Here is a 72,089-nt window from a genome sequence, read left to right on the forward strand (position 1 = left end):
ATGAAAGCTAGTAACTAATTGTTCGTCGAGTGTCGTAATGTTATGTATAATGTTTCCCCTTATTTTGTTCATGCTTCGTTTGACATGTTTGTCGAGTGTCATTTGTCTCTTAACCTATTTAGGGAAAAATAAATAAATAAATACACAAAGGGCATACATGTAAATTCAAATGGAACTAATATCAACTAAATAAATCTTAGCAAAAAAAGAGAACTAATTGATCCATCCAGGACTAAATGGTTGAACTTTCTCCCATATAAGATTTATGGGTAAATTTTTCTTATTTTTATTACTTAGTAGATCTACTTAATCTAGATACACCATCATTTAAAAAATAAATAAATAAATATATAAATAAACTTTGAAAAATCACTGAATACAAAAAATACAAAAATTCATTTATATGTTTTTTTTGTATTTATTAAATTATTTTTTGATTTATTAACAAATATTTCAGTTTTCATGTGTATCTAGATTAAGTGATTCTAAAAAAAAATTAAAAATTGTTTAAAAGTTAACTTAGAACCCAAAAAAAAAAAAAAATACAAATACAAATTCAAAATTAAAAAAATTATTTTTTAAAACTCAAAACCAAGTAGAGTGATCACCTCTCCTCCACACATCCAAAATAATATAAAATTCTCATTTTCTAGCACAATATTCCCTATAATCACAAAAACAACATAATGCTTCAGCTTGGATAGCTGAATTTTACAAAAGCATATGCTTTCTCAAATCCATTTATTTTATAGAAAAAACTCCAAACAAAATTTCACTAACAGAGCCGCATATAATATAGAATACAAACATATATGTCTAACACAAAATTTAAAATATAAAAAAAAAAAAAAAAAAAATGGTGGTCTTAAATCACTGCAGGTTTACAAGAATCATACAGAACACATATGGGGACTAGTTCAACTACTACAACGACAACCACCTGTTCTGATTTAAATTTTTTTTTATAATAAACCACAACCAAAAATTTAAATTCTATCAATGACGAGAGCTTTACAGACGCATATTGTAGGGTTCGCAGAATGATATAAGGAATGAGGCAGTGAGCTTCAATCGACATTGGATCAACAGGCACATCCTCCTGACTGTTGTGACTGAGATGCACTTGGGTTGCTAGACTTGAGATTAACATCGACCATGTCTTCTTGCTTCGCTGATGATAGTGTTTCCATTCCTGGCAAGGCTGCAGCAATCTTCCGAAATAGTGGCTGGACAGTATATTCATTGTTAGTGCGCAAAACATGTTGGGTGTGTGTCTTGTATTCTGTGAGACCCATACAGTTATTGATTCTTACATGTAATTATAGGGTTTTATTAATTAATCTCAGGCCCATGGATTTATTAATTGTATGGGGCTCGGATTTCTATAGTTTGCCTACAAATAGAAAGCATCAGGGAATTTTAGAGTTGTGAGATAGTGAGGGTTTGTAGAGATGTAAGGGAGACAGAAAAATACCAGAGGTGTCTAGTGTGAGCGGGAAGCAGGATTTGTGCTTCTGGGCTCAGTTACCCTTGAGCAGAGAAATGGGTATTGTTTCAAGGTTCGCGTATTGGTTTTTAGGCTTCATGGTTATACACTCTACAGTTTATAGTCAATTATCTCTCTCACCCGCGACCGTAAGCAGAGGTTCATACCAAACCATGTAAATCTGTATATTTTTCTTTTTGGTTTGGGAGTGGGTGTGTTTCCGTTTGCATTTGAGGATGTGCAATCTCATCAAAACAAGCCTAACAACAAATAGTCCTCTAGTACAGGAACAAACAAGCATAATCAGTCTCATCAGAAGACTCTCGGAAGTAAGAAGAAACCAGTTTTACACAGAAAAATTATATGCACCTACATTTGATGTCGAATCCACATGGCAGCATAGGCTACAAACTTACGCCAATAAAGTGGGCCTACATTCTATACAAATACATTATTAGTCAGGCTACTAAATTCAGTCTAATAGGTCTGGTTAGCATTGCTCTTGCTGAAGATGGTGGCAACCATTGAATATAAAGTGTTTTTCTGATAAGGTGATAATCTACCCATCTTAAGAGATTAAGGATATGTTTGGTTTGAATTTGTAGAGTGATTTTGGAGGAAAAAAATTAAAAAATTTGTTTGGTTTATAAATTTTCCAAAACAATTTCCAAAATTACTCTCTCTCTTAATTATCAATCAATCATTTTTTCTCTCTCATCTCTCATTTTCAATTACTTTTTCTCTCACACACATCTACTCAATTATAATAAAATATCAAATCATTCCAAACTCCCAAACTCCAAAACTACTTTCAAAACACACAACCAAACAAACTAAAAAAATTTATAAACTCTCTCCCCAAAACAATTTTTAAAAAATACTCTCCCAAAATCAAACCAAACATACCCTAAAACTCTCCGGACATATTAACAACAAAAGATAAAAATAGGAAATAAGTATGGGGAACTTGGCAGTGTCATGTACATTAGCATTACGTTTATCCAGCTAATCAATTCTAAAAAATGAGAATCTCATAAGAAATCCTAATAGCTTACCTTTATGTTGAAGCCGGCCTTCGCACTGGTTTCAATAAACATGACATTTAGGTCACGAGCTTTGGCTTCTCCCTCCTCTATTGAGACTTGCCTATGGATCAACACCACAAGATGCCAAATGTGTTAGCAAAAATGAAAAGACAACAACGAAAGAAATAAAGGCTCCATGGAGAGGCAATCTGTATATTATAGGTCATAAGTAATTATCGCCAGTTCGCCACTTGCATTTTCCTTGAATAAAACTTTATGCCAATTACATGTTACCATGAATTTCTAGTCCTTTCGATGTACACTGGGGTTGGAATAAGTTCTAAGTCATGCATGTCCACTAGCATATCCTTCTCTATCTATCAGCCTAAAGAGTATTTTTGCAATTTGCAACTTTAGTGAATATAAAAATTTATGGATGAAGGAAAGAGCCCTAACTTTCAATCCTTTCTTTGCTTTTCCATTACTTTCAAACTTGTTCATCAGTGGAGACTCTAATTACAAAATTTTTCGTGAATCTCAAGCTCTTACTAGCAGCATATATAGATTAGACCCCATCTTTCCATTCGAAAGCGATCTCAGGCAAATTGGCCACCAGTTCCAACGCATAACAGCCCCCCTATCCCACAGTTATTTAGTGTTTAATTCATTGTTTCTGCACATAATTAAGTATTATCATGTGCTTGATAAGTTTATTGATGTGACATTTTCCACTGAAGGTGTGGTTAAACCTAAACTTTGTTCCCATTCTAAGCCTGCTTATTAATATATTTATTTATTTTTCAAGTCAAAGAATCAATCGTCAAATAAGAGCTAAAGTTTTGTTGACACAAGATACTTTCAACAAAAGAAAAAATATATGCATTCCTTCCAATGCATTTAGAACTATGTCCATCATGGATATTTTTTCTTTTACTAGATTTTGCCCTCCAGAAATTTAGAGGAATTTAATGGTAGATCTGAGACCTAAACATTTGTTTTTTTGCTTATAATTTTTTTTTTCCAATTATTATTATTATTTTTTCATTTAGACTTGGAATGAAATTGAAGCTATTCAGGAAAACTCATCATTGGAGATGCTAAATATGTAGAGGCACTAACTGAAGTAACAAAAACACAGAAATGAACTTAACTAATTCCAAAATTTTCCTGCTAAGATAGAAAGAGGCTAATGTAGTAGAAGATCCTACAAATCTACAGAATTACGTGATTAGTACCCTTTCCATTTGCATTTGGTTTGACATCTTTTTACCTACCAGACTTCCAAAACAAAGGTTTTAGCCATGACACTGTATATTCCACTCGTCAGTTTTATCTGTCAGTTTTTTCTATGTTTTATCGTACTGCTCTTCTACCACCAAACTAAATTATATCATAAGCCTGCTTATCATACATTTTGAAATGACTTCCATCTTTTTCTAAAAGAAAACAAAGAACATTTAGCTTTTATTTATTTATTTATTTTATCAAAAAGGAGGACATTTAGCTCTTCTATGGTTGAATTTTCACAAATCACCATGAACATACCCAAGACTACATTTCGTCCACAAATGACTGAGCTTACACCTTTTCCTTTACACTTTGTTCCATGTGTTATTTTCCCATCTTACAGTTAATATTTAACTAAAAAGATAGTTGTGAATCCAAAGTTGTGAATCCAAAGATCCATGGATGTACAAAATGTTGTGTTTTGAAGACCTAAACCCTCATCGTCAAACATGACAGCTTCCAAAATCAAGATATGACTAAAGTATCCATTGAGCTCAAGGAACAAAATTTCGTTACCTTACCATCAAAATGGTTGAAATATTTCCATTCCCCAGGATGTATAGACCTTAAATATGTTTAATTATTTAATTATTGAGCTCATATGAACATTTATATAGGCTTTAGTTTCTATTTCCAAATAATTCCATATATTCCCTTTTTTATTTTTTCCTTGTGTTTCTAAAACATTTCCAAAACATTTCAGTTTCCAAGCGAACTTAAGCAGCATATCGAAACAAAATTTTGATATAAGAGAATGCATTAGGAAAGGGGATAATCAACTACGTTCAAGATAAACTAAAACAAAGACTCTTAATCATTACCTCTTATCAACAAGGTCAGTTTTGTTCCCAACAACGACAATTATAACGTCACTGCCCCGTTCAGTGCGAACCTCCTCAATCCATTTTGTGGTGTTTAGGAATGATTGCCTGCCTACACCCCCCAAAACAAATTATCACAAGTGTATCATAGAAGGCATTAAGTCAGAAGAGCAAGCAAGATGCTTAGACAATAAATTTGAATTTTTATTTTATTTTACATAAGCTGCATCTGTTCAGGTGGCTGTAACCTATAACACACCTTTTTTTTTTCTTGAAGTGTAAACAAAAATTTAACAAACTCGAGCAAATGAATATATCAGATTCAAAGATAGGGAGAAATGCATACTTGCAACATCGTACACAATAACTGCAACAGAGGAATCCCTAATATAGCTTGGAATAAGACTCCTAAACCTTTCTTGTCCAGCAGTATCCCTGTAAACAGGCCAACCGACAGATAAAGTTTTCCATACTTGTATTCCGATGCATAATGTTGTGAACAAACACAGGATTGAGCCCAATATAAAGTGAATGATTTCCAGAATGTAAATCATATCAGTGGTAACACAATCATGCTTCTCACTTATCAACATAAAAAAACAAAAAGCTCACATCTGAAGATAATTTATCAATACCTTTTTCCACTCTAGGCCAAAGAAACATTTTATTATTACCAGGTAACACATGTCTGGGAGTTTTGGCTCACTTCTAATTTTAAATAGCCAAACAATTAAAGCAAATGAACAGCGGTATCATATTTTACAACAAACACAATAAAAAACCAGGATACCTAAACATATGGCATCAAGGATATCAGAATGCCATAAGCATCAAGACCATGAAAAATGTAGGCAGAGTGAAAATTGAATAATCATCTCTTCCCTTTTTTTTCCCCCTTTGTTGTCCGTTAAGTAATAAATACTACTAAATTACTAATCACAATCTTCCGTCACTTGAAAGAACACCCCTTACTAAAGCATGCCATTACAACACATTGCTGGCAAAAACCTTCAGATCGTGCCTTGAATTGATGATTAGTATCATTCTTTATGCCTCGTGATTTAATATGTAAAGTTTCTGTCCAGCAAACTTGCACACTTAAAAGAGATGTTCCGAAGAACTGGCAAAACAAAGGGCCCGTTTGGTATCACTTATAAGTTAGTTTTATGGTTATAGCTTTTTAGATGATTAGCTTAAAAGACTTAAAATAAGTTGCAAATATGCTTGGTGTAAAAGTTATAATTAAGATAAAAGAGCTGGAGCTCTTTTGTCCATACATATTTAATGGTTTCAAAGAAGCTGAAAAAAGCTACAAATTATTGCTTATGAAAATTTCACTTCTTTTGGTCAAATATGCTGAAAAGGTCAAATATTATAATTTAAAATTGCAACCAAACACCATCACTCAACTTCGCAGATAAGCTAAATAAGATGACTCATAAGTGCCACCAAACAGAGCCAAAAAATAAGATTCAGATCCTTCTCTTGAAATTAAAAGAAAAAGGATTTATGTATGATCACATAAACTAAGATTCAGTGGTTCACGTGTTGAAAGAGGTTTTGCACTACCAAAAACTAGCTGAATTTTCACTCTCTGGACTTCAACTTTCTGTATAAATACACAAGGCCCTTAACGTGTAAAGATAGGAGAATCTACCACTTGAATAATCCGATAGATAAAAATTAAATCAGAACAACGATTTAATACCCAAAAACAAATCTAATATGATAATAAAGTCAGTTTTTATAGAACACAAGAAACAAAAATGGCTTGGACTCTTGGCCTGTTTTTTATTAAATTCCTTTTGTGCCTTAGGTGGGCCACTGAAGAAGTAGCTATATATTATTACCAATAGCATCTTATTGCAATATTGTCTTGATCACAAGTTCAATTGCACTTACACTTGCTGCTCTGTGCATACATGCAAAGAAAATTTTTTCTAAAAGGAACTGCATCATCTTACCAGAGCTGCAACCGAACTGTTCGATCTTCAAGATACATCGTCTTTGACAGAAAATCGATACCAATAGTAGCCTGAATTGCAATTTAAGATGCATAAGTGCATATGAAATTAGATATAAGAAGAAAGAAAAAAGCAGAGCATAAAGAACATGTTCTAGCTCTAGTAACAACTAACAACACATACATAAGAGGACTCGTTATTTTGTTCAAAATAATAAATAATATCCAAAGTCAATTTACTATCCAAAGAAAAAGAACAGTCACAAAATCAAGTTTTGATCATGACAAGGAATCACTCAATGAGGAAAACAGTGAAGTCACACTTCAAAACAATAAACTTAGAAGTCAATGTCCTTCAGATGGCAAAGTTTGCAAGATGCCCCAGAGATATATTTTAAGCATATTGCGAAGAACCATATTAATCTTCTAGGATGACACTTGAATGATGAAAATGTTCTGCCAGTTTTAGAATTATGAACATTTTTCTTGTATTTTGTTTCATAGCCACAATACATTTTTGGGGGCTCCATTATTTTGATTTATGTAGGTCGTGAATTCCATTAAACATAACATACTTGTCTGTCAGAGATGTTCTTTTGCCAATACTCATTGTATATATACTTTTTGGCTAAAATATTTCCACCTCTTCATGCCCATCTCTCAATATCTTAAACATAAATTATGGTTGTTGATATAAATAACAAAGTTACCACTCTCTCTAATAGCTTAAGCTTTTAGATGAGTTGGTATTCAACAATTTAACATAGTGTCAAAATAGGCAATAGATTATGTGTTCGAATCTAGCGTTTACTAAATAATTATAACAATTGCACATGTTAAGCCTACATAAGAAAGAGAGTTTGAGCACACATGAGGCAGCGTTTTAAGAAATATAAATAATAAAGTTACTACTCTCTCCACTAGCTAGAAACTTCTCTAAGAAAGTGGCATTGTCATGTCGGATGTCGACACTCATCGAACACTTTCCGGCATATGTCAAACAAAAGTCCAAAGGTGACCTTATTTTTAAATATTTTTTAAGCCCAGACACGCCTTGGACACTGGGGACACATATGTCCATGGTTTAAATACAAACAAAATATATTATAAGTTTGAACAAAATAACTTAAGGATGCAATGATAAAAGCAAAATAATACATATGTAAACCAAACCAAACAAAACCAAATCAAGCCTTAAGTCCCATCAAATGGGGTCGGCTACATGAATCCTTCTTCTCCACGCAGTCCTATCAAAAGCTATTTCATTAGTCAAATTAAATAGATCCATATCTCTATTTACAATGCTAGCCAACGTTAATCTAGGCCTACCCCGTATCCTAACACTCTCATCTGCCGTTATAGTATCGCATCTCTTCACTGTTACCTCTGTTAGTCTCCGTTGAATGTAACCAAACTATCTCAATCGATTCTCTCTCAATTTATCTTCTATCGATGCTGCTCCTACCTATTTTCGAATACACTCATTCTTAATTCTGTTTTGTCTAGTCTTACTACACATCTACCTTAGCATCCTCATCTTAGCCACATTTATCTTATCTACATGTTGTTTCTTGGTTGCTCAACACACTCCGTCTCATACAACATGGTTTAATAGCCGTTCTATGAAATTTACCTTTTAGTCTAGTGGGTATTCGTTTAACACACAATACCCCAAACGCACTTCTCCACTTACACCATCTCGCCTTAATCCTATGGACCACATCCGCATCAATCTCCACCGCTGTTGTGATAATCAACCCTAAATAACGAAAATATTCACTCTTAGGCAATTCTTGGTTCTCAATCTTCACCTCTCTGCTTTCATTATTACTGTTACTAAATTTACACTCCGTATACTTTGTTTTAGTTCTGCCAGGATCTTTTAAATTCAAAAACTTCTCCAAATCTCCAACTTTGTGTTAACTCCTTCTCTAGTCTCATCCATTAGCATAATATCGTATGCAAAAAGCATACACCATGGCACGTCATTCTGAATATTTCTCGCCAACTCATCCACAGCTAAAGCAAAAAGATAAAAACTTAAGGTAGATCCTTGGTGTAACCCTACAGTGATAGCAAATTCATTTGTCACTTCAGTAGGCGATCTAATAGTGGTCACCATCCCTTCATACATGTCCCCAATCACATCAATGTAACCTTTTGCCATCCATTTCTTCTCTAACACCCACCATATTATATATCGGGGCATTCTATCATATGCTTTCTCAAAATCGATAAACACCATATGAATGTCTCTTTTCTTTTCTCTATACTTTTCTATTACTCTCATCAAAAGATAAATCGTTTCCATTGTTGACCTGCCAGACATAAACCCAAATTGATTCTCTGACACCTCTGTTATTGTAGCGATCCCGATTTTGACCCATCTCTTGTCGTGTTCCAAGCTCAGGTTGGTATGGTTTTGAACGGTGTTACATATCTTAGTTTCCTTATATTCCCCTTATTTTTGGTTATCAGGTTATAGTGGTGTGTTTGGAACAGGTAATGTCTCCAAACCTTTAGATACGAATCCAACCTGAATTGTGCCTTGCAAAGTTGTATCGGAAGTTAATTCTTTCATGTTTTGCCACTTCACTGAGTATGTCGGGAGTCGAGTCACCCTATACAGCTTACGGGGGTCGAGCGGAGAATGTTTGGTTCCAGAAGTTTGACCTGTCTGCAAAAGTACTGGGAAATTGTATTCGACACTCGAGCGGACCATGATATATCAATTCGTGAATCTAATATTTCATATCACTTTTGTATATCTCTCTCTCTAAAAACATTTCCTCTCCCTTCTCTCTACATTTCTCTACACAAATTAGATCAAAAACCTTGATTTCTCAAGATCCATTTGAGTTTTGCCATTGCTTCTTCATCAAAATGGGTTATCATCTCGAGAGCTTCGTTGTGTGAGGTGAAGACACCATTGATTTTGAGGGTTTCATCTCATTTCTTCTTCAAAACTGGAGATAGGGATTTTCTTAGAGTTGTATATATATTTTTGCAAGATCTATATGATTTTCAAAATCATCTTTCGATAGCTTTGAAAATTGATTGTTGATTCAAGAAATTGAGCGATTTTGAAAGTGGGTTTGTCTCTTGTTCTTTTAAAATGATCTTATGGATTTTGATCTTCGTTGATTGAAGACAAGATGATTTTGAAAAGTTTTCTTTCAAAATATTTGAGTTATATAGTTTTGGTGAGAAAATCTAAAATTTTGAAATTTTTTTAAAAGAGACTGAAAATCCATGAATGATATTGTTATATTTATTTTGTGTGTCAAAATAAATGGATGTTTGGAAAATTTCTTATTTATATTTATATAAATGATGAATTTCAGGGAATATGAGAATTGTTGTTCATTTTAAAAATTATTGTTCAAAACGTCAAAATAGTCTTGAAATGACTAATTGTTAAGGATACTAGAAAAGAAGGAATTGTGTTATTCCTTGAATGATGAATTGGAATAAAAATATTTATATTTATCTTTTGTTATTGGCATAACAATTCATTTGATTACATTAAACTTTGAAAGTTGATTTGAAAACTTACATTAAGAAAAGAATGTTGAGAAACAAGTTTTTATGAAATGGTTTTGGAGTAAATACGTTGATAAGTCTTGATAGGTGGTGTAGATGATATTGAATAAATTGGCCTGACAGTCCGGGGTGAAAGACCGAAAACCCGCGCAGATAGGTGTCGAGCCTTCCGGTTAATATCGGTAAAAATGACAATTTCGTAGTACTTATATAGTCTATTTGCAAACACCGACCTAGCGATTGCCAGAGTCGTATTTACCGCCCTTGAAATAAATTGTTAAGTTTTGAACAATTGAAATTGCATAACATCATTGAGCATGATGGTTTTCAAAAAATGAAAATATGATTTATCTTCAAAAAAGGCATAGCATAGCATGTGCATTTCATCTCTTGAGACTTGTATAAATGTATATACTTTGTTAAGGATTTCCGACTGAGCTTTATGCTCATCCTACGAGATTTTTGTGCAGGAAAAGATGTGGTGATGCTACCTAACTAAAGGTGAGGAAATGTGTGTTGAGAGTACGAGACTCTCATTTTGCTGTAACTCTGTGTGTAAGCCAAGGGTTGTATGTGTGTGGATTTGAATAACCATTTTGTGTAACCAGGCTCAAGCCTTGGAAACTTGTAAACCCTTGGGGGTATTTATTTATTTATTTATTTGTTGTTGGATTAATATTTGGTTTTCCTTGAAAGAGCCATGATTGTTGTATTATCATTTGGGCTAGAAATTTGGGGCGTTACAACTTGGTATCAAAGCTACCGGATTTGAATACTTGGAGCTCGTGGGAAGTGGTTGTTTAACCACAATGGGTTCATTTAACATGCTTAGAAAATGGTATGCATTTAGTGATTATGTGACAACATGCTTATGTGACTAAATGGGTATGAGATTAGACTTTTGGGATGTTATTTGTGCATGTTAAATTCCTTGAGGTCTTATTAGAAGGATACTTGATCAATATTCATTCTATTAAGAATTCTTGATTTTTCGTGGGACGAATCTCATCATAAGAGTATAATCTGTATGTGTTTACATGACTAAGTGTTTATGTGGAGTGAAATAATTTGTTATATGATAGAGGAATATATAGAATTATTGTGATCAAACGTGTAAGGCAAGTTGCGGGCACGTGTGGGTTAGTGTGCTAAATTAATTCTATTGTCATTTATAGGATGTCAGGAAGAGGTCAAACTCGTGGTGGTAGAGGCGGGAGGCGTGGTAGGGCTCGCCGAGGTGTGCATGAGGTACCGATCCATGAGGCTCGCCGAGTTCGACCAAGCTAATGCGGCCGAACAAGTGGGGCAGGCGAAAATCCCGAGACAAGCGGGTCAAACCGCTATGGGGGCCCTAGCTCGAGAAATGGCAGGGGCTTTAAGAGAGAATAAACTTGTTGAGGGTGGAGAATCAAGCCTGAGAGAACACCGCAAAGTCAAGGGCGAGTTTCCTTACAAGAGAGTTCTTGCGGGCCAAACCGGATGAGTTTCATGGTGGTCCCGAGCCCAAGAAAGCGGATGAGTGGCTCGAATAAACTGTGAAGACATTTGAGATGCTTCACATCGAAGATAGTGAACTAAGAGTGACTCTAGCGAGTTACTAACTTAAGGGAGATGTGGGTCAATGGTGGAAATATGCCAAGGGTAAAGTGGAGCTGACATGGGAAGCCTTTGCGGTTGCTTTCCAAAATAAGTACATACCTCCCACTGCTAGGGAGAGATTGAGACGAGTTTAAAGACCTCAAACAACTCGACATGCCCGTGGCAGAGTTTGAAGCTGTCTTCTTTAGTTTGTCCAAATTTGCACCAAAGTTGATGGCAACGGAAGAGCGTTGTTGCATCGAATTTGAAAAGAAATTAAAAACAAAAATTATGTTCAAGCTTGTCAGAAATATGATTCGGGAATATGACCGTCTTGTGGAGACGGCGACACACGTAGAAATTTCCATACAAGAAGAGGAGGAGAGGCTTCGGAGTTCGAGGTCTAGAGGCCAAGAGTCTCAAGGAGACTATAGGCAGAACAAGAAGAGCAGGAACACCTATCCATCCCAGTCCCAACCACAGCAGTCTTGATTCACTTTTCCTTTGCCTAGTGCGGATCCGGGAAAAAGTGCATCGAGTAGCTTCTCGTGTTTCAAGTGTGGCCAACCGGGTCACAAAGCCTTCTCATGACCACAGAAAGGAGGAGGGCAGTTAATATTAGCACTACCTAACCAATCTCAAAGTCAGTCTCAGTCTCAGAATAAAGGTCAAGGGTTTAATTGTTATCAGTGTGGTCAGCCGGGGCATGTGAAGAGAACTTGCCCACAGTTGGGAGGCGCATCAGGGTCGAGGCAGACTCAGAGCCACCAGCAGGCTCAATCAGTCCAATCTTCGCGAGTTAATCAGGGAGCCGCTTCGGCTCAGTCAGTACAATAGGCCTATGCTCCGAGAGGGGAGCAAGTTAATCAGGGGCCATAGGGGCGCGTGTATGCTGTTACCGTGCCAGAGCAATTGCCAGAATCCTCAGTTGTGAGAGGTATTTTTGTTGTGTGTAATTCTTTGGCTAATGTATTGATAGACACGGATGCGTCTCATTCATTTATATCTACTGCATTTGCTTCTGCATTGGAGTTAGAGGTAACACGGTTAGTGCCTCCACTCAGAGTAGAGTCACCTGTTGGGAGTACAGTTGATTTAGACCGGGATTGTCATGATTGTGAAATAGAAGTTGCCGGGCGTCGACTTCTGTTTGCTTTTGTGTTGCTAAATATGTTGAGTTTTGATGTCATTTTAGGCATGGACTGGTTGTGTTCTTATCAAGCTGTAATTGATTGTTACCGTCAGAGAGTTACGGTGTGCACTTTAGGTGGTGATCGTTTCTATTTTCTGGAGAACCGAGTTGATAGAGCCGTGTCGCCAGTTATTGACCCTCGTAGTAGGAGCAAGCTTAGTGGCCTTCTTGCAACTCTCTTGAATAGTGAGAATGACGGGGCTCGTGTTGAGTTACCAAGGGTAGTTTGTGAATACCCGGATGTCTTTCCAGAAGATCTTACTAGTTTACCACCTCACCGGGAGATCAAGTTTTCTATTGAATTAGTGTCTAGCACGGCACCGATTTCCCGTGCCATAGATTTCCATGTCACCGTATAGATTTGCACCCGCCGAATTGCATGAGTTGAAGATTCAACTCCAAGAACTTTTAGACAATGGCTTCATTCACCCTAGTACATCGCCTTGGAGAGCGTCAGCTCTCTTTGCAAATACGAAAGATGGGTCATTACGGTTGTGTATTGATTATTGCAAGTTGAATAGAGTTATAGTTAAGAACAAGTATCCTCCATCCAGAATAGATGATTTGTTTGACCAACTGAGAGGGTCTCGTTGCTTCTCAAAAATAGATTTAAGATCGGGGTACCATCAGTTGAAAGTCCGGGAGGAGGACATTCAGAAGACGGCCTTTCGTACTCGTTATGGCCACTTTGAATGCCTTGTAATACCTTTTGGGTTAACTAATGCACCGGCTTCCTTTATGGATTTGATGAACAGAATTTTTCGGGAATACTTGGACCGTTTTGTGGTCGTCTTTGTGGACGACATCTTGATTTATTCAACCTCTGAAGAGGAACACGAGACTCACTTGCGGGTAGTGTTGGGTTTACTTAGTGAGCACCAATTGTATGCCAAATTTGAAAAATGCGAGTTTTGGTTAATAAATGTGAAGTTTTTGGGGCATGTAGGGTCTAGAGAGGGAGTGACTATGGACTCCTCAAAGATAGATGCCATACAAGATTGGAAACAACCCAAGAATATTTTTGAAATCCGGAATTTCTTGGGATTAGGAGGGTATTATCGACGTTTTGTAAGGGACTTCTCTAGACTAACTGCACTTTTGACTAGGTTGACTAGAACGGGTATCAAATTTGTATGGAGTGAGGCGTGCGAAAAGTCATTCCAAGAGCTTAAGACTAGATTGACTACCGCACCGGTTTTGATAATTCCGAAAGAGGTTTGAATCACACTATCTATTGTGATGCGTCCGGGGATGGACTTGGTTGTGTCTTGATGCAAGAGGGAAAAGTTGTGGTGTACAGTTCACGACAATTGAAAACTCATGAGAAAAATTACCCCACCCATGATCTAGAATTAGCAGCGGTAATTTTTGCATTGAAAATTTGGAGGCATTACTTGTATGGTGAGAAGTTTGAGATTTTCTCCGATCATAAGAGTCTAAAGTATTTGTTTTCTCAAAAAGACTTGAATTTACGACAACAGAGGAGGATGAAATTTATGGAGGATTATGATTTTGAGTTACACTATCATCCGGGAAAGGCCAATGTAGTGGCCAATGCTTTGAGTTGAAAATCTGTGAGTAGTTTGACAAGTGTGGCCATTCGGGAATGGGATATACTAGATGCTATTGGCAAGTTTGATTTGCACTTGGGTGAGTCCGGAGAGAGTGCTACCTTGTTTACTTTGAATGCTCAACCTACCTTGGTTAGTAAGGTCATAGAGGCACAACGAGGAGACCGTGATGTGGAATCAATCCATGTCAAGATTTCCAATGGGAAGGAAGAGAAAGGTTTGAACGTTCACTCGAATCTGAGTGTACGTTACCTAGACCGTTTGTTTGTACCAAAATCTTGTAGAGAGGAAGTACTTCGAGAGTTCCATCACTCACGCCTTGCGGTACACCCGGCAGGCACTAAAATGTATCATGATCTTAGTCGTCAGTTTTGGTGGAGGGGTATGAAACGGGGATGTCGCTTTATTTGTATCGAAGTGCCTTACTTGTCAACAAGTGAAGGCCGAACACCAAAGACCAGCGGGTTTGTTACAACCCTTACCGATAGCCGAGTGGAAATAGAAGCGTATTACTATGGATTTTGTAGTTGGGCTTCCTAGAACACAACGAGGCAATGACGCCGTTTGGGTGATTGTTGATAAGTTAACTAAGTCTACCCATTTCATTCTGATGTGCACCAGCGACTCAGTTGAACGCTTGGCAGAGTTGTACATTAGAGAGATAGTTCGACTTCATGAAGTCCCTGTGACTATTGTGTCGGATAGGGATCCTCGTTTGACTGCCCGGTTATGACAAAGCCTTCAAGAGGCGTTGGGAACTAAATTGACTTTTAGCACCGCTTATCATCCTCAAACCGATGGACAGTCGGAACGTACCATTCAAATTTTGGAAGACATACTTAGAGCTTGTATCCTTAATTTTAAGGGGCCTTAGGAAAGGCACTTACCATTAATTGAGCTTGCTTACAACAATAGTTACCAAGCTAGTATTAGGATGACACCATTTGAGGCTTTGTATGGCCGACCTTGTAGATCACCTATTTTTTGGGCCGAAGTGAGTGATGCACCGTTATTGGGTCCGAAAATTATTAGAGAGACAACCGAGAAAGTTGTTCTCATTCGGAAGAGTTTAGCTACGGCCCAAAATCGACAAAAGAGTTATGCCGATAAGAAAAGACGACCTTTATCTTTTGAAGTTGGTGACCATGCATTTCTAAAAATCTCACCAACGCGGGGTTTGATGAGATTTGGTAAGAGTGGTAAATTATCTCCAAAGTTCATTGGGCCTTTTGAGATCTTAGAGCAAATTAGGGAAGTAGCATACCGGTTAGCTTTGCCGCCATAACTTTCGGGAGTTCACAACGTATTTCATGTAACTATGCTTAGGAAGTATGAACCCGACCCCTCTCATGTGCTTGATTGGGTTGACTTGGAGGTAGATGAGGATGCATTTTACGAAAAACGACCGGTTCAAATATTAGATACTCAGAACAAGTGCTACGGGCAAAACTATACCGTTGGTAAAGGTGTCGTGGAGACACCATGGGGTTGAAGAAGCGACGTGGGAACGGGAGGCGAAAGTCCGCTCTAAGTATCCGAATTTATTTGAAAATGCTTAAGTTGTTTTTCCTTGTAATCCCTAGTGTTTGAGGGAAATGTATTAAAATTGTTGACCATATGTTGTTATGTTAAGCATGATGTAGTTACGGATTGTCATTTCTTTGCTTCATGCTTAGGTTAATGTGGATGGTTGTTGTTAATGAGATAACCATGGTGGAAAATGGCAAAAAAAAAAAAAAAAAAAAAAAAATTGGTTGAGAGTTAATATTGTGATTTTAAAATGAAATAGCGTGGTTTTGATCGCTAGAAACCCCTTTGTTTGGGTAGTTTGATCTGAAATTTTGGGGACGAAATTCTTTAAGGGGGGAGGTTGTAGCGATCCCGATTTTGACCCGTCTCTTGTGGTGATTCGGACTCTGGTTGGCATGGTTTTGAACGGTGTTACGTATCTTAGTTTCCCTTGTATTCCCCTTATTTTTGATTATCAGGTTATAGTGGTGTGTTAGGAACAAGTAATGTCTCCAAACCTTTAGATGCGAATCCAACCCGAATAACAAAGTTGTATCGGAAGTTAATTCTTTCATGTTTTGCCACTTCGCTGAGTATGTTGAGGGTCGAGTCACCCTATACAGCTTATGGGGGTCGAGCTGCCCGGTTAGCTCGCTGAAGCAAAAATGCAAAATGCATTCGAAGTTGCTTGTTTGCTCGAGCGGCCGTTTATGCGCTCGAGCGGAGAATGTTTAGTTCCAAAAGTTTGACCTGTCTGTAAAAGTACTGAGAAAGTGTATTCGACATTCGAGCGGGACTTTCCACGCTGGAGCGGACCATGTTATATCAGTTCGTGAATCTGATATTTCAGATCACTTTTGTATATCTTTTTCTCTCTAAAAATATTTCCCCTCCCTTCTCTCTACATTTCTCTACACAAATTAGATCAAAAACCTTGATCTCTCAAGATCCATTTAAGTTTTGTCATTGCTTCTTCATCAAAGCGGGTTATCATCTCGAGGGCTTCGTTGTGTGCGGTGAAGATCGAGTTTCGATACCGTTGATTTTGGGGGTTTCATCTCATTTCTTCTTCAAAACTTGAAATAGAGATTTTTTTAGAGTTATATATATATTTTTGTAAGATCTATATGATTTTCGAAATCATCTTTCGATAGCTTTGAAAATTAATTGTTGATTCAAGAAATTGAGCGATTTTGAAAGTGAGTTTATCTCTTATTCTTTTAAAATGATCTTATGGGTTTTGATCTTCGTTAATCGAAGAAAATATGATTTTAGAAAGTTTTTTTTCAAAAGATTTGAGTTATATAGTTTTGGTTAAAAAACCTACAATTTGGAAAAAAATTTAAAAGAGACTGAAAATCTCTGAATGATATTGTTATATTTATTTTGTGTGTCAAAATTAATGATTGTTTGGAAAATTTTCTTATTTATATTTATATAAATGATGAATTTCAGGGAATATGAGAATTGTTGTTCATTTTGAAAATTATTGTTCAAAACGTTGAAATAGTCTTGAAATAACTAATTGTTAAGGATACTTGAAAAGAATGAATTGTGTTATTCCTTGGATGATGAATTGGAATAAAAGTATTTATATTTATCTTTTGTTATTAGCATAACAATTCATTTGATTACATTAAACTTTGAAAGTTGATTTGAAAACTTGCATTAAGAAAAGAATGTTGAGAAACAAGTTTTTATGAAATGGTTTTTGGGGTAAATGCGTTGGTAAATCTTGATAGGTAGTGTAGATGATATTGAATAAGTTGGCCTGAGAGTCCGGCGTGAAAGACCGAAAACCCGCGCGGATAGGTGTCGAGTTTTCCTATTAATACTGGTAAAAATGACAATTTGATAGTACTTATATAGTCTACTTGCAGACACCGACTTAAGAATTACTAGAGTCGTATTTACCGCCCTTGAAATAAATTATTAAATTTAGAACAATTGAAATTGCATGACATCATTGAACATGATGATTTTCAAAATATGAAAATGTGATTCATCTTCAAAAAGGGCATAGCATAGCATGTGCATTTCATCTCTTGAAACTTATTTAAATGTATATATTTTGTTAAGGATTTCCTACTGGGCTTTATGCTCACACTACGGAATTTTTGTGCAGAAAAAGATATGGTGATGCCGCCTAACTAAAGGCGAGGAAATGTGTGTTGAGAGTACGAGACTCTCATTTTGTTGTGACTCTGTATGTAAGCCAAGGGCTATATGTGTATGGATTTGAATAACTGTTTTGTGTAACCACGCTCAAGCCTTGAAAACTTGTAAACCCTTGGGGGTATTTATTTATTTATTTACTTGTTGTTGGATTAATGTATTGTTGTATAAAGAACTATTGTATCATGTAATGTAAGTTTGGAGATTTATATTCGGTTTTTCTTGAAAGAGCTATAATTGTTGTATTATCATTTGAGCTAAAAACTTGGGGTGTTAAAGTTATATCTCGCAATTAGCGTTCCATCACCCTCTCCCACACTTTCATTATATGACATATTAGTTTAATTCCTCTATAATTGTTACAATTCTGGACATCTCCTTTATTCTTGTAGATTGGCACTCAAAAATAATACATAGGTACATCTATTAATTCCTTTTCCTTTAAATTAGGAATTGGTGCATTATCTTCTAATAAAATATTCATATATAAAACTATATACTTTGCTTGTCCTTCACATGTCATCTCTTACATCTAACAAATATATATTCAGAAATCATATTACGTTCAGGAATGAAGCCAGTAAAAATTCTATGAACACTTTTTTAGTGCCTAACAACTTAAACACAACTACATTTATGACATCTTAAGGTGGGAGTGAGTCAAAATGTAGAATAAGTAATGCAGACCTATTGATGCAATAAAGCCGCTAGTGAAGTCCATCATTGAAACCTCTTGCTCAAAATCCACCAAAGAGCAGTAATATTCCCATGTAATCCCAATGCCAAGTTTTCTTTTATTGTTTTCGTGGAACAGCTGGAATAGCTACATCATAAAACACAATTGCCACATTGTAGTCCTTCTGTACTTTGATATAGTATAATTAATTTAATACAATGCTCAACGGCTGGAACTGAATCTTGTGCTGATAAAAAAAATTTGTTTTATGTGCATCATGAGCGGTCACTAGTGTTAATTTCGATTATTTAATTTTTAACCCTTTTCACTCTATTTTTGTGGCGGGGATGTATATGCCAATGATTGTTCTAGGTACACGAAAACAGTCCCTAAGAGATGTCATCAACAGTAAAGTTTCATGATGGAGTTAGGACAGTGCCGAAAAACTTTAATAAGAACTTTTCAAAAAAAATGAGGTCAATTTTGTTAGGTAAGATTTTTTTCTCATAAGATGATGCATAATTAACTGATCCCTACAGAGGTATTGAATCCAACTTGGGTACAATTTTGCATTTCTAGAAATCTAAACATCACAAAAGCAAACAATTCCAAGCTATAATTCCATTATTTTCTCGCATTTTCTCATCAACCAAACAGTAGGAAACTCACTCAACATTCAGACTAGTTAGAAAAAAGAAACCACCATCACATAAATTTCAAATCAAAGAAAAAAAAATTGAAATCAAACAAAATCATGATGTAATTAGAGATGTAAACCAAATATCAAGTAAAACGCAAGCAAATATAATGCAGAAGAAGTCAGATCCATAAAACACAAAATCAAATCCATGAATAAAAATAAACTCGTTAGACACAGATCGGATGTGCGAATGATCGCTTTCACCTGATATGTGTTGTCGAACTTGTCGTACATGAATCGAGTGATGATGCTGGTTTTGCCGACAGATTGATCTCCCAAGAACACGAGCTTGTACTTGGCGAGAGCTGAAACCGGAGCCATCACTCGGATCTACCCTAACAATCCGGAGAATCGGATCGTATATAGCCGATATCTCGCCGGAAAATGATCGGAGTTGTCGCCGGAGATTTCGATGCGATTGGTGTAGTCTCCGAACTTTTTATGATTTTCCTGTGTATTTGCTAGAGAGAGAGAGAGAGAGAGAGAGAGTAAGGAATTGATTTGAAAGGTTTATGGGAACGCTATAACAGAGACAACATGAATCGTTGCACGTGACTCACGTGAATAAAATATTTTTAAATTTGATACATGCACAGATAATAATTTAAAAGTCCGAATCAAATTTAGATAGGTTTAACAACTCAAAATTTAAATTATATATATAAATATTAAATATATATATATATATATATATAAATTAGATACTCAGATTCATAAATTTAAATTTAAATTTTATTTGTCTGAACATTCAAGCCTCAAAATATTTTATTTATAAAAACATGTTTAAGTAAAATGATAAGTGTTTGGCATGCACTAAAAAATATATTTTTTTTATACATATACTTATTTAGATCACACCAATCAATATTTTCTCTCTATTTTTCTACCTATTTTTCTATTTTTTTACATATATTTTTATAAAAAATAAAAAAATACACTTATTTGAAACATCCCAAACCAACTTAACCAGACTACTTATACACATATGTACACCTTTTTCACTCCACAATCCTCATTTCCCCAAGCCCTTTCTCTCTCCTCATTCATCTCTCTCTCTCTCTCCCTTCATCTTCTCTCTCATCTCCGTCTCTTCCATCATCACCGTTGTCAGAGCTCCGCCATCCTCTCCCACATCTGTTGGCATCAGAGCTCTGTCGTTGCTGTCGTTTCACCCTCACCAACGTGAGATCTCAGATCTATTGACTCTTCTCAGTTTCAAATCAACGAATCTGATGCAGCGACTGTTGAAACAATCTTCTGTGTAAATAAAATAACTTAAAATAATTCAAACAAAATAAAATAAAACTTACAGAATTTATTTTGTTGAACCGAATCAATAATTTAAAGACCAAGTCGAGTGTGTGACACTCTGTCCTTAAGACAGATTCGCCCCGCTACAGTGTTTACGGTTATGTGGCGTCTATCTCCCAGGATACAATGATCTTCACAAATTTGTAGTAGCACTTCAAACAAATTTGTTCGACGAACCAGAACCTTGTGTTCTATAACTCTCTGAAATTTTTTCTAAAATAATATGAAGAATAAAGGACGCAAGAGAGCAAAATGAAGGCAAGGAAAATGAATTTTCGGAATCAATCAAAATTGGAATGGGGCTGCCTTTATATAGGCTTTGTTGGCACCTATTGAATTTGAATAGAAAAGGTATGAAGAAGGGACATACCCCTTCCTTTAAAATAAAAAGACACCATGAAAGGTTTGCACCATTTCATTCAAATGGAGGTTTGACCCTTCCTTTAATACAAAAAGACACCATGAAAGGTTACACTCTTTTATTCAAAATGGAGTCTATTTCAATTCACAACTATCTCTTTATAAATTTTCCAACAATCCCCAACATGAATGAAATTGACAGAGAGAAAATGCAACAACATGATGTAAATACAGAGAGTACAGAAATTGGAAATATTCTGCAAAGGATAGGTAGCTTATGGCTTTGAACCTTCCCTTGTGAGATACTATCGGATTTACTAGCTAACCAGTGAACATGATGTCTTGAACTGGTTAGCCGTTTGTGTAAACCAAGACAATAGAACTCACACAGTATATCTCTAGACACAGTTTAGTTCTCACTATTGTGTTCATTTTGACCCTGAACAACCTAGTCTTTCATGAGTGCTCTAAAGACTTGTAGCCCTTCACAAATCTTATAGAACCGGCCCAGTTCACACTCACATAGGTGATTCTTATGAAAAGTATCCTGCCATACTCCACTAGATTTACCTAGATATAAGAATCATTAAAAGTATTACTTAACCTAAACCGCTGCAGACATCACTATTTCATCAAAGAAATGGGTAGGAGATAAACTCCCTAGTGATCCTTCTGAGTCATTCACAACTCGGTTGTCCCTTTGAACCTAGATCTTGGGATCTCCAGTCAACTAGGTTGGGTTGCCATTGCGGTAACTCTTATTTAATAGGCTTTAGTCCCATTCCCCTCGATGAATTCTCAACTAACTCTCTTGCTAACCCTTTGGTTAGTAGATCCGCTATGTTGTCTTTAGACTTAACATATTCTATGGACATAATTCCACTAGAGAGTAGTTGTCTTACGGTATTATGTCGACGACGAATATGTCGAGACTTACCATTATACATATGACTCTGTGCTCTACCAATTGCTGATTGACTATCACAATGTATGCATATAGCAGGCACCGGTTTTGGCCATATTGGAATATCTTCAAGGAAGTGGCGAAGCCATTCTGCCTCTTCCCCTACTTTGTCTAAAGGTATGAATTCAGATTCCATAGTAGACCTAGCAATACAAGTCTGTTTGGAAGATTTCCAAGATACAGCCGCCCCACCAAGAGTAAAGACATACCCACTAGTGGACTTTGAGTCTCTTGTATCCGATATCCAATTTGCATCACAGTATCCTTCAAGTATTACTGGATATCTAGTATAATTAAGCCCAATGTTACGAGTAAATCGGAGATATCTAAGAACCCTTATAATTGCTTTCCAGTATTCTACTCCCAGATTACTCGTATATCTACTTAATTTACTTACTGCATAAGATATATCTGGGTGAGTGCAGTCCATCAAGTACATTAAGCTTCCAATAATTTGGGCATACTCTAATTGAGAAATACTTTCCTGTACATTTTTAAAAAGATACAAATTAACATCTACAGGAGTTCTAGCAAGATGATCATCATCTTTGCTGAATTTGTCAAGTATTTTCTCAATGTAATGAGATTGTGACAAAGCATATCCTTCTGATGTTTTGGTAATTTTCATACCAAGTATTACATCAGCAATGCCCATGTCCTTCATGTCAAAATGTTTATTCAACATTTTCTTTATAGTTTTAATCATATCATTATTACTACCAATGATGAGCATATCATCTACATAAAGACATACAATGACCTAACCTTTATCTGTGTTTTTAATATAAATACATTTGTCACACTCATTAATTTTAAATCCATTTGACATCATTGTCTTGTCAAATTTCTCATGCCATTGCTTTGGCGCTTGTTTTAAACCATATAATGATTTAACCAATTTACACACTTTCTTTTCTTTCCCTGGAACAGAAAACCCTTCTGGTTGTCCCATGTAAATTTCTTCATTTAACTCACCATTTAAGAAAGTGGTTTTAACATCCATTTGATGAATTTCTAGATTGTATAGAGATGCAATGGCAATTAGCATTCTAATGGATGTTATTCTGGTAACCGGTGAGTATGTGTCAAAGTAATCTAGACCTTCTTTTTGTCTAAAACCTTTGACTACAAGTCTTGCCTTGTATTTGTCTATTGATCCATCCACTTTCAATTTTCTTTTGAAAATCCACTTGTACCCAAGAGGCTTACAACCTGGTGGCAAGTCCACTAATTTCCAAGTGTGATTTTGCAAGATGGATTCAACTTCACTGTTGATAGCTTCTTTCCATAAAGGAGCTTCAGGACTGGACATAGCATCTTTAAAAGTTAAAGGCTCATTTTCTAACAAATATGTTAGAAAATCTAGACCAAAAGATTTTGAGGTTCTAGCACGTTTACTACGCCTAAGTTTCTCTTCCTCATTTTGATCTAACTCTTGTTCTTGATTATGTTCTTGATCCTGACTAGTAATAACATCAAAAGATCTTTCATTAGTACTAGTCTCTTGTCCAGTCTTCTTTGAAAATACATGTTCAAAGAATGATGCATTCCGAGACTCAATAATAGTATTTACATGCATTTCGGAATGTTCTGATTTATGAATCAAAAACCGATAAGCACTACTATTCTTGGCATAATCAATGAAAATGCAATCAATGGTCTTAGGACCTATCTTAGTCTTTTTAGGACTAGGAATAGCCACTTTAGCCAAACACCCCCACACTTTTAAGTATTTGTAGGATGGTACTCTTCTATGCCACAATTCATAAGGTGTTTGATTTATTTTCTTTCGGGGTACTTTATTTAAAATATAATTAGCAGAAAGTATTGCTTTGTTTGATTTATTTTCTTTCAGGGTACTTTATTTAAAATATAATTAGCAGAAAGTATTGCTTCCCCCCCCCCAAGTTATGAGGTAATCCAGAACTTATTAACATGGCATTCATCATTTCTTTTAAAGTCCTATTTTTCCTTTCAGCAATGCCATTTTGCTGAGGTGAGTAAGGAGCGGTGGTTTGATGAATTATTCCATGTTCTTTACAAAACTCACCAAAAGATGATTCATATTCACCACCTCTATCACTTCTAAGTTTCTTGATTTTCTTACCAAGTTGATTTTCAACTTCATTCGTATATTGAATGAAAGTTTCCAAAGCTTCATCCTTGGTTCGAATTAAATAAACATAACTATATCTAGTATAGTCATCTATAAAAGTGATAAAATACTTTTTCCCACCTCTAGTTTGAATTGATTTAAAATCACAAATGTCACTATGAATTAATTCAAGTCGTTCCGTACTTCTTTCAATTGAATGAAAAGGAGTTTTAGATAATTTTGCCTCAACGCTAACTTTACATTTATGATTTGAATCAATGTTAAATTTAGGTAAACATTCCATATTAATTAATCTACGCAAAGATCCATAATTAACATGTCCTAGTCTACCATGCCATAAATTTGAAAACTCAAGCAAGTAAGAAGAAGATGTAGTATTATTAATAACTGAGGGTACAACGGTCATTACATTTAACTTGAAAAGGCCATCAAACATGTAACCTTTTCCTACATACATCCCATTTTTGGTAAGTACAAACTTGTCACTTTCAAAAACTAGCCTAAACCCATTCTTACTCAACAAAGATCCGGAAACTAAATTCTTGCGAATGTCCGGTACATGCAGCACATTGTTGAGAGTAAGTTCCTTTCCAGATGTCATCTTGAGTACAATCTTTCCTTATCCTTCAACTTTGGAAGTTGAGGAGTTGCCCATAAAGAGTTGTTCACCATTGTCCACTATAGAATAAGATGTGAACATCTTTTTGTCGGCACAAATATGGCGAGTAGCACCAGTGTCCACCCACCATTCTTTAGGATTTCCGACAAGATTTGCCTCGGAAACAACTACAGAAAGATTGATATCATCTATACCATTGGAAATATTATCCACTTCAGTCATGTGGGCTTGAGCAGGCTTCTTGCTTGTTCTTCTTTTTCTTTTGCCTTTGCTACGACAATCTTTGGCCCGATGTCCCTCTTTGTCACAGATGTAACATTTGCCATTAAACTTGTACTTTTTATTATCCCCCTCTTTAGAGCCTTATGATGAACTTTCTCCAGAAGACTTTCGTTTCTTGATTTTTGAAACATGTTCCACCACATTTGCCTTAGACTCCATAGGATGCTTACCAGCCCGCTTTTCAGAATTGCGGTTGCCCTCCTCAATTCTCAAACGCACAATAGAAATTTCTTTGCGTTTGTGTTTAAGGTAGTTCTTGAACTCCTTCCAGCCTTTTGGTAATTTTTCAATTAAGGCTGCAACTTGGAAGGATTCACTGAGAGACATGTCTTCTGCGTGAATGTCATGCAGAATGAGTTGGAAATCTTGAGCTTGGCTGATCACAGTTTTTGAATCAACCATTACAAAATCCAAGAATCTGCCAACTACAAATTTCTTTGAGCCGGCATCTTCCATTTTGTACTTTTTCTCCAACGATTCCCAAAGTTCCTTTGTTGTCTTGATTGGACTGTAGACGTTATATAATGTGTTGTCAAGTCCGTTCAAGACGTAGTTCCGGCAAAGGAAATCGGCATGTTTCCAAGCATCGACTGCAGCAACCACTTGCCAGACGGTTTCATTCTCTTTCAGGATAGGAGCATCTTCACGGAGAAAACGAGCCAAGTTCAGAGTTGTAAGATAGAACAACATTTTCTGTTGCCATCTTTTAAAGTCAGTTCCTGAGAACTTCTCTGGCTTCTCTCCATGATTTATTGGTACTGTCATCACAGGAGAGGGGGTTGGTGCAATTGCAGCCACCACAGTAGTACTTGTTTGGACATTTGTTTCAGTAGCCATCAATTCTAATTTATAAAACAAATTTATAATTAGAATTTTCACTACACAGAAAATTAAACCAAATTCACAGAATTAAATTCTGTAAAAATAAAAGAAAATTTTATTTAAACAAATTAATCCCACACAGAAAAAATAAATTCTGTAAAATAAAAGAAATAAAAACTATAACTTTTATTTTTCAATTAATTTGGAAATAAAATTTTATTTAACCAAATTAATTCCACACAAGAAATTAAATTCTGTAAAATAAAAGAAATAAGAAAATAACTTTTATTTTTCAATTAATTTGGAAATAAAATAAAATTTTATTCAACCAAATTAATTCCACACAGAAAATTAATTTCTATAGCACTTCAATAATTAAAATACTAAAATAGAATTTTAAGTAATGAAAACTCAGAAAACAATTTCTAAAACCCAAAATTAATTTCTGAAAAATTCCACAAAAATATATTCTGAATTATTAATGACACCAGTATCGTACTACTAGTTGTTGTCAAAGAAAAGAGACAGTATATTACTACTATCTGTCAAATAGCATATAATCACTATTTGTTTTTCCAACCAGAATATTATTTTGTAAATCCACAGAAAATAATTTTCTTCCGAAATTATTTACGAAGAATGAAAAAAAAAAGGAAACAAACGAAAAATTCTGTAAACAGAATAATTCGAATATGTCTTAAGATTGTTGGAACAATCTTCTGTGTAAATAAAATAACTTAAAATAATTCAAACAAAATAAAATAAAACTCACAGAATTTATTTTGTTGAACCGAATCAATAATTTAAAGACCAAGTCGAGTGTGTGACATTCTGTCCTTAAGACAGATTTGCCCCGCTATGGTGTTTACGGTTATGTGGCGTCTATCTCCCAGGATACAATGATCTTCACAAATTTGTAGTAGCACTTCAAACAAATTTGTTTGACGAACCAAAACCTTGTGTTCTATAACTCTCTGAAATTTTTTCTAAAATAATATGAAGAATAAAGGACGCAAGAGAGCAAAATAAAGGCAAGGAAAATGAATTTTCGGAATCAATCAAAATTGGAATGGGGTTGCCTTTATATAGGCTTTGTTGGCACCTATTGAATTTGAATAGAAAAGGTATGAAGAAGGGACATACCCCTTCCTTTAAAATAAAGAGACACCATGAAAGGTTTGCACCCTTTCATTCAAATGGAGGTTTGACCCTTCCTTTAATAAAAAAAGACATCATGAAAGGTTACACCCTTTCATTCAAAATTGAGTCTATTTCAATTCACAACTACCTCTTTATAAATTTTTCAATAGCGGCAACGACCAAAACTGAACAGAAGGAGCATGCATGGGTTGCATTTTCGGTTCGAGGTCCGCCGGCGATGGCCCTAGGGACCTCCGTCGTAGCCCCTCCGAAACAATCAGTTATATGTCTCTCGGTTTCAAGTATTCGGCAGCCCTCCGCTCAAGATCGCTATTGCTACTTCTCCCCAGTTGAATGTTCAGATCAAACCCATGGTCTAGACGCTGGTAACCATTTTTCTCCGCCGCCTCTTCTTCCATAGCTAAAATACGTATAAGATGGGGCTAGGGTTTTCAAGCATTTCAGCGTCGGACCCATCACAACCATACACATACTCCTGCATCCATTTTCTAGGGTTTTCTAGATCCTCTCTAAACAGATCTCTAGCTTTGTTCAACTTTTTTATTTCTAAGTCTCAACAACAATATGCAAATCCAAATCTGCATGATGAAAGTCTCATTCACTTTTCCTTCAAGTTTTGTGCGTTTGATGCTAAATGTTCTTATTTTAACAGATAAAAAAATAATTTTGAACAAATAAAAAAAAGATTGAACAGATAATGTCAACATATAGGGGGGGAATGAATAGATGGTAAAAAAAAATTAAATAGATAAAATATTTGAACAAATAAAAAAAATTCAATAGTTAGATTAAGGGTTAAAATTAAAAATAAAATGTACTTCTTACCATAATATTTTTCAAAGAGTGTACTTCTCACCAAGAAAAAATACTTATGAGATTTATTGCCTCATGCTCTCTTTAGATTAAACTTTTCAATAATTTTTTTTTTATAAAGTATTAATCATTCGATGATATTAATTAATTTAGATTGTTAAATTATATTAAATATATTATATATATATATATATAAGTAACACAATAAAAAAATTTAGGTTGTGTTTGGTGAAATTCTTAAATCATAATTTCATCCCTCCATTTGCACCCTCCGTTGGATAGAGTTTTGAAAATGTGATTTCACCACACATTTCAAAACATATTTCTCTTTCACGTTTGGCATCTCTCCCTTTCGTCTTCTCTATTCTGAAAATCAGGGGAGTTTTTGAATTTTGTGTCTGCCTGGTCATCTTCTTGGACGTCGGACGTTCGGCCAGTTGATCAAAACAGTGCATTTTTTTTTTGGCAATTACCAATCACCAGCTGTTATTTGGAGAAAAAAAATTGTATTTGTTTTTAATATTTTTTAAATATAGAATTGATTTATTTTTACACCAAAATGACAAATTATTTTTTTGAATTGAATGTTAAAAAGAGTTTGGTTATGAGTTTTGAATAGAATTTGTAATAGAGTTTTGAGTTGTGCGTTTGGTTATGAATTATAACTTTTTGAATTAAGTTCTGAATTTTTTTTTCAAAACTCATAACCAAACAAATTTTCTCAATTCATATATCATATCAAAAATTCAAAACTCAATTAAAAAATCTTTTTAAAACCATAGCCAAACAAATTTCTTTTTTCAAATTATAATTTCAAAACTTACAAACTCAAAATACAATTCTATTCTCAAATCATAATTCTAAATTCTACCAAAAGCAACCTTACATTTTCTATTCTCTATTATAACTTACATAGCAAGATATCTCTCACATTATATAAATTATTTGTTTTGATATTATTAATGATTTTCTAAAAAAAAATATATAAATATAATCTAATTTAACAAATTAATAATTTAGCAGCCAAAAAAAAGAAAAGATTATGTGCAATTTGGGCTTAACTCAGGTCGGGTTATAATTCGGACTTGAGTAAACCTAGGCAGGTCTCAACACAATTAGGGTTGGGTTTGGACAACCTCTCAATTTGTCCAAACTCACCAAAGTTGCATCTCTTGGTAGGATTGATAAACAAGCCAAATGAGCCAAAAATATTTAAATGTTCAAGTTTAGTTTAAAAACTATAAGGAATTTTAAAATTTGTTCAAGTTTGATTCGTTAAACTTTTGAGTTGATCTCAAATGAGTTTTTGTTTAGTCGAATTTAAGTAGTTTGACAATTTTATATAATTTTAGGCTTATTGAACTAGTCAAATGAACAATTGACTATTCTATACTAAAAACTAGCTTATTTTGCTAGAACCAAAAAGAATCACGGTTACGTTGCCCGATTGTTCGAACTGTTAGCCGGTTCAATGAGCCCAATACCTAATTCATGCGCATTCCAAGCTACATGAAAAATCAAAATTGTAAAGAAATTTTGAACTGTAGACTTTATAGATTGAGGTAACAATAATAAATCAATTAATATATTTATAATAAATAATTATAATGTTATGATTCAATTTCGATTGACTTAACAATTGAACTAATAACCATTAATTTGGACAATTTTTTTGGTTTGATGACTAGTCTAGGTTTTGGAACATTATGTTGGTGATAGGATTGCAAAGGGAAGGATGAGAGAAAAAGAAGAAATGAGAGAGGAGAATAATGAAAGACATAGAAAATAGAGAGGCAAAAATATAAAAAGATAAAAAGGGAGGGGAAGAAGGGAAGATATAGAAAATAAATGGGGCAAAATGTAGAAAAACACATTTTTGTAAATCCTTTCAACAAAATAGCGAACCTTCTCAATTCTAGCTTCTATTCTAGTTAAGAGAGAGAGAGAGAGAGAGAGAGAGAGAGAGAGAGAGAGAGAGAGAGAGAGATAGATAGATAGATAGATAGAGAGATAGATAGAGGGAAGGCCTTAGCTTTGAGAGCAGCCATTCTTCACCATATCTGAGCACCTGTCACTCAAATCCTAACCCTAAATGCTTCGAAGTTGAGCCTCTGTAGCACTATCTGAACCATGTCGTCCCACAGTTACTATCATCTCACCAAAGAAGAGGTCATTGACAGAGTCCTCGATGTCATCAAGAGCTTTCCAAAGTTAATCCTTCCAAGGTCAATCAAACCCATTCCCTCATTTTCCTTGATTTTTCTCTTTTGTTTTGGTTGCTAAGAAAATGTAGGAACAATAGACACCGAAAATGAAAATGAATTTTGCTTGGGTTTGACTTCAAGCAAGCATTCCATTTTTTAAAAGAAAAAAAAAATGGAAATTAACATGGTTTATGAGTTCTCACATCTTTTGTTTGGAGAGATTGTAGTCTTACTGATATAAAGGCCATGTTTTGTTTGTATTTGTGAAATAATTTTCCAAAAAGAGTTAACAAAATTTGAAAATTTGTTTGTTTGTATATTTTGATAATAGTTTTGGAGTTTGGAGTTTGAAGTTTGGAAATATTTAATTTAATTTAATTTTTTTTTTTTGGTAGTTGAATAGATGGGCATGAGAAAAAAAAAGTGATTAATTGATGTGTAGGATGTGAAAGAAAGAGAGGTGAGAGAGAAAAAATGATTGATTGATATGTAATAAAGACAAAAGTGATTGTGAAATTTTTTTTCCATAAAATTTTAACTAAACAAATTTTTGAGATCCCCCCCCTCCCGCGGTCAAAAATTGTATCTCTAGATACAAACCAAACAAGGCCAAAATGTCTTTATTTTGATAATGCCTTTGTAAACACCTCAAAATATGTGTTCGCCATGTGCCTAGTTACGACGTAGTCTTTAGATATGGTCCAGTTTTAGTTAAGACTTTTCTAGTTTTTATTTTGGTTATGACCAAAGCTTTTTTCGTTATGCCTTAAGTGGTGACTCATTGTGATTTTGTTTACAAGCTATTATAGTTATTATTTTGATTACATGTTACTTGGTGTTTGGTTATGACCCATTGTGATTTTTTAGTTATGACTAAAAATGATTTAATTATGATATTTTTGGTATTAACACCATGAATGTCATAACTTTCATATGCACACCCAAAAATGGTTATGTATTGTAGAATGGCTCAAAGAGATTAATCTGTTTTAGCTTTAGGCTGTGTGTGGTTGAAAGATTTGGTGAGGGAAATGGAAATGGAAATGGAAATGGAAAGGGAAAGGGAAAGGGAAAGAAAATGAGAAAGAATTGATAGGATTCGAATTCTAAGATATGTTTGGTTGAGTTGTAAAATGAAGAAAGAAAAGAGCCTAAGTGAATCCAAAAGACAAAAAAATGGAATTACATTTCCCTTTCACTTTCTTTTCCCCTGTGTTTTCCATTATAACCAAACAAAAAGTAGGTTTGCATTTCCTTTTTCGCTTCTATTTCTCTAATCAAATCCTCCAACCAAACACAGTCTTAAGGAACGAATGGTGAAGCCATAAAGTAGTATTCTTTCCCAAGTCCTAAGATAAAGTTTTGTGTTTTGGTTCTGCTATGATTGGTAATATCTAGACCATAGGAGGAGGGCTACTCTTTTGCTGCGTAAGTACCATTTTGTTGGGGTTTTCAAAATTAATAGTTTAATTTTTTGGGTATTTTAAAAACCTTCATTGTTTTCTTTGGAAAGCTTGAAACAAGCTTAGGGACTTTGTCTCACATTGAAAATAGAGAAAAACATGGAGCACTTAATAAAGTGCTACATGTAATTCTCCTTTGATTATGGAATTGTGGAATGGATGCTACTGTGCATGCAAACATCCATCCACACGAACACATGTGCGCGCGTAGCGTGGCATGTACTGTGTAGCATTTTGATGGCGCACTTTGCACTTGGCACAACTGCATCGGCACCATGAGGGTGATTTTCTATTTGCTTCAAACAGGTTGGAGCAATGACGTGGATCTAACGTGACATGGGTCGTGGAACATAGTCAACTCTGCGTGGCAATGATGTGGCATGCATTGGCGATGATTCAACCAACCGATCGAATGGATCAGATAGAACCCGATCATGATCAGGTATGACTAATTTGCACCATAGATCAATGATCCAACAGTCAAATCTGATCGGATGCGATCAAGGGACATGACCCACCTGATCAAATGCATCTAAGCCTATAAATAAATAGGCTGCGAATCCTGACATTTTTATCATCCAAAATTTAGAAGCATTCATGTAATTCTCTCTCTCTCTCTCTTTCTCTCTCACCCTTTTGATTTTGAGCTTTCAATCAAGAGTTTCTTAAGCAAGTTTCTTACTTTCCTTACTGATAATCATTTTATGCAAATTTGATTATCAGTGTCTTGATTTTCTTGATTATATCAAGAATATTCTTATCTACTGTTGTTAGTGTAAACACTAGTAGACTTGATTCTTAGATTGGACTTCATTATATCTTGGAGGCAAATTTGTTGTAACCCTTTACACACCTATTGGTGGGTGCAAATATTGTCTTTAAGAAAACTATTTAGTAGCGCGACTTGAAACACCCATTTTCTGTTTTACATAGACGAGTTGATCGCCAATTTTCGAAGACCCAAAGACCATCTAAAGCATTCAAGAAGAATATTTCCAACAATTTCCACATCAAGCATATTGGAGATGAATTCAATTTGATGAATTTGCATGTTGAATTCCAACAATAGCTGGTGAAGTCCATGAAATCAAAATGAATGGTCCAACTATTGTACAAAAGGTAAGGGTTTTGGGTATCATAGAAAAAATAAAGGGCAGTTTACTTCTTATGTCAATTTGGTTCTTTTAGTTCTAATTGTATTTGTTTTATACTTGAATTGTCATATTGTGTCAATTGAGTCCATGTGATAATGCTCTTTTATAAATTGGACAGAAATTATGGGGTAAAATAGTCTTTCGTTTTTTTCAAAGTAAGTAAGGGGTTTGAGTTCAATTGAATTGGTCCATAATCTTTTGAATGAACCATTTTGCCTTTGATTTCAATCTGATTTCTTGATGGATCTTATCAATTAGACTATTAAATTGATACAATATGAAAAATAAAAGACAAATTTGATACAATTGAAATTATAGGGACCAGTTCGACACAAGAGATAGATTATAAGGACTATGGATATAATTTTTTGAAAAAGAAATGGTAAATATTGTTACATTATTCAATAAGTAGAGTCAATTTTAATGGTAAATTGGGTCAGTTCTAGTGGTAAGTAGATGTCCACGTTGTATAGTAAGCAGGCTTAGGTAAGAAGCATAGACAAATACATGAGACACAGATATGCTGACAGGCCGATTTTTATAAAATGCAAGACATGATATGATTGAGGCACAATAATTTATACTTTTTAATTTATTATATGTCAAATATAAGAACAGTTTATCCAAAGATAATGAAAAAGTAACAAAATGACATAACACTAATTAAAATTAAAGAGTTATATATTCTATAACTTAAATATCAAGATATCATTCAGTTGAAAATTGCGTTCTAAATGTTTCAAAACATATTTAAAATGTACAAATTGCATTTCAAAAATGCAGAATATTGTTATTGTGAAGAGTTTATCACATAGGTCACGTTTGGGGGGGTTCAAGAAGTGTCACCTAAGTATTCGAGAAGTGTTTGGAAAGCATTCGATATTATGAATTTAAATTTTTGATAAAGACATGTTGAAGAAGTATTAGATGCGTTTTTAGGAGTGTCTGCAGAGTGTCGTGTTTGACATGAGTGCCTAATACGAGATGACGCCTCCATTGAAGTTAGAGGATTAGTTTCAAGGGTAAGGTTGGTCAGCTCTAGTGGAAAGTATAACAACGAAAATTATTTGTTTTCTAGAAAATCTTTGTTTTTGTAACCGATTTTAATCTTTATTAATTTATGGTTAATTGTTTTAATCCAAATTTAACAGTGACAAATTAGTTTTTCGGTATGGTACCAAAACCACTGTTTTTTTTTTTTGGTACCAAAGAAAATGATTTTTTATATGATTCACTTAACTAGGATTCAGAAAATGGTCGGTGCATATGCATTGTGTTGAGACTATTTGTGCATTACTTGGCCCAATTTCATTTCAGAGGAGCTAAAGCCTAATAGGAGGTATGCATTTTCTGCAATAGTGCGAAATGTTCTTTACAATCCATTCTCTCGACTTTTGGCACATTGTTTGCACAACGATCAAGAAGTAATGAACAAATTGCAAAGCATGCAAGTGAACAGTAAAGTCTTTTTAACCAATGATGTGAGATTCTGGACTTTTATGCCTTTGAACCATCAACCACCTAAAGAATAATGTGAGCTTTGCTGTTAAGAAATTTAGAATCCCTCTACTTTAATGACCATAACATGTAGTCTTTTGGAGAAGTTGGGTAATTTTTAACTACATACTTGAAGTTTCTTGGATTGAGCTCTAAGCAAAAGAGAATGTTGAACCGAAGTATAACACATGTGTACACAAGTGTTATATAATGATTTTGGTTTAGACCCGACCCATTTACTTGATTTTGAATCCGAGAATCCATGTACTTAATTGTTGTTCATCTATTTTCCATCTTAATGCTTGTTGAGTTTGGCTATTGGAAGTTTTGATTGCGTTTAGATAGATTGGGAAGTTAGTTTTTTAATAAATTGTTGCCCTGATTTTTGCATGTTCACTCGAGCTATGTTTCTTGCACTCGAGCGATCTTTTACAATCTGTAAAACTATTGAGAGTGTGATATTTACGCTCGAGCAACACTTCTCGCGCTCGAGCAATCTTTTGCAGTTTGCAAAACTACTGGAAAAGGTTCGTTGTGCGCTCAAGCGGTGGTTTTGGTCGCTTGAGCGATGTCAACTTTTTATGTTTGTTTGCTCGAGCGGTGCTTTGGTCGTTCAAGCGGTCTGTGCGTATATCAGTCTGAGAAGAAGACGTTTTGGATCACTTTTTCATCTCTCTCTCTCTAAACATTTCAAAACCCTAAAATCTTTACCTTCTCTCTTTAGTTCTTATACTCTAGTTCCAAATACTCTAAATCTGTTGGTTTCCTCACCCTAGTCCTTTGGAGAAAAACGTTGAGTGCGTCGAGGGCTTTGTTTTAATCGGAGAAGTTAGTGTTTTCGACTTCGCCAAGTTCTCTCCTTCGTTTCCTCTTGTCTTCTACTTTGAGGTAGGGATTTCTTTGACTATTTTATATTATTTTTAGATTAGTTATTTGCTCTTTGAAAATGGTTAATGATTTACGGATTTTGGGAAAACCTAGGGTTTGGATTTGAAATCAAAAGAGGGATTTTCGAAATGGATTCTTGAAAATGGTTGTGAGGATGTATTTATGGGTGAGATATGTTAAAATGGTGGATATTTCTTCTTGAAATTGATTTTCTAAAATAAAAAGGGTTTTGCCCTAAATTTTGGATGTTTGGAATTCGGTAAGTGTAGGCACCCCATTTTTGACCGACCTTAAGACTCAGACGTCACTAACTGAGCGCTCGGTGATGTTGTATATTGTGCTCATTCTGAGGTTGCAAAGTCTCGGCAGAGAGCCTTGCCTCCGGGCTTCGGAACCTTTTCGTGCCTTTCCTCAGTTTGTGAACCAGGTCTCGTTTTCTTTTTTTTTTTTCTCTTTCTAAAGGGAGGGAGAGGTCTCGTAGACCATCTCTCAGTGGCTGTAGGCTACGTTTCGTGGTCGTAGGCCATTTTTCCTATTTGGAAACCAGTTTCCGGTTTTCGGAGCCGTCGGCCGTGTGCCTTGGTTCGGGACCACTTAACTACCTCCGTTTGCTCCGGTTTTTGGCACACACCTTGTTTCCTCTCCTTAGAGGGACACCGTGACCCGGGAGACCACCTTTGTGGCCGCACGCCACCTCCGATGCCTAACAGCCTGTTTTCGGGGCACCCGGCTACGCGTTTTGGCCCCCGAACCTTCGTTTTGCATCATGTGGGTTCATTTTTGGCATGGACCCTAGTTTCTTTGTTGGGAAGGTGGTAAAAGGGTGGGAGACCACCTTTTCTTCTTGGAGACCAGCTTTCTCCTTGGAGACCACTTTTCTCTCTCCTCCAACCAGTTTTCTTGTCGAGAAGCTGGTTTCCCTCGCTTTTGGGCCACAATTTCTGGTCTCCCATACCACCACTAAGTTGCATTCACTTGGGAGACCATCAATATGGGTAGGCCGACCACCTTTGATGATTGACCCTTTTGACCCCTTGGTCTCCCTCACCGTTGAGCCATAATTTCTGGTCTTCCACCATACCACTGAGTTGCATTCACCTGGGAGGCCACCAATATGGGGAGGCCGACCACCTTTTCTTCTTGACCCTTTTGACCCCTGGTCGACCGACCAGGGGGAGTGGTCGGCCGACCAGGGGGAGTGGTCGGCCGACCACCTGAACTGGTCGGCCAGCTTTCTGCTTTTTTGTCTCATTGAGTTGAAGCCAGTTGTGCCAGCTGGAAGCCTCAGAATGCATCCTCCATACACGTGTATGGAGGATGTTTAAACTTGGTTTTAAGCTTCTTGGAGAAGCTTTAGACCTTCTCCTCTATGAAGGGAAGGGCCCTTTTCCATTGCTAGGGTTCAGAATTTGGTTTAAGGCTCATGCATACACATCTCTTTGTATCTCTCTCATTTAGCTTCAAAGGTTGAAGTTCTTGGCCCCATTGCCCTACACCTCCAAGCACAACACCTCCACTACCACTCTAAACACCTTGGAGCTGATTTTCAGAGGTTGAAAGCTTGCTACATTGGTCTAGAAGCTGCTGGCCCTCTTCTCTACAAGGGTAACCCTCCATTTCCCTTTTTTTGACATTATTTTGCTTCATATCTTAGCTCTATTTGCAAGCATTTTTGGGCTTCGTCATAAACTGAAAAAATTCTTGTTTTGACCTTCTAAACATGTTTATTTAAGACCTTTTTTTTGTTGGGGGTCATCTACCCCCTTGCATGCTTCATTTCCACATGTTTAGGGCTATGCATTGGAGCATTTGTGTTGGCCCTGGGTTGGCCTTTTAGCCACTGAAATCTAGCAGATTTTCAGTGGCTAACCTGTGTTTTTGAGCCCTAAAATCAGAGAAGGGTGACCCTCTCACCCCTTGTTTTGTTTACTACCTTTGTTGGCCTTCCAATGGGGCTCCTACATGTATGTTTCAAAGCCATATTTCAGGCCCTATTTGGTGAGTTTTAAGGTCTACATAGGCTCTGTCCAGAGCCCATCTTTCCATATAAAGTGTCTATTATGCATGTGTAGAACAATCATATTCAAGGCCTTTCAAAGGGGCTTTCACTTGCATGCTTCCTAGACTAATTTCAGGACCTTTCTGGTGGGTTTTATGACCCTCATAACCTCTTTCCAGAGGTGGTTTTGCCATTTTGTGTGTCCATCATATATGTGTAGAATAACCCCTTGCATGGCCTTCCAAAGGAGCCTATCATTCTTGCATGCATTGATTGAGTTTCAGTGGATTTTTGGGCATGTTTTGGTATGGAATCTTTCTTTTTTTGGCTGGTTTGGTGAGCTCTCATATGCTTCATATAGTTGTAGTACAACTCATGGTTCACTAGCTTTCTTTGCATGCTTTGTTGACCCTTGATTTTAGCACTTTTTGGCCTTGCCTTAAACTGATTTTGTGCATATTTTGGACTGCCCTAGCTCTCTTTTTGGGCCTCATGGTCGAATGATGCTTGTTTTGCATGCTTGTAGTTCAATACACTTGCCTAGCTTTGAGATTTGAGGTCTATTGCATGCATATATTGAGGTGTTTTCATGCTTTGGGGTCATTTTGCATCATATTTTAGAGCCTATGCGAATGTTATATCCTCATGTTTTCTTCTCTTTAAGTGTGCTTGAGAGTTGTGCATGAATGCCTTGTTTTCGGACCATTGAATGAGCTTCATTTCCATGCACTTTGAACCATCATTTTGGGCCACTTTCCCACTATTTCAGACCTGCCTAGGGTCTATTTGGGGTTGGTTTTTCCATTCATGCATTGCTTTGTGTACCTCTAGTGTAACGCACTTCACTAGTTTCGGTATTCGGGCCATCTAGCATGCATTGGGTAACATATTTGCATGATTTGGGACCATTGTACATCATGTTTTAGAGCTGAAAAATGTATGCTTGTATACCATATTTCATCCTTTGCAATGCTTAGTTAGAGTTGCATGTTGTGCCTTAGGATCGGTCCATTGCATTCGTGCATGTTTGCATGTATTTCGGTTGTCCCATTTTCATTATATGGCCACTGATTTGAGTGTGGGTGAGGCCCACTCATTTTAGTTTAAGTTCATCTTGCATTGCGTATGCCATATTCATGTTGTTGCATGATTGATCGTCGCATTGTGCATGCCTTGTTCATGTCTTTATGTATGTCCATCTTCATATGCGTGCATTGCGTATGCCATATAGTTTTCATGTGCATTGAGTATGCCATCGATAGTTCATAGCATTGTGTATGCTAATTGTACCTTTGCATGTCATTCCTTGCATGTTTGCATGTCTTAGTTGCATTTCATTTAGGTTGCATGTTAGAATTGCATTCATGTATGCCATGTGTATTGCATTGTGTTTGGAGTAGGGTTAGTCCAAACACGGGAAACGAGGCACGTTTCGTACTCCAAGTGACGAAACGTGTCTCAATTCTCGGTCACCAACACTTCGGATTACCCATGATGGAGTTTATGCCTTGTTGTGTTTATATGTGCATTCATATCACATTGAGTCATGCAATTCGACTCCTCAGCCATCATGCATCGAGATGCATGATTGGTGGCACGAGGATCGAGGATTACACTCCCTAGAGTTTGTGCAAGGATGGGGAGAGTGGTCATGCACACATTTGTTAAAAATACATTGCCTTTTCTCTCTCTTGCTTTTGTTGCAAAAAAATCAGAAACCAGAGATGGAAACTGGTCGGCCGACCAGATTTTCTGGCAGGCCAACCACCTTCTTTGGTCTCCACCACAAAGGGTGGTTGGCAGGTGGTCTCCTATGATAATAACTGGTCGGTGGCCTTCCCGAGGTGGAGTTTCAGCCTTCTGGAGCTTTGTGCAAGTTTCTGAGGTCAATTGCAAACAAAGGTGAGGTGAGGCGAGGCATCGCGATGGAATTTACCGACAAGGCGACTCGAGCATGCATACACCTTTCATCATTCGGAACAGAGCTGAGGCGGTCCATTTAGCTTGCATGCTAATTTATTTGCTTTACTAGTTAATTTGTTGATTAATTAGGATTTTGTAATATTTAATTAGCTAGAGTAGTTAATTATTTATTCGGATTGTATTTTTTATTCGGACCCTCCGAGCGAGGGCAATTGTGTAATAAGTGTGCGTGAGTGTGTGTATGTCTTCCAACCCCACGTTTTTGTCCCTTTTATTTACTAGCTTATGATGGTTAGATTAAGGCATGTTTCAATTAGCATACTTATGCTCGCATGTTTGCATCCATTCATCTGCCCTGCATGCACCGGGCTCGGCGTATCATACTAACTGCACTGTATTTCAATTCCGAGTTGAATACATGTTATTTGTTGCATTTCATATGCCATCTTTAGAATAGCCGAGCCTATTGTAGTTGCATTCCTGCATGTGTTGCATTAGGCATTTCAGCATAGTTAGGATCATGCATGGATTTCTAACAAAGCTTCTGTTTTGGCTTGGAGTACTCGGTAAGTGTTTATGCTTTAGCATCCTTGCATGTGTGTGAGTGACTGCCATGATAGCATGCTTACCATGAGGCTATATGCTTATGTGATATACTTGCCTGAATGCTTTTGGGTGAAGGTTGGATTATCTGAATTGGAATAATGCATTGACTGTGAGTTTTAAGCCCACTTGAGAGTGGCAAACCATCACGTTTTCTAAGCCCACCCGAGGGTGGCAAATCCACGTCTTAGCCTACTTGCGGGTAGCACCATCAAACCATTTTCAAACTAAACAAACATAAGATGTTTTGTTCCAATTCAGGCGGTCCAGTCTATACTTGTATGCTGTGCGCATCACGTAGTAAATCTAGGCTAATAACCGGAATAAGAGCACATAATGTTTTCAAAACTCGATATCCTGGTTAGTAGAGGCCGATCTTTGATCGGGTGAGCGGGGGTGCTCACGAAGTGACCTTCCCCAATCGTACCTAAGTTCCTGAGCCGAGGTAACTTTGGTGATGACGGACACGTGGCCTTAGGCACGAGTCAGGGTTTTCTAAATTCTCCTGAAATAAAATATTTAGGTGGCGACTCTGTATCTGGTAAAGCAGTCCATGTTTGGCACTTCTTTCTAAAAATCTGTTTTTCAAAATGATTTGCCGGATTTCGACTCTTTGATGATTCATCGGTCTTGCATTGCACTCTGCGAGATTAGATACAAGACCGTGACATTGAGTCTGAACTGTAGTGAGCCCCAAATGAACAAAATAGGAGATTTCCCACCCGGGACGTTCGGGGACGTCTACAGTTTCTGGCAACTCTGTTGGGGACTTAGAGAACTTGACTCGAACTCGTGATATCTGGTTTTGACTACACTTGTGTGTTTCTTTGCATTGCATTTGCATTGGTGCGCCTAGGACACCGTGTTTGCCGTATGTTATTCCTGAACGGTTTGCCGGAGGCTCGCTTCGAGAAGCGTGCCATAAGGCTGACCGGTTGCGGGCTCTGCCACGACGGGAACACAAATCCCAGTTTTACCGAGGCATCATTTTTGACCATTCGACCTAGTGCATATTCGGAATCCATAGTGACCATTCCAAAGCTAGAACAGGTTGCTTACCCGATTATAGTTGTTTGAAACCGTTGCGTGCGTAGTGAAACCCTAGCTCCTGACAAAATAGGACAGGGAAACCTACCCCAACATAGGGGTGTTTTGGCTCTCACTTGCTTGCTATGTGCTTTTAGGGTGTGTCACTACAGGAATGCATATAACAGTTTGTAAGTCTGGGTATCAGGCCTGCGGGCATCAGTATTTGGGAATCAGTTTTACCTGAGGGTATCAGTTTACAGGCGGACTTTTGGACAGAATTTGGTAGAGAGCACGGTCATTCAGCTACGCTCATATCTGTTTTGGCAAAAATGGGCTGAGATGCTGCCTGATTTCTCTTTTGCTAGGTAGTCCTGGAATCATAGCTTCAGAAGGTTCCAATATCCCCTGGCTACATTGGACTAGTGCTGATAGACTTTGTCCAGTCAGAGACTCAGTTCAGAGCAGCCAGTGTTTTCCTTCGCTGAGGCAAGGCACAGAAGGGCCAGTCAAGGCTCACCGGTTTATTTGATCCGTCAATCACCAGTCACATCATCAGCAGACCGTAATGGCACAGGGTTCGGAAGAATTTGTGGCCGTGACAGTAGCATTAAATCAGGGAACTACCATGCAGGCTGAGGCCAGTATTGAAACGCAGCGCCCATCTGGGACATCTGCCTCACATCCAGCTTTGGGACCCCAGCCGAACTTTGACCCACTTCTGCCAGCTGAAGATTTGCAGGGTCCAGATACTCGAGAAGGGTTGGCTCAAGCCCGAGTTTTTTGACCCCTGGTGCAGCCTAATAAGAGGCTTTATCCCCTTGATGCTAGTGACCTCGATCCGACCGCGGTGAAAATCGCAAACCTTGAAAAGCAATTCAAAAAGGCACAGGGCCTTAACTCCATTCCCGACATTGAGGATGGGTACACCGAGGCTGCTGTACGGCTCCCAGACAGATTCAAAATGCCACATATTGACCGTTTTGACGGGTCTGGAGATCCTATGGTCCATATCCGGCTTTTCTTGGATATCCTGAAGCCGATGGGTCTGACTAAGCCATAGAAACTCTCTCTGTATGGAAGAACCCTATCGGGTGTAGCAGCCGCTTGGTATGCCAAGTTGGAGAATACAGTGAAGCAAAATTGGGAAGAATTGGCTGAGGCCTTTGTTAATCAGTATTCTTACAATACCCAAGTTGAAATGACCATCCAAGAGCTTGAAGCAACCCGCCAGAACCCAACAGAGCCTTTTGTGGAATTTGTTGCGAGGTGGAGGGCAAATGCAGCACAGATGACAGATCGCCGCCCTTCTGAGAGGGATCAAGTGCAGATGATGGTGCGAAACCTCAAGCATGATATGTTGCAAAAGTTGATAGTTGCTCCGCTGTTCACTTTCAAAAGTTTACATGAACTGGGGGTTTAGATCGAGAATGCATTCAACAGTGGGATCATTCCCAGAACAAGTGAACCGACAAGGAGGGTGATTTCAGGGAGTACCAATGCTGGTAGTAGTGCTATTCCCAAACCCACCGAAATCAATACAGTTGCCACAGCCGACCCTTTTGCCAAACCAAGCCTACAAACCACCGGCCCAGCCCGAGCTCAGGGCAAAATTTTCACCCCTCTCTATATAAGCTTGACCAACGCACTAAAAATCTTGATGGAAAGAGGGTATCTCAAACCCCTCGATCCTCAACCTTTGCCTGATCCACTCCCAGCCAGACATAACCCCTCAAAGTACTGTGTGAACCATTAGCAGCGCGGTCACGGCACCGACCGTTGCTACCGCCTGCGTCATGAGGTCCTAAATCTCATCGACAACCGGACGATAGCTCCACCTTCAGACCCCAATCACCAAACATCTCCTGCCTACCTCAATCTCATCCGTATACTACCATCCACCTTCGACCCCAGCATATACATCATCCCGGCCCATCTACCCAAGCCTGAGGTGTTCATTCCAGAAAGCATGGACTTATGCATGATGGATGCACCTGGACCCCAATCATCTCAAACCCATGAGCCCACTACTTCTGAGCTGAAGAGAATGATCGAAGATCTTCAGAGAACTGTGACAAATCTGGCCTCCGAGACATTGGCTCCCTCATTGACCACATCACATACCGGGAATTTCATGATAAAAGGCTCCCCAATCTTGGGACGGACTGTATTTGAAGAAGGTCGATCCCTTGGCAAAGTGGGGGCGAGTGGTAAGAACAGGGTAGGGACAGGAATTGGTCCCCATGAACACCTCCAACGGGCTGTTGAGGCTTTGAAGGCCGAAGGACTAAACAAACAGCAAGTGCTTACAGTGGTTGCAAAAACTGTGGATGATACTTTTGCCACTCAAGTTGGGGGTAGTCTGAATCAAGGGGCAAGCCGAGACGAGAGATGTTGTACCAGAAACACCCCTTTCAGCTCCAATCCTACACTCGAAAGAGATCATCCAAAGTCAGCACCTACCGACCCTTTTCCTGGTACATCCAACACAACCAGCTCACAACCTGCCAATTACCCACCTCGGGGCCAGAGGATGTTCACCCCACCGGACATGTCTCTGTCGACGGCCCTGGGGGTCCTGATCGAAAAGGGGCATTTGAAGTCCCTGGAGCCGTGGCCATTATTGAATAAACTTCCTCTCTCCCACAACCCGGCGAAGTACTTTGTTTTTCATCAACAAGCTAGCCATGTGTAGACGTCCCCGAACGCCCCGGGAGGGACGAGCTCCCATTCTGTTCATTTGGGGTCACTACAGCTCAGGACTCTCAAATTGTCACGGTTCCAAGTCTGAACCAAAGAGTCTAAATCCGGCAAATCGTTTTGAGAAAACAGATTTTTTGAAAGAAGTGCCAAACATGGACTGCTTTGCCAGATACAGAGTCGCCACCTAAATATTTTATTTTGGGAAATTTAGGAAACCCTGACTCGTTTGCCTAAGGCCACGTGTCCGTCATCACCAAAGTTGCCTCGGCTCGGGAACTTGGGTACGATTGGGGAAGGTCACTTCGTGAGCACCCCCGCTCGCCCGATCAAAGATCGACCTCTACTAACCATGATATCTAGTTTTGAAAACTTTATGTGTTCTTATTCTGGTTATTAGCCTAGATTACTATGTGATGCGCACAGCATACAAGTATAGACTGGGTCGCCTGAATTGGAACAAAACATTTCATGTTTGTTTTTTGAAAGGTGGTTTGCTACTCGCAAGTAGGCTTAAAATGCAGATTTTGCCACCCTCGGGTGGGCTTAGAAAAGATGGTTTTGCCACTATCTAGTGGGCTTAAAACTCACAGTTGATGATTTGTCCCAATCCAAATAACCCAACCTTCACCCACAGGCATTCAGGCAGTTATATCACATAAGCAATTAGCCTTACGGTAAGCATGCTATTCATGGCAGTCACTCACACGCATGCAAGGATGCTAAAGCATAAAACTTACCGAGTACTCTAAGCCAAAAAAGAAGCTAATTAGAAATCCATGCATGATCCTAATTATACAGAAATGCCTGATGCAACACATGCAAAAATGCAACTATAGCAGGCTCGGCTATTCTAAACATGGCATATGAAATGCTACAGCTAACAAGTATTCAACTTTGAAATTGAAAATAAAATGCAGTTAGTATGATGCGCCGAGCCCGGTGCATGCAAAACAGATGAATGATGCAAACATGCTGTCATACTGTATGCTAATTGAAACATGCCCTAATCTAACCGTCATAAGTGGGTAAATAAAAGGGAGAAAGACGTGGGGTTGGAAGACATACAACACACACACGCACACTTATTACAGTTGTGCCCTCGCGTAGAGGGTCCGAATAAATAATACAGTCCAAATAATGCAGTCCAAATATATACAAATTCCTAATTAATTTACAAATTAACTAAGAAAGCTAGAAACTGGCATGCAAGCCAGGGACTGCCTTGACTCTGATGAATGATGCATATCTGGGCTGCCTTGCGCGGAAATCCACTGGGATGCCCTGATTAGCCTCTGTTTTGTAATTTTTCTTGGAAAGCGCGCCAAGCTCCGGAAGGTTGCTAATTCTTAATTTGCTGCAACAGAGAGCAAGAAAGGGGCATAGCAATGTATTTTCACAAATGTATACATGCCTCGATCCTCGTGCCACCAATCACGCATATCGATGCATGATAGCCGAGGAGTCGAATTGCACAACTCAATATGGAATGAATGCGCATGAAAACAAAACAAAAACCTAACTCCATCATGGATAATCCGGAGTGTCGGTGACTAGGGAATTGAGACACGTTCCGTCACTCGGAGTACAAAACGTACCTCGTTTCCCGTGCTCAGGCTAACTCCTACCCCAAGCACAATGCAGTATTCATGACATGCATGAAATGCGACTAAGATACAACCTAGCATACACAATGCTATGAAATGGCATACACGATGCACGAGATAACATGGCATACACAATGCGCTAACATACAACCTAGCATACACAATGCTATGAAATGAAATGGCATACACAATGCACAAATGGACTTACACTAACACAAGTGGACCTCAGCCACACTCACATAAGAGGCCATTGGATGAAAATGAGACAACTCGGACGGCGTACACACATGCACACAAATCGAGGACCGAACCTAAGGCACAAAATGCCACACTAACAAGACATGGCAAAGCATGGAATATGGCATACGAGCATGAAAATTTCAGAGGCAATAAGTGATGCAAAACAGCCCCGAAAGATGGCAAAATAGCACCCGATGCATGAAATGGTCCCGAAATGCAAGATTAAGCGCATGAAATGACTTGTAGCTACATCAAGCATGCATTATTTGACTATGACATGTGAAGACAGATTCAAGGCAGTCCCAAAATAAGCATGTTTACAGTTTTAAGCAAGGCTAAACAACAAACATAAATAGGGAAAAACTAGCATGCAAAAATGGCCCTAAATGTGAGATAAAGAAGCAACTCACAGATTCTAACCCCAAACAGATTAGGGCTCTTCAACAATGTTGAAGAGGGGCCCAAAATATGACCTTTTACAGTTTATAACAAACCCCAAAAACCAACACAGGTATGGCTAAGCTCTCATGCAAGAAATGGGCCAAAAGAGGGCCAAAGAAGCAAGTGGTGATTTCTGGCCTTAAACACAAAGGGGCCCTTCAACAATGTTGAAGAGGGGCCAAAAATAATGCATTTTACAGTTGATGGCCGGACCCAAAACAGTATGCATGCAAGCCTAAGATACCATGCAAAATGAGACCAAAAAGAGAGATATAACACAAGGTATATAAAGGATGCCTCAAACAATGAAAGACCCTTAATGAAACATGAAGAGGGGGTCAAAATAAGGCTGTTTTAAGTTCGGACCAGAGCCGAAAAACAGAAGCTCGAGAGGCTAATAAATTATGCAAAAATGGAGCCAAAATAGGGATATAATTGCAAGTGATGAATGGAGGCCTCAAAAAGCAATGAGCCCTTCAACAATGTTGAAGAAGGGCTCAAAATAAGCCCCTTTACATTTTATGACATGCCTCAAAACAGATTATACCTAGGCCAAAAATACTACACAAGATAATGGCATATACGAAAGATAATGAAACAAGTGCATCAAGGGGGCCTCAAACAGTGAGGGGCCCTTAAATAAAAGTGAAAAGGAGCTCAAAAAAATACCACTTTCAGTTAGGGCCGGAGCTCAAAACAGCAAGCATGTATGGCTAAGAAATGATACAAGAATAAGCTAAAAAGAGTGGGAATGGTACTCACCCTTGAAGACCAAACTTTGGTAGCTTCTTGGACCAAAATGCAGCACTCCTAAGCTCTGGAGAACACTCTCAAACTGCTGGAATGGAGGATGGAAGGGTAGGGCTATGGGTTGGTGAAGAAAGAGTGTAGGGCTAAGGGTGTTTTTGCTTGGAAAATAGAGAGGGAGAGAGATATAATGCAAGGGCCTTAGAGGGAAATTTTGTAACCCTAATATCAGAGCTGGAACCTCTGATATATAGGCAAAAAGAGGGGGAAAATGGGGGGAAAAAATGGAGGGAAAACCAACCAAGTTTCCCTCCAAAAAGCAGCCCTCCTGGATACAGAATTTGGGGGGAAAATGAATACACTTCTGCACTGTAGCTGATGCAAGGAAACTGGCCGGCCAGTTATCCAGGTTGCAGGTGGCTGGCCGGCTACTTCCCATGGCCGGCCGGCTAGGGTCAAAAGGGTCAAGTGTGATTAATGGCCGGCCACCACAAATAGAGAGCCTCTGATGTGTGCACAACACAACCCTGTGGTTGAACACTGGAAAAAGTGAACTAGGAGAGAGAACAAACCACTTTTCAAAGGGGTTCAAAAGGGTCAACAGCAATTACTGGCCGGCCACCAAATATTGGTGGCCTCCCAGGTGTGTACATCACAAATATGTGGTTAAAAGTTCAAGAAGATGGTTCAAGGGTGGTCAACATTGGCTTTGAAGTGAGGAAAATCGGGTGACGGAGGGCGATGAAGGGATAAAGCTGGCTGAGAACAATTACTGGCCTTCCACCCTTCTACGGCCTTCCTACCAATGAAACAGAGGTCCTTGCCAAAAATGAACCAAAACTAATGCAGAACGAAGGTTCGGGGGCCGAAACACGCAGTTCGAGGCCCCGAAAACTGGCTGCCAGGCACCGGGAGTGATGTTCGACCACGAAGTCGGTCTCCCGGGCCACAGTGTCCCTCAAAAGGGAGAAAATAAGAAGTATGCCAAAAACTGGAGCAAACGGAGGTGGTTAAGCGGTCCCGAACCGAGGCACACGGCCAACGGCTCCGAAAAATCGAAAACCGGACTCCAAATGGGCAAAATGGCCTATGACCACAAAACGTAGCCTACGGCCACTGAGAGATGATCTACAAGACCTCTCCCTCCCTTCGCGAAGAGAAAACAGAGAAAACAGAGCCTGGTTCACAAACCGAGACAAAGCATGAAAGAGTCCGGAAGTCCGGAGGCAAGGCTCGCAGCCGAGACTCTAAAACTTCTGGACGAGCACAATATGCAGTATCACCGAGCGCTCAACTGGTGACGTCTGAGTCTCAAGGTCGGTCAAAAATGGGGTGTCTACAGTTGCCCCTCTTTGACAGAACTCGAAAGTCATAAGTGACGGGAGTGAATGTCAAAGCCTAGAGATGACCCATTTTTGACAAGGCCGAAGACTTAGACAAACATACAAAATAACAAAGATGTGCCCGCAGGCGTGCCCACAGGCAGGGGCAAAATGCAACTGACAATGCAAGAAGCCGAAGGTAACTCAATGATCGTGCAAATGCAGCAAGCTGTAATGAAGCAAGTATTCGTAAATAGATGCAACAGTTTTAAGCAAGAATGCAAAGTAATGACTACATTTCATGCAGTTAAGAATGTAGAGAATTATTCAATTCTCGTCGCGTCTCACACGGAGAAGATACGATACCTGCGCGATTCGTCTGGTCGCACCAGCCTCAAATGAACCGTACATACAATATCGTGCCTGCAAAATAAAGAAACTTAACAAGCACAACATATCTAACAGCATGCGTTCAATGTGATATCGAATGCAGACAATTGCGGTGTTGACAGAAAAGTGCATCGCAATGCGGGAAGAAACGCGCGTTTCGGCGAGGGCGACTCGATCGCGGCCTCCGGTCCACCTGCCGGAGAGGCTACAACATGTTCAAAAGGATACATCTCACTTTCAATGAATAAACGATGAGACATGCATTGGAAGTTGAAGCTGAAGTTCCGGCGGAGCGATTTCGCGACAGAAAGTGTACTTCTCTTGTACTTTTTCAGGTCTCGGGGACTCCAATCTTCCTCAAAATTTGCAGGGACCTTGGAGGGCATGTGGGGAACATGGCCAGCTAGTTTTATTGGGAGAAGGATGTGGCTGACTAGTTATTGAAAAGTAAATGGCCGGCCAGCTAGAAAAAGTGGCCGGCCGGCCACTTTGCCTAATCCGGGGGCAATTTTATCCTTTTAGCCTCTTTTCTTTAAATACATCCACCCAAACACTTTGAGCTCACTTTTGCAGCTCCGAAATCTTCCTCTCCTCCTTCCCAAACCATTTTCTCCCTCAGATCCGGGCTCTATACGCGTTTTCCAACGCCCCACGCAAGTTGTTTTCGCGAAATCTTTCAGTTTCAAGCACTTTGAACCGATTAAATTTTGGTTTCGGGGCTTCTTTTCTCATTTTCGCCACTTGAGGTGAGTTTGTCTCAATATTTGGAAGATTTTCTCGGGAGTTGACTTTTGTTGACCTTTTTACTTCCCGAGGGTTGACTTTTGTTGACTTTCTTCAATTTTTTGCTCATTTTTGCTCATTTTTGCCCCTTTTTGCCGATTTCTTGAAATGACGGGTCAATTTCCTCACGGCGGAGGTTCTCCAGGCGCCGAGGGCGAGCCAGACATCATGTCTTTACCTCCGAGGGTTCGCCCCTTCATCCCCGAGAGGTATGATCCACCAGTACATGTTCTCCCGCGGGCTGTTTTTCATCATTTCACTGAGTTTGACGAGCGAGCACCCGGGGATCTCCTCCTGCGGGAGCCTGAGTATCATCTCTCCCATGAGGCACGAGAGGTATTTACTTTATTCCTACCTTTTTTGTTACGTATTACGAATTTTTCTTGCATTCTGCTTGCGTTTTGAACATACGGTCTTATCACTAGAATTCCTGAGCACTCAGCCCATAAATTGATTGTGAACACACGGCACACATCGGTTAAGGGTTGAACACGCAACCCAACACACTGATTTTTTGAACACACAGCCCAAATTGATGGTGAACACGCAGCACACACTGATTGAGATTTGAACACGCAGCCCAAACACTGATTTTCTGAACACACAGCTCAAATTGATGGTGAACACGCAGCACACACTGATTGAGAGTTGAACACGCAGCCCAAACACTGATCTTCTAAACGCACAGCCCAAATTGATTTTCTGAACACACAGCCCAGATTGATGGTGAACACACGGCACACACTTATTGAGAGCTTGAACACGCAGCCCAAACACTGATTTTCTGAACACACTGCTCAAGTTGGTTTTCTGAACACACAGCCCAGACTGATTGAGATTTGAACACGCAGCCCAAACACTAATTTTCTGAACACACAGTCCGATTTGAAGGTGAACATGCAGCACACACTGATTGAGATTTGAACACGCAGCCCAAACACTAATTTTCTGAACACACAGCTCAAGTTGATTTTCTGAACACACCGCCCAGACTGATTGAGATTTGAACACGCAGCCCAAACACTAATTTTCTGAACACACAGCTCAAATTGATGGTGAACACGCAGCACACACTTACTTTACTTTGCACGCAGCCTATTTATTTTATTTGCACGCAGTTTATTTATTTTATGCTGAAACACCTATTCATTCCAAATGCAGGTGACTTCTCGCAATGTGCGGGGGTATGGCTCTACTGCGGCGAGAGACTGGTATGCTAAGCTCCCGGAGGCCGTTCGGGATTTGGTCGACTTGACAGGGTTTGGGCCCTTCTGTGCTGGGCTATCTCGTTGTCCTGCTAGGAGGACGCTAATGGCCGCCCTGGTGAAGAGATGGTGGGACACGACCAACTCTTTCCATTTCTCTGCCACTGGGGACATGACCATGACCCCTTTTGACTTCGCTGTATTGACCGGCCTTGATGTGGGAGGCTGGGCGATCCCATATGATGAGGACATGGGCGAGTGGGAGGCCGCTTGGATATATCTGTTGGGGACTCGCCCGCCTGTTGACAGAGCTTCGGGGAGAGTCCGATATACCTGGTTCTCTTTCCATTTCCGGCGGGTGGAGATGGAGCCCGCGACTCCTGATGAGGCGGCACAGTATGCTCGCGGCTTGTTGATGTTCCTCTTCGGGACCACTCTGTTCGCCGACAGGGGGAACACTGTAGGGCTCTATCTGCTGAGTGCTTTGGTGGACCTGTCACAGGTCAGGCGATATGACTGGGGTGGCGCCGGCTTGGCTACCCTTCATTGCTATATGAGCGCGACTTCCTGCAGACGGGGAGACTTACTTGGCGGCTACTGGAGAGCCTGGGAGGTACTTTCTGCCCTCTTGATTTACATTTCTGCTCCTCATTACCTGCACATTGCACACACGGCGCACTTTATACTCTGCATCGTGTATTTTGTTCTCAGCATTTCACATTCTATTTTATTTTCCACAGTTGTGGGTCTATGTATATTTCCCGACATTGGCCCCGGAGATGATGGTAGCGGGACCTCTCATGACTCCGTACTCACTTGTGTTTGAAGGTCGGCACCGGCCAAGGCCTCGGGAGTCTCTCCTTTACCTGCGACAGTATTTCGACACAGTGCGTCCATCGGAGGTACTTCAGAACTCTCAGTTCTTTCTGTTTTCATCTTTGATTTGTCCTGTACATCTTCGATTTCTGTTTGGTTTATGCACCTGTTATCCACAGATTACATGGCAGCCGTGGGCGCCCTTAGGTGAGGGTCTCCGTTTCCAGTTTGCCGGAGGGTGGGGTGCCTCCCGGTACAGACTCCTGTTCGAAGGACCGGTTGGCAGGGCCTTCTTCCTGAGGGAGCGTTTCTTGCGCCAGGTCTGGGGGTACACTTCTCAGGACCCTCCTTCAGCACCCCCAGCCGACATGCGGATTGCTGATATACTCATTTCCCGGGATGTTGTCAATGCTATGCTGGGCACTGACGCTTTGCTATATATTGAGGAGGGGGACTACGCCACTTACCGTCACACATATCTGATGCCTCCATTGACGGGAGTTCGCACTCCGATGATGAGGTCTGCTGGTATGCCATCCTCGAGCCAGGCCCGGGCTCGGGCTGCAAACGCCCCTTCTACCAGCAGGGCTGGTACATCTAGAGGTGGGGGTGGATCGGTTCCCCCGATTCCTCCGACTCTTCCTCATCCTGGGTGGCCGGATATGCCGACTGAGCTGATGGGGTGGCAGTATGGGACTACCTCTCCGATTTCGATCCCGATAGAGCCTCCGATGCCTGGTCATCGATATGTCATTGATCCCGACTCACCACCGGTATGCTCTACTACTTTTTATCTATCATTCAAATACTTAGACACTCCTTTATTCGTTGATGATTTGAGCTTGTATCTGCAGCCACCTAGGGACTACATGGAGGAAGTGATCGGATTGGTGGCCTCACTCGAGGGCATGGTCTTGCGGAGGGAGGCACAGTTGTCTATCATGGGCTTCCAGGTACCCTTTAGTTTTCCGGCATTTATCATACTTCTGATGACATGCTGATTTCTACTGCATTGATAGGCTACTTGTGTAGAGCACATCTGACACACACCCCACTTGTACACTGTGTTTACATGCACCCACTTCATGTAGTTTTTGCTTGCATCTGCATCTGATGTACATATTTGGACTGATGTATTTACTTTGAATTCTTTGTTCTCAGATGCCTTCGGTATATGCTCAGCCGCAGGCCGGGCCACCTGGGCCTTATCAGGGAGCTGGGCCATCTGGGCCTTTTCACGGAGCTGGGCCATCCAGGCCTTTTCACGGAGCTGGGCCATCCAGGCCTTTCCGAGGAGCTGGGCCATCTAGGTCTTCTCGAGGGGAGGGGTCGTCTCGCAGACGTAGAGCACATGTTGTGGAGGAGGAGCCTGATGAGGATGAGGAGGAGGAGGTTGCAGACCGTTAGTCGGAGACATCCGCTGATGGAGATGACGGCTCCGGCCTTGGTTCCGGGAGTGGAAGCGAGGCTGAGGGGGATCCCGAGGATGACGGCTCCGATTCAGATGATGGCGATGGCGATGGCGATGGTGGCGGAGAGTCCATTCCGCAGAAGAGGGTGAAGAGGGCCTCTTATCACTGTTCTTGAGAGCGCAGATGCGGCTGTTTCCTGTTTTATTTATCTTTTTGCTAGTAGTTATAGCACATTGTACATTACCGGGCAGTTTTATTTTCTGTAAAATTTGTGCCTTAGTCTATAAAATGTTGTAACAAGCGAGACATGATGGGATGAAACAGCTTTTGAAAAAAGTATTGTATTTTAAACACTTAGCATCATATCGCATCAGTCTGCATCATAATGAGATTGAATGGAAATGTGTATTGTGCATTCTGCCCAGTCAGGTAGTGAACCGACGCAACAACTTAACTTTCTAAGATATAACAAAACCTTAGCAAGTTTACAACTCGATAAGCAAAATACAATAATGTTGATAACTCGATAAACATGACTCAAACAGAAAGCTTAAACAAAGAGTAACAACTCAAAACACGAAACACGACAGCTCGACAAACAACTCGATAAGCAAAACGACAACTCGATAAAAAAAACAACAACTCGATAAACAAGACTTAACAAAACGAAATGCACTTCGGACGATCTGGGCAACGGAACGCATCCAAAACAGAGGGAAATAGAGGCCTTCGGCACATCCGTTGCATGGAAATGCTTGAAACTTTCCCTCGGAGGGTAAAACAGGGCCAAAGGCATACATTGGAGCATGGCCGGCAACTTTTGGGAGCCGGCCGGCCAGTTTTTTTGCAGAGAGGGGGCCACCGGCCAGTTTTGTGACAAAAAGTGGCCGGTCTGCCAGAAAAAGTGGCCGGCCGGCCACTTAACCCTGCAGCTGCTTAATTTTTGACACTTGTCCCCCTGAATAATGTTTTTCCCTCTTTAAAAGCCTTAGCTCCGTGCTTTGATTCAATTCATCTTAGTTTTGCACAAAAATGGAGGCGTTTCTCATTGAAAATCTCACAGCTTGAGTCGCTTCTCTAGATGGCTCGGAAAAGTTGAACTTCCGGGGTTTCGGCTTGAATGCACTATTCACGCTGAGTCGCACTCCGCTGCATCTCCCTTTTCTCCATGCCGTAGCGAGGTTTTGGAACCCGGTGACGCACGTCTTTAGCTTCGGCGGTCAAGAGGTATGTCCAACTTTTGAAGATTTTCAGGTTTTGATGGAGTCTGAATGCTATGAAGAGATCTTGCCCTAGCTCCGCTTTGGCCACGCCCAGGCTTTAGGGCGGATGTGTGGACTCACCGCGCGTGATGCTCGGTCTCTGATCTGTAATGGGGAACTGGACATCCTTGGTTTGATTCATCGCTTTTCTGACCCCAGTGACCTCAGCAACCATTATTGGCAAGGTTTTCAGCAACACGCCCTTTGCTTGTGCTTGATGTCTCACTTTCTGCTATCCCCGGGCTTTGGCGGATCCAGCATTCGTCTGATTGAAGTTGCTCAAGGCTTGAGAGAAGGAAAGAGCTGCATTGCCATGACCTTGGCCGAGACGCTGATGGGCTTGGATTCTGTCTACCGCATGGAGACGACTAGATTTGCTAGGAGTCCACTGCTGCTGCAGGTAATGTTTCCCACCCAATCTTACATATGTATTTGCTCACATCACTCGGCCCTCAGGCTCGGTTTTTCTCACAAAACCCTTTTCTCACTTTTCTCTCACCGTACATCTCTCTATTCTTTGTTCTCTCATTTTTCATCCCTCCCCAGGTATGGTTAATGGACAAATTGCAGGTTGTGGACTCTTGCCTGGCCTACTCGGCTCGAGGCTATTTCTTTCGACAGCGCCTAGTCGATGCCCCTGATGAAAGATGGTGGTTTGATTGGATGTGCAATTTGTCCGCAGATCGCATTGCTTGGCGTTGTCCTTGGCTCAATCTCCCGGCAATGAGCTATAGCATGTCCCGGCTGATCGGGATCCAGTTGATTGGTCTGACCCACTGTGTGTTCTACTTTCCGTTCTGGTTCCTGCGCCAGTTCGGTCATGATCAGGTTTGCCCACCAGAGGGGATTGAGTACCCGGCTGCTTTCCCGGTCCGAGGTGCACAACTTGCCCGATATGCCACAGCATGGAGGACTAGAGAGCTCCTGGCTCCTGCTCCCACTTTCAATTGCACTTTGTCTGACGAGTGCTTGGATTGGCTCAACGAGGAGGCACAGGTTGGGCCTAGCTTGGCGTCAAAGGCTTCGACCAGCTTTGGGAGGGGGCGTAGGGATACTTGACTTGACTATGCCCCGAATTTATTGCTTTATTAGTACTTTCAAGTTTTCTTTATGAATGTAATAAAAAGCAACTTCGATTGTATGCAAGAGCAGGAGAACTCTGTTTTGAAATCAATGAAATTGAAGGTTGTGGTACTGAAAATTTTCCGCTTTGGTCCAAAAATGGTCTTAGTTGTAAAGAGATTAATTTGAACGAAGTCAACTTTTATTAAAACTTTTCAAAACCATTTTCGATATGGATCAGAACTAGACACGCCGAACATCTGTCACTGAGATGCACAACCCCAGATCCCTGCAACTGGAAAGTTGCCCCTAGTTTGAAGAGTACCGCGGCACTGCATGGCAACGGAAAGTTGCCCCTAGTCTGGATAGCTCTGCACCGTCGCGGCAACGGAAAGTTGCCCCTAGTCTGAATAGCACTGTACCGGAGATTACGATAAATGCTGATGGATAAAGATGACCGAGATGGTCAAAATGGACAAAGTTGATCGGGGAAAAGTTTATGGCTGAACTTCAGGGTGAAGTTGCCTACGTATCCCAAAGATGGGAATCAATCCTTACGTAGTTCAGGCTTAGGTTCACTCGGGTATTTTCACTCTCCTTTTACGCTCTAACTTTTGCCAAGGTCGCCCTTTGCGGGTTTTCAGCCTTGCGAGCTCAGTTTTTATATTTTCCAATTTTTCGTGCTCTAACTTTTGCCTAGGTCGCCCTTTCGGGTTTTCGGCCTAGCGAGCCTCTCAGGGGTAATATTTCTTCAACTTGTCCATGTTGATCGGTTGGGAAAACTCTAGGCCATCTAGATCCATCAGAACCACAGCTCCACTTGACCAGATAGCTTTGATGATGTAGGGACCAGTCCAATTGGGTTTGAACTTGCCCCATGGGTCGTGGATGGGAGCTCGGTTGTCCTTGAGCACCAGATCTCCTTCCTTTAGATTCCTGGACTTAACTTTCTTGTTGAAAGCTTGGGCAATTCTGCGCTGATAGCCTTGAACATGGTACAGTGCTTTCAGTCTTCTTTTATCAAAAAGCATGAGTTCCTCAAATCTGCTCTGCTACCAATCTGCTTCGGCTATTTGACACTCAGCCAATACTCGTAACGACGGAACCTCAATCTCGATAGGTAGAACGACCTCCATCCCATAAACCAATGAATACGGAGTCGCTCCGGTAGAAGTTCTGATTGAAGTCCTGTAGCCCCACAGAGCAAACGGCAGCTTATCTGGCCAATCCCGGTAGGTTTCCACCATCTTCTGCAGTATGTGTTTGATATTCTTGTTGGCGGCCTCGACCGCTCCATTGGTTTGCGGCCGGTATGTAGATGACTTATGAAAAGCCATGTTGTATTTCTCCAACAAGTCTATCACTTCCTTCTTGAAGTGGGAACCATTATCTGAAATTATCTCGTTTGGGACCCCATAATGACAAATGATGTTGTTTCTGATAAACTTTGCAACGTGTGACGCTTTCAACACCGCATACGATTGGGCCTCGACCCACTTCGTGAAATAATCTATCGCAAACAGGATGAACTCATGCCCATTCGACCCTTTCGGAGTGACATCCCCAATCACATCGATTCCCCAAACTGAAAATGGCCATGGCGAAGTCATGTTGTATAGCTTCGACGGCGGGATGTTCATGCGGTTTGCATGAATCTGACACTTGTGGCATCGCCGAACAAAACTAATACAATCCTCCTCCATGGTGGACCAGTAACAACCCTGTCTGAGGATCTTCCGTGCTAGCATTACTCCGTTCATATGCGCACCGCATTCTCCTCCATGGATGGCCTCTATCAGGCGCTTCGATTCCTCGGCTTCAACACACAGCTTGTGCATTCCCAGATGACCTCTCTTATATAGTTTACCCCCACAGATGATGAACTGGACGACCATTCTTCTGATTGCCCTTTTATCCTTGGCATTTACCCCTGGCGGGTATGCTTCCTTTTCCAAGAAATTCCAAATGTCATAATACCAGGGGTTTTGGTCTTGAACCTCATCTATAGCAGCGATCGACTCATAGGCTGGCGCAAATTTCTGGTCAATGACGACTGGACGCATCTGGATTCCAAATGGGATGTCTATCATGGAAGATAGAGTTGCTAGAGAATCTGCGAACCTGTTGTTCTCTCTTGGAAGATGAGTAAAGTTTAACTTTTCAAACCGAGGAATTAACAAGTCCAAGGTCTGGTGGTACATCATCATCTTTTCTTCTTTGACTTTCCAGTCTCCGTTTGCTTGAGATACAATAAGGTTTGAATCCCCGATGACGTCCAACCGTTTTGCCCCTAGTTCCAAGGCCGCTTCTAGGCCGGCTATGCACGCCTCATATTCTGCTTCGTTGTTCGAGACTTTGAACCGGAGTTTGAAGGCTAAAGGGATACGGGAATTGTCGGGTGCTATCAGCAACACCCTTATCCCATACCCGTACTGATTTGATGCTCCGTCAAAGTACATCGTCCAATGTTCGTCGTCGATGTGCAAAATGGCTTCATCTGGGAACAAGTACTCAACTGCTTCATCTCCTTCGACTGGATGATCGGCCAAGAACTCTGCCACTGCTCTTCCTTTGACTGACTTGCGTGTTACGTATTTCAGATCGAATTCGGAGAGCAACAGCGGCCAACGAGCTAGCCTACCCGTAAGTGCTGGTTTCTCAAAAAGGTATTTGATGGGATCCAGTCGTGAAACCAACAGTACGGAGTGAGCTAACAAGTAGTGCCGCAGCTTCCTGGTAGCCCATACCAAAGCTAAGCAAGCCTTCTCAAGCGGAGTGTAGCGGGTCTCGTAGTCCAACATCTTCTTACTCAGATAGTAGATGGCCTTCTCCACCTTATCCTCCGATTCTTGTGCGAGCATGCAGCCCATTGTAGTCTCAGTCACTGAAAGGTACAATATCAACGGTTTCCCCGGCTCTGGTGGCGACAACACGGGCGGGTTCTGTAAATATTTCTTGATCTGTTCGAAGGCAGCTTGGCATCGGCCGTCCCATTGGAATTTCTTGCCTTTCTTCAGGAGACCAAAAAGTGGTTCACAAGTCAAGGTTAATTTTAAGATAAATCGTTTTATGAATTGCACTTCACCCAGAAAGCCTCGCACCTCCTTTTCAGTCCTTGGTGGTGGAATTTCTAAGATGGCCTTGATCTTTGAAGGGTCGACCTCGATGCCCCTTTGTGTAATCAGAAACCCAAGCATTTTTCTCGCTGTAACACCGAACGTGCATTTCTGAGGATTTAGCCGCAACCGGAATTCCCTGATCCTTTGAAAGAACTTTTGCAATGCAGTGTAGTGGCCCTCTCTTTCCTTGGACTTGACAATCATGTCGTCCACGTACACCTCAACCTCTTTGTGGATCATGTCGTGCAATATTGTGGTCGCGGCCCGTTGATAAGTAGCTCCAGCGTTCTTCAACCCAAACAGCATTACCCTGTAGCAGTATGTTTCCCACGGGGTGGTGAATGCAGTCTTTTCTCTGTCTTCTGGTGCCATTACTATCTGATTGTACCCTGAGAAGCCATCCATGAATGAAAGTAACGCATGCCCTGCTGTAAAATCCACCAACTCATCAATATGCGGTAAGGGAAAGTCATCATTCGGACTAGCTCTGTTCAAATCCCTGAAATCCACGCATACCCGGATCCTGCCATCCTTCTTCGGCACTAGAACGATGTTGGCCAACCAAGTCGGGTATTCGGATACCAGCAGGAAGCCTGCGTCGATTTGCTTGGTGACCTCTTCTTTAATCTTGAGAGCCCAGTCGGGGCAGATCCTTCTGAGTTTTTGCTTAACAGGTCGGGCTTCAGGGTCAAGGGGGATCCGGTGCTGTACAATCTCAGGATCGATCCCAGGCATGTCTTCGTAGGACCACGCGAAAACATCTTTGAAATCTTTTAGTAAAGCGACTAAGCGCTCGCGTTCCTCCGAAGACAGCGTGGACCCGATCTGGACCAGCCGCGGGTCCTCCTCAGTACCAATATTCACGGCAATGATTTCATCTGTTAAGGATTTGACAAATCTCTTCTGCTCCTGCTCAATTAAACGTTGCAAAACCGGAGGAATTTCATCCTCGTCGTTTTCAAAATTTTGAAAGTCTGAGTTTATGCAATAAATTAAGGGCACAGAAAAGTACTCAGAAACCACAGTTACTTGATTCTCATTAAGCTCATCCAAATCGTCTGAATTCTCGGTTACAACAGACTCAAATGAGAAAGAAAAAGACGATCTGGACATAACTGTGGCATCCCGGTTATCATCCCCAAGATTACCAGACTCAGACTCAGTCGAGCTGGAACCTGATTCCGACTCACAGGACTCGGTGGAATCAGATTCCGGCTCACTACCTGACCCGGTGTTGCTGGACAAAAATCCCTCCTCGTACTGCCAAGTGAGAGAGAGTGCGATAGATGCATCCAAAATAGTCGCTGGAAGGCACGCAGTTGTTTCATCCTCAATCATGGAAACCGAGGAGTTATCCCCCAAGCACTTTTGGTCGATCGAAGGATCTGAAAGTAGACACGCCAACGCTACCCCCATCTCAAGTTCGGTGCTCTCAGAATCCACTGCCTTACATTGCTCAACCTCAGCTGGTGGGTCTGTCTGCGCTTCGGCAACGTCATCCCAGGTAGTTGCAGGTCGAAGAAAATCTCGAAACCAGGCACGCGCTTCCTCTCTGCGTTCAGCCATGGTTCTGGGAAGCCGCAAAATGAAAAGTCTTCCCCCTCCCGGATGAAGCGTCCGTTTAGGGTACCCTGAATGGGCCTATGCATTAATTCGAAAGGCTTCCCAGCCTTCTTTGCTCTGGCTCTTCTGGCCATCTCTTTACCCTTCCTCACCCAGTCCTCTTTGGTGGGCAGATAACCCAATCCAAAGGTGTGAGGGTTGTGTGGCACTTCGGCCAACGCTGCGACGCCCTTCCGGCAGCTCTTTCCCAATCCCATTCTGGGGATGTGTTGTAGCTTGTTCATGAGGTAGACGGATTGAGCACTGACGTACACCCCCTCATTCACGGCCATAATATTCTGCACCACTCGAGCCTCAGCCAAAGTGAACCCTGATAAGAACACATCCTCAGTGCCATGCTCGATTTCCAAGACTGGTGTGGACACTTTCGGTGGCGGATGAATTGATGAATTCCCAAAAACAATTGCTACCCCCTTCCCGTGAGGGTATTTCAGCATCTGATGTAAAGTGGAAGAGACTGCCTTGACCTGGTGCAACCACGGTCGCCCCAATAGTAAGTTAAAGGTTGCGGGAATGTCCAAGACATGGAATTCAATGTTGTGTTGTCCTGGACCAACCTGGGTTTGAATTTTGACAGTCCCCATCACTTCCCTGCTAGTATTATCGTATGCCCTGATCACCTGACTAGTCGGCTCAAAGTCCGCGGGTTTCAACCCGATTGCATACGCTGTTCTGGTTGGGCAGACATTAATGGCGGACCCGGTGTCAACAAGTACCACCGGTATCCGCTTATCTCTACATTCCACGGAAATGTAGAGGGGTTTGTTGTGATTTGTGCCCTCAGGCGGTAGTTCCTTGTCTGAAAAGGTCAATGCCGGGGAACCCCCTCCCGGAAAAACCAGTCCAACCAGCTGTTCTGGTGTAGTATCTATGGAGAGTTTGGACTTGTCCATAGCATATAAGACAGCTTGTCTATGTACTCGCGATGCCATAAGCAGTCCCCAGATGGAGATGTCTGCTTGTATCTTCTTTAGCTGTTTCAGCACAGCTTCCTCTTCGATCTGCTTCTCCTTCTGTTTCTCAGCTTCTTTATCCTTCCCGGATGCCTCGGGTTGGTCTAGGTGCAGGGGCTTGAAGTACTGCCCACTTCTTGTCATGTGATCAACCTCATCGAGGTACCAAGTGTCATCCGGTTGATTGCTTCCCCAGTCTTCGTCCGTGTGGGCAAGACATAAGTCATCATCTTCCCACCACATTCCGCTGGCATTCAAAAGGCACCTGTCCGGTTCGGACATGTTTGTACTCACAGTACTTTCAGTCTGCATGCCCACAGCATCCTCTGTTCTCGTGCCCGCAGCACTTTCGATCCCCTCATGGATTTTGGCTTTCCTGGTTCTCTCAGAACCCTGTTGTTCCGCCTGTGTCAGTGCTGTTTGTTGTTCAACCTTCCCTGCATTCACAATGCTTCCGTCCTGAGCGAAATTCTTCGTACCGGCGCTCTCCGGCAATGTATTCTGACTTCCGACCCTTCCGGCCACAGCTGATACCCTTGCCCCTGTTGGGCCCTATTCTGGTTGGGATTCTCCCACTATATCTGGTTGATCATCGAGCCATCCAGTGGCCTCTGCCGATTCCTCATAGTCGAACCAGTTGACTGCCGTATCTCCTGATTCTTGATCATCGAAAAACTGTAGGTTGGCAAAGTCCTCCTCCACAGCTGTCAGATCATCTGCTCCTTGTTCAAATCCATCCCCCTGGATGACACACAGCTCTTTCTTCTCTGGCAATTCTATACCCAGTCCAATCTCGCCTGTTGACAAGATGTACTCACTTGGATCATAGGCTCCCCCAGCAAAACTCTGTTCAATCCCAGACTCAACAATCCCATTCTCTCCTGAAGTCTGCCCTGCCCCATCTTCGATGGTTACCACCGTCGGCTCTGGTTGGGTTGTGGAGATATCCAACATACACAAGAAGTCAGTGCAGTCGGGGAGGAACACCTCCGGCTTAGGTAGATGGGTGGGGGTAATATAGATGCTAGGATCGTAAGACACGACCCCAGTCTGGATAAGGTTGACTCTTTTGGGAGTTGGAGTTTGGTTGTGTGTAGGGAGGAGGTTGGTCGTGACGTTGGGTTTTTCTGGCGGCAAAATCACATTTTTGTCAACAAGGTCTTGAATCTCGTGACGCAGCCTGAAACATTGGTCAGTATCATGGCCGTGCTGCTGGTGATATGCACAGTAGTTGGCTGGGTTGTGAGAGGGAGGGAGTGGATTCGGCAATGGCCTCGGCTCTAGGGGCTTTAGATGTCCCTTTCTGATCAAGACCCCCAGAGCCTTAGACAAAGGCATATATAGTGGGGTGAAGGTTCTTTGGCCTCTGGGCTGGTATTTAGAGGTTTGAGTATTACTTCCGGATGCACCGGAGAAGGGTGTGGCTGCCATGGGTCTTGGAAGGGGAGGGGGAATGGTGGTGACCATGCTGACCTCCGAAGCTCTTACAGTTGCAGCGCCACTCGGGCCTGCATTGTTATTACGGTTAAAAGTCCTCCTCGGTTGCTCCCTATCCTGGTCAATCAGACTTTGTTTCATTGCGTCTTCGATTTGTACCCCCATCTCGTGTAAATCTGAGAAAGTGGGAAAGGGGAGTACAATCATTTTCTGCATCAACTTTGGTTGGAGATTGCGCACAATCATCCGGATTTGGTCCTTATCAGTGGGCCTCAAAGTCATCATCGATGCCTTTGTCCTCCACCGGGTTACAAAATCTGAGAAAGTTTCCTTGGGCTCCTGCCTTGTCGTTTCGAGATCACGAGTTGTAATCTCGATCTGAGTATTGTACGAGTACTGCGCGACAAAGGCCTCAGCCATTTCATCCCAACTCCTCTTTACTTCATCCTCTAACTTCGCGTACCAGGTGGCAGCCACACTCGACAGGGTTCAGCCGAACAGCGAAAGCTTTTGTGGTCGGGTTAGGCCCATTGGCCGTAGAATGTCTGAGAATAGCCGAAGATGGACCATGGGGTCCCCGGACCCGTCGAAGCGGTCAATTTGCGGCATCTTGAACCTATCGGGCAATGTCACGGCCACATCGGTATATCCGTCCTCGATATCCAGAATAGCCTTTACCCCTTGTGATTTTTTGAAGAGCTTCTCAAGCTTGCTCAGTTTCAGAGCTGTATGGTCTATTTCAAACTCGAAGGGAGAGTCCGGGTGGTTGGGTGTATGGGTCTTGGATAGTTGAGGCGGAAGCGGGGGTGGAGCCGGCGCCGTTGGAAGGTTCGTGTCCTCTTGCAGGTTCTGGATATTTGGCACAGTGTTCTGGGTGTTTAGCAGAGCGTTCTGGACAGTAGGTGCCTGCTCGGGTAATGGAGCCCCCGGCGGAGGAGGGACTTGATGTGAAGCAGATGCCGCATTCTGCTGTTGCAATCTGGTAATTAGCTCGGCCTGCTGGGCCATGACCGCGGCCTGCTGTTTGGAGAATTCTGCTTGACGGGCGGCATCCTCTTGCATTTGTCTCATGCTCTCCTGCATCTGGCGCATTAGGGCTTCCATCCTTGATGTATTTTGCTGATCCATCCGACTAACTGGTATGTCTATTTCTATAGCAACAATCGAGACCTCAGTTCTATTGTCTTCGGATGGAGTAACCCACTGTTCTAACAACCTCTGTTCTGACACACTGCGCTTTCTCGGCTTTCTTCTGACAACGGGGGGTAGAGAATGAAACACTGGCTGTCCGTCAATTAGATCCTCGGATCGATTGAGTCGGCGACCTCGTGTCCAAAGTGCTTGGGGAATATCTACTGGGTTGGAAGCAATTGTGCTAGAACTGCCCTAGTAAAAAGATAAATAAAGCAATAAGGAAATAAATAAACAGATAAACGGACAGCATAACAGCTTAAAATAAATGCATGACACACAGCCGGGCATAACAACCCACGGTCGATAAGCTGAATACACACTGCCCTCAAACACTGATTATTATCCCTGAGTCACTGTCCCCAAAACTGAATCTCTGATACCCGCAGATAACTGATTCTCAAATACTGACTGATGCCCGCAGGCCTGATACCCAAACTCATAAACTGATACATGCATTCCTGTAGAGACGCACTCTAAAGCACATAACAGATAAGTGAGAGCCAAAACACCCCTATGCTGGGGTAGGGTTTCCCTGTCCTATTGTGTCAGGAGCTAGGGTTTCACTACGCACGCAGCGGTCTCAAACAACCTATAAACGGGTAAGCAACCTGTCCTAGTTTGGAATGGTCACTATGGATCCGAATATGCACTAGGTCGAATGGTCAAAGAGGGTGCCCCGGTAAAACCGGGGTTTGTGTTCCCATACTGGCAGAGCCCACAACCGGTCAGCTTTATGGTCATGCCTTGACAAGACAAGCCTCCGGCAAACCGTTCAGGAATAGCAGATGGCAAACACAGTGTCCTAGGCGCACCAATGCAAATGCAATGCAAAGAAACACATAAGTGTAGTAAAAAACAGATATCATGAGTTCAAGTCAAGTTCTCTAAATTCCCAGCGGAGTGGCCAGAAATTGAAGACGTCCCCGAACGCCCCAGGAGGGACGAGCTCCCGTTCTGTTCATTTGGGGTCACTACAGCTCAGGACTCTCAAATTGTCACGGTTCCAAGTCTGAACCAAAGAGTCCAAATCCGGCAAATCGTTTTGAGAAAATAGATTTTTTGAAAGAAGTGCCAAACATGGACTGCTTTGCCAGATACAGAGTCGCCACCTAAATATTTTATTTTGGGAAATTTAGGAAACCCTGACTCGTTTGCCTAAGGCCACGTGTCCGTCATCACCAAAGTTGCCTCGGCTCGGGAACTTGGGTACGATTGGGGAAGGTCACTTCGTGAGCACCCCCGCTCGCCCGATCAAAGATCGGCCTCTACTAACCATGATATCTAGTTTTGAAAACTTTATGTGTTCTTATTCTGGTTATTAGCCTAGATTACTATGTGATGCGCACAGCATACAAGTATAGACTGGGTCGCCTGAATTGGAACAAAACATTTCATGTTTGTTTTTTGAAAGGTGGTTTGCTACTCGCAAGTAGGCTTAAAATGCAGATTTTGCCACCCTCGGGTGGGCTTAGAAAAGATGGTTTTGCCACTATCTAGTGGGCTTAAAACTCACAGTTGATGATTTGTCCCAATCCAAATAACCCAACCTTCACCCACAGGCATTCAGGCAGTTATATCACATAAGCAATTAGCGTCATGGTAAGCATGCTATACATGGCAGTCACTCACACGCATGCAAGGATGCTAAAGCATAAAACTTACCGACTACTCCAAGCCAAAAAAGAAGCTAATTAGAAATCCATGCATGATCCTAATTATACAGAAATGCCTAATGCAACACATGAAAAAATGCAACTATAGCAGGCTCGGCTATTCTAAACATGGCATATGAAATGCTACAGCTAACAAGTATTCAACTTTGAAATTGAAAATACAATGCAGTTAGTATGATGCGCCGAGCCCGGTGCATGCAAAACAGATGAATGATGCAAACATGCTGCCATACTGTATGTTAATTGAAACATGCCCTAATCTAACCATCATAAGTGGGTAAATAAAAGGGAGAAAGACGTGGGGTTGGAAGACATACAACACACACACGCACACTTATTACAGTTGTGCCCTCGCGCAGAGGGTCCGAATAAATAATACAGTCCAAATAATACAGTCCAAATATATACAAATTCCTAATTAATTTACAAATTAACTAAGAAAGCTTGAAACTGGCATGCAAGCCAGGGACTGCCTTGACTCTGATGAATGATGCATATCTGGGCTGCCTTGCGCGGAAATCCACTGGGATGCCCCGATTAGCCTCTGTTTTGTAATTTTTCTTGGAAAGCGCGCCAAGCTCCGGAAGGTTGCTAATTCTTGATTTGCTGCAACAGAGAGCAGGAAAGGGGTATAACAATGTATTTTCACAAATGTATGCATGCCTCGATCCTCGTGCCACCAATCACGCATATCGATGCATGATGGCCGAGGAGTCGAATTGCACAACTCAATATGGAATGAATGCGCATGAAAACAAAACAAAAACCTAACTCCATCATGGATAATCCGGAGTGTCGGTGACTGGGAATTAAGACACGTTCCGTCACTCGGAGTACGAAACGTACCTCGTTTCCCGTGCTCGGGCTAACTCCTACCCCAAGCACAATGCAATATTCATGACATGCATGAAATGCGACTAAGATACAACCTAGGATACACAATGCTATGAAATGACATACACGATGCACGAGATAACATGGCATACACAATGCGCTAACATACAACCTAGCATACACAATGCTATGAAATGAAATGGCATACACAATGCACAAATGGACTTACACTAACACAAGTGGACCTCAGCAACACTCACATAAGAGGCCATTGGATGAAAATGAGACAACTCGGAAGGCGTGCACACATGCACGCAAACCGAGGACCGAACCTAAGGCACAAAATGCCACACTAACAAGACATGGCAAAGCATGGAATATGGCATACGAGCATGCAAATTTCAGAGGCAATAAGTGATGCAAAACAGCCCCGAAAGATGGCAAAATAGCACCCGATGCATGAAATCGTCCCGAAATGCAAGATTTAGCGCATGAAATGACTTGTAGCTACATCAAGCATGCATTATTTGACTATGACATGTGAAGACAGATTCAAGGCAGTCCCAAAATAAGCATGTTTACAGTTTTAAGCAAGGCTAAACAGAAAACATAAATAGGGAAAAACTAGCATGCAAAAATGGCCCTAAATGTGAGATAAAGAAGAAACTCACAGCTGCTGACCCCAAACAGATCAGGGCCCTTCAACAATGTTGAAGAGGGGCCCAAAATATGACCTTTTACAGTTTACAACAAACCCCAAAAACCAACACAGGTATGGCTAAGCTCTCATGCAAGAAATGGGCCAAAAGAGGGCCAAAGAAGCAAGTGGTGATTTCTGGCCTTAAACACAAAGGGGACCTTCAACAATGTTGAATAGGGGCCAAAAATAATGCATTTTACAGTTGATGGTCGGACCCAAAACAGTATGCATGCAAGCCTAAGATACCATGCAAAATGAGGCCAAAAAGAGAGATATAACACAAGGTATATAAAGGATGACTCAAACAATGAAAGACCCTTAATGAAAAATGAATAGGGGGTCAAAATAAGATTGTTTTAAGTTTGGACCAGAGCCGAAAAACAGAAGCTCGAGAGGCTAATAAATTATGCAAAAATGGAGCCAAAATAGGGATATAATGGCAAGTGATGAATGGAGGCCTCAAACAGCAATGAGCCCTTCAACAATGTTGAAGAAGAGCTCAAAATAAGCCCCTTTATAGTTTATGACATGCCTCAAAACAGATTATACCTAGGCCAAAAATACTACACAAGATAATGGCATATAAGAAAGATAATGAAGCAAGTGCATCAAGGGGGCCTCAAACAGTGAGGGGCCCTTAAACTAAAGTGAAAAGGAGCTCAAAAAAATGCCACTTTCAGTTAGGGCCAGAGCTCAAAACAGCAAGCATGTATGGCTAAGAAATGATACAAGAATAAGCTAAAAAGAGTTGGAATGGTACTCACCCTTGAAGACCAAACTTTGGTAGCTTCTTGGACCAAAATGCAGCACTCCTAAGCTTTGGAGAACACTCTCAAACTGCTGGAATGGAGGATGGAAGGGTATGGCTATGGGTTGGTGAAGAAATAGTGTAGGGCTAAGGGTGTTTTTGCTTGGAAAATAGAGAGGGAGAGAGATATAATGCAAGGGCCTTAGAGGGAAATTTTGTAACCCTAATATCAGAGCTGGAGCCTCTGATATATAGGCAAAAAGAGGGGGAAAATGGGGAAAAATGGAGGGAAAACCAACCAAGTTTCCCTCAAAAAAGCAGCCCCCCCGGATACAGAATCTGGGGGGAAAATGAATGCACTTCTGCACTGTAGCTGATGCAAGGAAACTGGCCGGCCAGTTATCCAGGTTGCAGGTGGCCGGTCGGCTACTTCCCATGGCCGGCCGGCGAGGGTCAAAAGGGTCAAGTGTGATTAATGGCCGGCCACCACAAATAGAGAGCCTCTGATGTGCGTGCAACACAACCTTGTGGTTGAACACTGGAAAAAGTGAACCAGGAGAGAGAACAACCCACTTTTCAAAGGGGTTCAAAAGGGTCAACAGCAATTACTGGCCGGCCACCAAATATTGGTGGCCTCCCAGGTGTGTACATCACAAATATGTGGTTAAAAGTTCAAGAAGATGGTTCAAGGGTGGTCAACATTGGCTTTGAAGTGAGGAAAATCGGGCGATGGAGGGCGATGAAGGGATAAAGCTAGCTGACAGAACAATTACTGGCCTCCCACCCTTCTACGGCCTTCCTACTAATGAAACAGAGGTCCCTGCCAAAAATGAACCAAAACTAATGCAGAACGAAGGTTCGGGGGCCGAAACACGCAGTTCGAGGCCTCGAAAATTGGCTGCCAGGCACCGGGATTGATCGACCACGAAGTCGGTCTCCCGGGCCACAGTGTCCCTCAAAAGGGAGCAAATAAGAAGTATGCCAAAAACTGGAGCAAACGGAGGTGGTTAAGCGGTCCCGAACCTAGGCACACGGCCAACGGCTCCGAAAAATCAGAAATCGGACTCCAAACGGGCAAAATGGCCTATGACCACAAAACGTAGCCTACGGCCACTGAGAGATGATCTACAAGACCTCTCCCTCCCTTCGCGAAGAGAAAACAGAGAAAACAGAGCCTGGTTCACAAACTGAGGCAAAGCATGAAAGAGTCCGGAAGTCCGGAGGCAAGGCTCGCAGCCGAGACTCTGAAACTTCTGGACGAGCATAATATGCAGTATCACCGAGCGCTAAACTGGTGACGTCTGAGTCTCAAGGTCGGTAAAAAATGGGGTGTCTACACCATGACACTGACATGTGTCTTCGTCGTCACCATGAAATACAAGATCTGATTGATAAAAAGGTCATCTTTGCGTCCGGTCCTGCAAAGTCTATCGGTATTGGATCGGTGAACTTTGGGGGATAATGTGACCATATGATCGGGGGATGAACCGCCTGCGGATGGCGCTCAGTTTACTCCAGATATGGTGGATGGCATACTTTGTTTTGAGCACATTTGCGAATGTTGTTAATTTGTACTTTCTGACTTGGGTATTGGGTCAGTCTTGTTGTTTTGTAAAGAGTCAGTCTTTTCTTACTGAGTCAGTTGGGTCTGTCTTGTTGTACCGAGTCAATCCTATTTTGTTAGAGTCAGGTGATTTCGGGGGTGTTACCTCGGACCTCACTTGCTTGTTTTGTGTGTCTTTTTGTTTTCTTTTGAGTTTGTTTTTGCCTTGGAGCCAGTAATGCTAACAAATTTGATTGAACAGCTGTGATTTTCACATTCTTGTGTTCGCTTTTGCCTTGTACCAGTTTGTGCCAGAATTTTTGAATGAAATGGCAGTGCTTTTCGCCTACTTTTCTGTGCCTCGAACTCATTGCATTGACCTAAGTTTTTCAAAACCTTTTTCAATACTGTGTTGAAAACAAAGAGGAAGGAATTCCTCGGGATTTGTAAAAATTTGATCAAGTGAGAGAAAGAGAGGCATGCTAAGCACTTAATGATTGAGATCATGCTTGTTAATGTGAGTACTGAGAAGGATCCTAGCTTGATCTAGATTGGTTTCACATTGTCTTCCCCGCGAGCGATTAGTCGCTTTCTTAAAAGATTTCAAAAAATGTTTTGCGCTGTCTTGCGAAGGCCTGTGTGGAATCGCTCTTAAGATTGTGCAGCTTAGGATCGCTCTCAGCCTCGAGACTCGACCCCTTGCTTTCAAACCTCAAACTCGGACTCAGAAAGTTCAAAGGTCAACCATAATGTGAGGCCTATGTGGCCAGATTTGAAGCAGCCCATGAACTAGGGGCAAGGAGGTCAGAAATAATCAAAAGGAAGCTTGCGAAGCTAGATCAAAAACCCTTGAACTAGGGGCAAAGATGTCAGATGTGCTCGAAGAGTCAAAAAATTGGGATGTTTCTCAAGCTAACAAAGATCGGCAAGAATGTCAAATCCCAGAAGGGAGGAAAGAAGAAAGTATTGCTGAAGGACAACTGAGTTCCTACCCACAACACTAGGGGTAGATTCACCCCCCCTTTGGATGGACTCTTGCGTCGTCAGCAAACAGCAGCCATGCTCCTCGATTCAGATGACTTCAGGATCTCAAAACCATTTGACATAGACAAAGCTACACTTTTACCCTTGAGAGGCTTACTGGGCCGAAAACCCAGAAGGGCGACCTAGGCAAAAGTTAGAGCAAAGAAAAGAATGCAAAAAAAAAAAAGAGAAGAAAAAAAAATGCAAAGAATGAAGAAGAAAAAGAAAAGAAGAAAAAAAGAAGAAAATAAATGAAAAGAATTGAAAAGAAAAGAAGAACAAATCTCGCAAGGTTAAAAACGCAGAAAGGACGGCCTTGGCAAAAGTTAGAGCGCAAAAGGAGAGGTTAATACCCGAGTGTACCTTACCCCGAACTACGTAAGACTTGATTCCCATCTTTGGGATACGTAGGCAACTTCATTCTGAAGTCCAGCCATAAAACACTTCAAATTCGATTGTGTCCATGTGATGGTTTTGGTCATCTTTATCTTCTCTGTATCTGAGAGTTCGGTTGTGATCGTTACTCTAAAGACTGATTGCGATGCACTGCGGTGCCATTCAAACAAGGGACAACTTTCCATTGCCATACAATGTGCTGCGGTGCTATTCAGACTAGGGGCAACTTTCAGTTGCCATGCAGTGCCGTTCAAACAAGGGGCAATTTTCCATTATTTATGGGTCCGAGGTCGTGCATCTCAAGAGTAGGTTCCGTGTTCGTTGAGCAATGTCCGTTTGCAAAAATAATTTTTGAAAATTTTTACTGAGGTTGACTAATTCTCTCGAAAATTATTTCACTTTTCTGAAAGCTAGACCATTTCTTGGACCCGAAAAAGGAAAATTTTCAGTACTCATAACCTGACTTGCATGATTTCAAATTAGAAAATCGAACAAGCATGTTAATCTAACTCTCATGTTGGTCAAAATTGTTTTAGTAGAAAACCAAAACAAAAATATGGTCAAAATGATGAATTAGGGGCGCAGTTGAGTCAGGCTTCCTGTCTTTCCCCCGTTGTCAACATACTTGCCAGAAAAGGGCACTCTACTTGCCGGAAAGGGCACTCTACCTGCTAGAAAAGGGCACAACTGAAGCTAACAACAAAGGGCTGAAAGCTCTCTCATCCTCCAAGCAACGAGGTATCAGGCCATGTACAAAGCATGAATTAGAATGGATCAAGATTTTCCACTCCCTCATCTGGACAGATCAAACCACGTCCAACCTCCCCGGCAGAGCATCGATAGCCAATGTCAGTTGCAAATTTGCTACACGTTCAGTTGCAGCACAACCCCTCTGTGGGAGAAACTCACTAGTTGCGCGCAGAAAAAGAAGAATTTAGCTGAGTGCTAGGGGCAAGATCTCGTAACCTTTTGTTTATCCATCAACCACTTAGGGGAGGGATAAAAAATGAGAGATTAAAGAATAGAGAGATGTGCGCTGAGAGAAAAAGTGAGGAAAAGGGTTTTGTGAGAAAAGCCGAGCCTGAGGGCCGAGTGATGTGAGAATCACAAATAAGAAATGGTGGGAAACAATACCCGGAGAAACTGGCTCCTCGTGCACCGAGAGGTCTCTTGCCTTTGTAACACAGCTGAGTGTTGTGTTTGTGCGTTTTTGTTTATTTCGATTCTTGTTTTGAGTCGTTTCGAGTGTTTCTCGATGTGTTTAGGTTGTTTACCTTTTGTTTTCCTTTTTTGAGTCATTTTGGCTGTGGTCAGTTGTTGGCTTAATACCCGGCTGAGAACCCATTTTCTCATTTCAATTTCAAAAATAAATCATTTTGTGCTCAGAGTGCCGTGCCGTTCTCCACATTTGTGCAAAACAAAATTTTGTTCTTTCAAAAACCACAGGGTTCAACCCAGGTCATGAGAGAACAGTAGAACAAGGACCCATCTGAAGCTATATAGGGTCCGGACTGCAAAGCAAAAGAAAAGGGGAAAAATTTGGAGCATCTTAGCATGTTTCACCTTCAGAAAATTCCGAGATTGCATTCCATATGCACCTCCTCAGACCTTGTTAATGCTACCGAAGTATGAGTGCGCCTCTACCTCAAGTGTAAGCCTACTTCAAGTCAAAATGGCGGTCTAAGCAGCACATGTGGTTTTCACATACAGATGTTATCTCTCGCCAATATAGACAGGGTGTCCCCTTTTGAGCTGAGTGTGTTGCGAAGTCCTCTAAGAGGCAAATCAGAGCACCAGAGTACATATTTGATGCTCCTCTATTGCATAGAATGTGAACTGTCATATACACTGTTGTTGCATGCGTGCCGCGCATTGTTATGATTCATGCATAGAATATGCTTGCTTTCGATTCCGCATAGAGTATGCTTTGCTTGTCTCATACATAGAATATGCTTTCAATATTGCATAGAATGTGCTTCCATACTTGCATAGAAAATGCTCGTATCTGTTGCATAGAAAATGTCTCCATACTTGCATAGAAGATGCATTTTATCGCACTGTCTTGTGCACTTATACTTTGTATCTCACTAGCACTGTCTTGTGCATCTTGTGGTTATATCTCATTCAC

At 40.8% G+C, this 72,089-nt stretch overlaps 1 protein-coding gene across 1 annotated transcript; it reads right to left on the reverse strand.

Moving 5' to 3' along the window:
- Positions 1 to 770: 770 nt before the first annotated feature.
- Positions 771 to 20,090, reverse strand: RAB6A (Ras-related small GTP-binding family protein). Its single transcript, XM_028257472.2, has 6 exons — positions 19,731 to 20,090; positions 6,584 to 6,654; positions 4,966 to 5,054; positions 4,620 to 4,731; positions 2,542 to 2,632; positions 771 to 1,226 (listed from the first exon to the last, which is right to left on the reverse strand). Exons 1-6 carry the CDS (start codon positions 19,845 to 19,847, stop codon positions 1,083 to 1,085), a joined length of 624 nt encoding a protein of 207 aa, XP_028113273.1. The 5' UTR covers positions 19,848 to 20,090; the 3' UTR covers positions 771 to 1,082.
- Between the last annotated feature and the right edge of the window lie 51,999 nt (positions 20,091 to 72,089).

Source organism: Camellia sinensis, chromosome 5 (assembly GCF_055761805.1).
Source record: "Camellia sinensis isolate YWXY chromosome 5, ASM5576180v1, whole genome shotgun sequence".
NCBI lineage: Eukaryota > Viridiplantae > Streptophyta > Magnoliopsida > Ericales > Theaceae > Camellia > Camellia sinensis.

Bases quoted from the DNA above. Each gene is read 5' to 3' on its own strand.
- RAB6A (XM_028257472.2), bottom strand. From the start codon at position 19,847: ATGGCTCCGGTTTCAGCTCTCGCCAAGTACAAGCTCGTGTTCTTGGGA. The intron at 4,732-4,965 runs GTATGCATTTCT...TGGGGGGTGTAG, and splicing joins TATTGTGTACGATGTTGCAA to GCAGGCAATCATTCCTAAAC. The intron at 1,227-2,541 runs GTAAGCTATTAG...TATACTGTCCAG, and splicing joins AGGCCGGCTTCAACATAAAG to CCACTATTTCGGAAGATTGC.